This window comes from Quercus robur, chromosome 3 (assembly GCF_932294415.1).
Source record: "Quercus robur chromosome 3, dhQueRobu3.1, whole genome shotgun sequence".
NCBI classification, from domain to species: Eukaryota; Viridiplantae; Streptophyta; class Magnoliopsida; order Fagales; family Fagaceae; genus Quercus; species Quercus robur.
The window spans coordinates 26,787,405-26,859,493 of NC_065536.1; the positions used below are offsets into that span (position 1 = coordinate 26,787,405).

The 72,089-nt window shown below is 33.0% G+C and overlaps 3 protein-coding genes and 1 non-coding gene across 6 annotated transcripts in view; all 4 read left to right on the forward strand.

Annotated features, from left to right (window-relative positions):
* Positions 1–7,748: 7,748 nt before the first annotated feature.
* Positions 7,749–22,176, forward strand: LOC126717638 (probable UDP-N-acetylglucosamine--peptide N-acetylglucosaminyltransferase SEC). Of its 3 annotated transcripts, XM_050419470.1 has the most exons (28): positions 7,749–8,166; positions 9,060–9,208; positions 9,303–9,401; positions 9,512–9,562; positions 12,170–12,286; positions 12,466–12,522; positions 13,158–13,277; positions 13,634–13,696; positions 13,793–13,871; positions 14,240–14,349; positions 14,453–14,506; positions 14,615–14,682; positions 15,009–15,111; positions 15,965–16,167; positions 16,962–17,058; positions 18,089–18,160; positions 18,266–18,342; positions 18,437–18,553; positions 18,642–18,726; positions 18,815–18,982; positions 19,888–19,998; positions 20,087–20,173; positions 20,300–20,427; positions 20,526–20,608; positions 20,810–20,915; positions 21,019–21,165; positions 21,725–21,845; positions 21,932–22,176. In XM_050419470.1, exons 1-28 carry the CDS (start codon positions 8,067–8,069, stop codon positions 22,043–22,045), a joined length of 2,886 nt encoding a protein of 961 aa, XP_050275427.1. In that variant the 5' UTR covers positions 7,749–8,066; the 3' UTR covers positions 22,046–22,176. The 3 variants fall into 3 exon arrangements, with proteins under 3 accessions (XP_050275427.1, XP_050275429.1, XP_050275428.1); XM_050419472.1 differs by lacking the exons at positions 7,749–8,166; positions 9,060–9,208; positions 9,303–9,401; positions 9,512–9,562; positions 12,170–12,286 and adding an exon at positions 13,045–13,093 and having other exon boundaries at positions 12,465–12,522; XM_050419471.1 differs by lacking the exons at positions 7,749–8,166; positions 9,060–9,208; positions 9,303–9,401; ... (1 more) ...; positions 12,170–12,286; positions 12,466–12,522 and adding an exon at positions 12,534–13,093.
* A 7,537-nt stretch (positions 22,177–29,713) lies between these two features.
* TRNAI-AAU (transfer RNA isoleucine (anticodon AAU)) lies at positions 29,714–29,787 on the forward strand. Its single transcript has one exon. It is a non-coding gene; the product is annotated as a tRNA-Ile (tRNA).
* A 1,944-nt stretch (positions 29,788–31,731) lies between these two features.
* On the forward strand, positions 31,732–39,525 carry LOC126717640 (uncharacterized). The gene is made up of 7 exons (XM_050419473.1): positions 31,732–32,311; positions 35,184–35,425; positions 35,531–35,653; positions 35,924–36,040; positions 36,140–36,322; positions 37,508–37,649; positions 39,032–39,525. Exons 1-7 carry the CDS (start codon positions 31,933–31,935, stop codon positions 39,211–39,213), a joined length of 1,368 nt encoding a protein of 455 aa, XP_050275430.1. The 5' UTR covers positions 31,732–31,932; the 3' UTR covers positions 39,214–39,525.
* A 31,137-nt stretch (positions 39,526–70,662) lies between these two features.
* The window catches only part of LOC126717641 (MLP-like protein 28), a 3,131-nt gene continuing 1,704 nt past the window's right edge, over positions 70,663–72,089 (forward strand). The window contains exon 1 of the mRNA XM_050419474.1: positions 70,663–70,942. Coding sequence (XP_050275431.1) covers positions 70,756–70,942 — 187 coding nt within the window. The 5' untranslated portion in view covers positions 70,663–70,755. The remainder of the gene's footprint in view (positions 70,943–72,089) is intronic.

Consider the following 72,089-nt stretch of genomic DNA (forward strand, 5'->3'; position numbering starts at 1 on the left):
AAGAGTTATATATATAGATGATTTTGGATTAAACAACCGTGAAGATATATATCATGGCTAGCTATGGTCCAAATACGCAAGTCTAAAGCCATCAAATAACTTGCTTATTCAAATTTGACTCTATATGCAGTAGTATAGTATAAGTGTATAATCATAATTTTATTTATAGTAAAATCCGGTTTTATAGTATAAGTGTATAATCATAATTTTATTTATAGTAAAATCCGGTTTTATAGTAAAATCATAATTTTTGTTTATTTATTTATTTAAGTAATGTTAATGTGGAAAATTGTGGAGAGGTCAAAGGTTTCAGTTTTATATATATACTAGTCGCTAACCCGTGCGATGCACGGGATAGTTAAACAAAATTTATACACATTCACTTTTATCGGTACAATCATTTGAAAATAATTCTAACTAATACCCAAATGTAAGAGACACATTGATTTACTATTTAAAGTAGCCTTCTGAAGAATTTACACATATTGTGTAACTGAGCCTTAATTTCTCATCAACAATAAAAACATGGAAATTCAAAACATGGAAAGAAAATAAAAATTACAACAATTAATTCCATTATCTTTCATGCTATATTTTGTAATTGTACAGAATTAAATCAACTCAATTTAAGTAGTTGTAATAAAATTGGCTTATACTATTCTCTATTCTATAGAGATATGAACATATTGGATTTCTCAAACAATTACCGGTATTGTAATAAAATGATTTATTATTGAAAATAAGAAACAAAGAAAATCTGTCTATAGTTTAAGAAACACAATATACTAAAATTAAAGAGATAAAATTTTTGGAGGACAAAATATTATAGATAATTTTAGAAACAGATTATACACTTAAAAGGGTTAGTAATTTATAGCACTTACCCCCCACTATTAGTATACAGACACCAAGTGCGGTCGTCGTAACCCTTTGAAAGAACCTTCCCCAATTGGACCCTATCAAAAAAAAAAAAAAAAAACACCCAATTAACAAAATTGATCCAAAAGGGTCTAAAAAGCACACAAAATCAATTCAAAAAACAAAAATATGAGACAAAGTAATTACTTTCCGCTGCCAATGAAATCGTTTTTTGTATTGCTATTCCAAATTGCAACACTTATCTCTCTAAGGCCTTCAATTAACGAAAACACAAACTTCTCTTGGAATACCGGAGTATTATGACCATCTATACACACACACAAAAAAAAAACAAAATCAGTATAACTCACTATTACTCTATATAAGCCTCAAAAATATAAAGAGAAATTAAAGGGGTTGAATTTTTACGTTTGGAGAGAGAGAGAGTTTGCAGAAACTGTGGCTTTATATTTCTTAACTTGAAAGAGGGGTAAGGTTGCTAGAGTTTTGAGGTATTATAATGTTTTTATTTTTATTTTTTATTTTTTAAATATTGTGCTGACGTGGAAAATTGTGGTGCCAGCAGAGGCAACTTGAGAGAGGGTAAGGTTGCTAGGGTTTTGAGATGTTATAATGTTTTATTTTTTATTTTTTATTTTTTAAATATTGTTATTATTTTTATTTTTTATTTTTTAAATATTGTGCTGATGTGGAAAATTGTGATGCCAGCAGAGGTTTCGGTTTTATATATATATATATATATATATATATATATATATATATATATATATATAGACTAGTACTAGTATTAGGCCCGTGCGATGCACGACTTTATTAAGAATCATATGTAAATTAATGAAAATAAAGAATAATAATTTTTATATTAATTAAAATTAAATAGATAATAAAAATAAAGTAATCTTTTGCTCTATTTAAAAAAATAAATAAATAAGTAACCTTTTACTTTATGTTATATAATGAATGCATATTGTGTCAGATTGAGTTTTTATAAATAAATAAAAATCATATATAAGTCCAAAATTAATTGAATGGAATATGGTAAATAACTATGTAACTAATATAAAAGGAGATGTCTGAAAAATATAAAGGGAGTTTGCATAATTAAAACTCAAGTGCATATTTAAATGAAAAACCCTGAATTCAATAATTAAAAAAAAAAATTGAAAGCATATTTAAGTGGTAGCCTCAATGTAGTAGTTAAGAATTATGAACAACCCGAATTACTAAACATTAAAAAATAAAAGTAGATAAACTTATGTAAAAATTGAATTTTTTTCTATGAAAGTCAGGAAGGAGGCACCAAATTTCACCCTATCAAAACAAAATGTGTAAATATAAACTTCAAGAAATTTTTTTGAGAAAAAATTTTGATCGAGTGCTTTGAAACTTCAAGGAAACTCCTTGGAAAAATATAATAAAAAACAACATGAATAATAATTAAAAAAATTTGGGAATTTATTTTTTGAAGCAAAGAGGGACTAAATTTGAGTGAAAAACAAATAAAAAATAACCCTAAAAAAATGATAGAAACTTGGACAAATATTAATGAAAAAAACCATGAATCTGGTTTTATTATTTATAGTGACCTGAAAATCTAAAGATGAGAGTCACAGTATAAAAAAACTATTATCCATAATCATTCCTATATTTATCCAACAAACAAAATTTCAATTATGGTAAACTTTAACCCAAAAAAAAAAAAAAAGTTGATAAGAAGTTTTTTCTATTTAAAATAATAATTTTAAATTGTGAAGAAGTTGTTATAAGCACAAAAAAAAAAAAAAAAAAAAAAGGAATTTATTTAAAATCAAATACCATAAAAATCAAGTTGTTAACGTTAATAACAAATTTTTTTCCTCTAATATACGGTAAATATCAAGCTATTAATGTTATTAGGCCTTTTTTTTTCTTTTTTCTTTTTGTTATACAAAATTTTGATATTTATCCAAAAAATAAATAAATTAAAACAAAATATATTTGAAAAAGAGTAGAAAACAAATTTATTATTAATTCCTCCCGTGTGTATATCCTCCCAATGAAAGTGGGTTTTTTTTTTATATATTTATTTTTAATTTATGGGATTAGCTATACTTCTACGTACACAACTACACATTTTAATATTTTATGCTTTGGATTTTTTTTTTCTATCCTATTATTTTAGGCTTTGTTGATAATATTTAGATAGACACAATTGTAGGTAAACTGCTATTCATAATCATTCCTATATTTATCCAACAAACAAAATTTCAACCATGGTAAACTTCAACCAAAGAAAAAAAAAGTTCATAAGAAGTTGTTTCTATTTAAAACAATAATTTTAAATTGTGTAGAAGTTGTTATAAGCAAAAAAAAAAAAAAAAAAAAAAAAAAAAAAAAAAAAAGAAGGAATTTATTTAAAATCAAATACCATAAAAATCAACCTATAAAAAAAAAAAAAAAAAAAAAAATCAAGTTGTTAACATTAATTACAATATTTTTCCCTAATATATGGTAAAGATCAACTTGTTAATGTTATTAGCTTTTTTTTTTTTTTTTTTTTGGTTATCCAAAAATTTGATATTTATCCAATAAATAAATAAGTTTAAACAAAATAAATTTGAAAAAAAAAAAAAAAGATAGCAAATTTATTATTAATTGCTTCCCGTGTGTATATCCTCCCAATGAAAGTGGTTTTTTTTTTTTTTTTTTTAATAATTCATGGGATTAGCTATGCTTCTACGTACACTAATACACATTTTAATATTTTATACTTTGGATTTTTTTTTCTATCCTATTATTTTAGGCTTTGTTGATAATATTTAGATAGACATAATTGTAAGTTGTGGTTGTATGGCACCAACCAACTAAATTTACTTTTCAAAGAAGAAAACCAACTAAATTTAATCTCTCTTTAAAATTTTACATTTTGTTTTTTTTTTTTTAGAGATAATTATAATATAATGCTAACCCCGCAGCTCGAACCCTTTCCCTCCTAAACCCCCTAGCACTTTGTGCATGAGGAGATGTCAATTCAGCTACAATACTTATTTTTGTTAAAACACTTATTTTTTAATATAAGTTGCATGTTTTGTTAAAACTGCTTTTTTTTTTTTGAGATATTAAAAAATACTTTAGTGGCAAGTTATTCACGAGCCGTAATCGCTTAAAAAATGTGCTGAAATGTGACCTTCTTTCACCATTTCGACAATAACTTTTGAACGGTAAGGAATTGACTAAGTATGTTACTACACTACTCTTGTTAAATTATTAACGAATAGTTGAACTATTGCTTAGTCTTCCTCTCATGTTACTAAGTTGATGAAAACAACATAACTGATATGGCAGAGATTGATCTTTGCTTATATTTTCTTTGTATTGTTTTTTTTTAATCCAAATGAGCTCTCCCTATTTCTAATTATCTAGGTACATAGTCTCGCACCTATCATAGATAATCTCTCTCACTTTTCCCTTTCATTTTGGCATTTGACAGTAAATGTAAGAAAATAATAAAAAATATTTTCCGTAGAACATAACACAACCTAAGAGCATGGTTTTGAAACCCGGACCGAACTGTACGGTCCGATCGGATTAACTGAGAACTATTCATCAAAACGGTTCTTTTAGCTTTCAAAATCGGCATATGTAAAAAAGCAGCGAACTACACGAACCGCAATTGAACTTGTCGGTTTTAAGAACCGTGGACGGTTCTCAAAGTTTCAACTTCAAGTTAGATTATTTATTTATTTATTTATTTAATAACAATTTTTTTTCCTCTAATATACGGAAAATATCAAGCTATTAATGTTATTAGGCCTTTTTTTTTCTTTTTGTTATCCAAAATTTTGATATTTATCCAAAAAATAAATAAATAAAAACAAAATATATTTGAAAAAGAGTAGAAAACAAATTTATTATTAATTCCTCCCGTGTGTATATCCTCCCAATGAAAGTGGTTTTTTTTTTTTTTTTTATATATATATTTATTTTTAATTTATGGGATTAACTATACTTCTACGTACACAACTACACATTTTAATATTTTATGCTTTGGATTTTTTTTTTCTATCCTATTATTTTAGGCTTTGTTGATAATATTTAGATAGACACAATTGTAGGTAAACTGCTATTCATAATCATTCCTATATTTATCCAACAAAAAAAATTACAATCATGGTAAACTTCAACCAAAGAAAAAAAAAAAGTTGATAAGAAGTTGTTTCTATTTAAAACAATAATTTTAAATTGTGTAGAAGTTGTTATAAGCAAAAAAAAAAAAAAAAAAAAAAGAGGAATTTATTTAAAATCAAATACCATAAAAATCAACCTATAAAAAAAAAAACATAAAAATCAAGTTGTTATCGTTAATTACAATATTTTTCCCTAATATATGGTAAAGATCAAGTTGTTAATGTTATTAGCTCTTTTTTTTTTTTTTTTTTTTTGGTTATCCAAAAATTTGATATTTATCCAATAAATAAATAAATTTAAACAAAATAAATTTGAAAAAAAAAAAAGATAGCAAATTTATTATTAATTGCTTTCCGTGTGTATATCCTCCTAATGAAAGTGGTTATTTTGTTTTTTTTTTTTTTTTTAATAATTCATGGGATTAGCTATACTTCTATGTACACTAATACACATTTTAATATTTTATGCTTTGGATTTTTTTTTTCTATCCTATTATTTTAGGCTTTGTTGATAATATTTAGATAGACATAATTGTAAGTTGTAGTTGTATGGCACCAACCAACTAAATTTACTCTTCAAAGAAGAAAACCAACTAAATTTAATCTCTCTTTAAAATTTTACATTTTTTTTTAGAGATAATTATAACATACTGTTAACCCCGCAGCTCGAACTCTTTCCCCCTAGACCCCCAAGCACTTTGTGCATGAGGAGGTGTCAATTCAGCTACAACACTTATTTTTGTTAAAACACTTATTTTTTAATATAAGTTGCATGTTTTGTTAAAACTGCTTTTTTTTTTTAAATTTATTTTTTATAATATACTATACGTACAAATAAGGATTAGATAGATTAGATGAAGAATTTGAATTATAAAACACTACACTTAAAAAATAAGGATTAAATGGAGAATTTGGATTGTAATCAAATTAAGATTTTTATCAACTTAGAAATTATAGGAGAAAAAATTATATATATTTTTTTAAAATTTAAAAAAATTTCTACAATTTAGTGAAGCCACTTGGCGCAACCACGACTTCTAAGCTCCACTTTTATTATATAGTATATGATGATATGATATAGATAATAAGATAATGCTAAAGAACCCATAATTATTCTATTATGCTAAAGAACAAAAGTATGATTTTCCTAATGACGTTTTTCACCAATAGGCATTACTATGTGATAATTTTAGTAATGGAAATTATGTTTTTCATTAATCTTATCTTATAAATACAACCATGATAATGCCTATTAGTCCATTACTATAATTATCAAATTTTATAATTAAAGAGAAAAACAATCAATTTTTAAATAAATTAGCCAATAAAAATTAATTCATTTAAACACTCTTTCTAATAGGGGTGGCAATTTGTGTTCACGTGTTGGGTTCGTGTCATGTCAACTCATGAGTATCCGACTATATGGGTCAACACTAACCTGGCATGTTTATCAAATGGGTCAAGATTTTTCAACCCTAACACAACCCATTTATTATACAGGCCAGTCATATTGACCTGTTTATCAGATTTTATCAAAATGAAAAAAAAAAATTTATAAAAAAAAACAAGTAAATAAATATTTTTAATATAAAATTCAAAACTAACGAGTAACTGCATCATAAATAATCATTCAAAACTAAAACATATCTCAATATCGCAAATAATCAATCACAATATGTAAAGGAAAAAAAAAAAAAACACACACAACAACTCATAAGTTTATATACTTAGGGTTTGAAGGGTATATTGGTAAAATGTCATTTAATTAAATAGGTTAAACTGGTCAAACAAGTTTCATATGTTGAACACTAACCTAACCTATTTATTAAACAGGTTAGTCGTGTCAACCTGAATATGACATGAACCCATAACCTACTAATTTCGTGTTGTGTCGTGTCGGATTCACGAGTCATGTTCAATTTTGCCACCCCTACCTTTCTTGTAATGGTAAACATCATTTTTTAAAAAAAAATCACATTCTATAATTGTTTACTCTTTTATTTATTTATTTATTTATTTTTATATAAGATAAAATTTCTATTCTAACCTAATTTAAGTGTATATGTGTGTGAAACTTTCTCCTAAGTAATTTTCAGATATATATAGGGTAAATTACATATTTGGTCCCTATCATTTATAACATATTTCAATTTGGTCTCTAATCTTTCAATTGTGTTAGTTCGGTCCCTAACAATTTAGTGTCATATCAATTTAGTCACAGTTGTTACATCTTGAATGAAAATTAATGACATAGCAAACAATTAAAAAAAAATTTTAATGTATTGTCACATTAATAAAAGCTAATTTTTTATTTTGACCTTAGATGTGTCATCAATTTTCATTCAAAAAATAATAGTAAGGACTAAATAAATATGGTATTGAAAGGTTAATGACTAAATTGACAAAATTAAAAGGTTAAAGACCAAATTAAAATATGGTGTATCGGATAGAGACCAAATATGTACTTTACTCATATATATATATATATATATATATATATACCGATTAAGCTACAAAACTATCGAGATATCATGTATAAGTTAACTTATCTTTTCTTTTCTTTTTATTGTAGGGATATATAGGTAAGAATATAGTGAAACATCCTACCAAATATAGAGAATATGAAACTTGAAATACGATATGAATTGAGGAGAAATATGATACATACAGCTCAACACCAACAAAAGTACCATCTCTAGATACGTGTCAGTAATAACCGAATCTCCGACACACCTAACAGAAGCATCTCCACCGTTGATCTAAACGGCCCAGAAGCCTCCATCCCAGGCGCCCCACCTTATTTAAACTCACACTGCAACGAAAAACTCTCATTCTCTCAGAAGAATGAAAACTCTCTCTCGCACCAAAAAACCCAAACCTTAAACAAGTTTTAAAGTGGTTTTTTAGGTTTTTTTTTTTGTCCGAGACCCTTCTTCTTCTTCTTCTTCACTTTAATCCTCTGCTTCTCAGGTTTTTACAGTGTCGATTCTCCACCTTCTGATTCGATCTTGATTGATCGACATGATCTCGGTGCGCACCGATCGCGACGAGCAGTTTAAGGTGAAGGCCGAGCCCTCCTCGCTCAGCCTCGCCCCCTACAAGCCTCATGATTCTCACGAAGGTTCTTTTTTTTTTTTTTTTTAAATTTGCATTTTTATATTATACATTTAAATAATAATAATAATAATAATAATAATAATAATAATAATAATAATTTCACTGCTTAAAGAAACTGATCTCTCTACTTTTTTATTTTTGTTTTTTTAAATTCAAAATTTGCGGTACTTGATCGCACACATATTTGGGCAGTACACACAGTGGGTATTATGATTATAGAACTACTTTTAATATTTGGTTCATTGCAAAATGTTAATCTTGATGACCCAAAAAAATCAAAAATAAGAATTATTTCTAGTGACTTATATAATTTTGTATCTGAATGGGCTGTGGACCCCACATTTGGGCTGGGGCTACTGTTCCATCAATAAGAAAGAGAGGATTTTTTTTTTAATATTTTTTATTTATTTATTTATTTTATGTAGTAGTAGAGTTGATTGTTGTATTTGAGAAATGGCTGATTGATAAGCTGTTCGGATTGGGATTTATAATTTTCCTTGCGATAAATTAATAATAAATCTGGTGACACATCCTATTTTACACCTAATTTCACAGCATGCTGAAGTGGTCGACTGTGAGTGGTGGACGTTGTCTGCCCACTATCATTTACATGGACCCGGCACTTTTTGCCCACCAATCACAGTCGACCACTACAGCGGATTGTGAAATTGGTTGTGATCGTAGTTTTGTTTATAAATTAATGACAATTTTTCACAACTGTTGTGGTTTGTTCTGATTGGTAGATAAAAAGATTGGTGGCCCATGTGAAAATGATGTTGCTTGAATCAAAACTTGCCATATTAGCAAGTTGTGAAAGTTTTTGTGTCCTAAGATTGCTGATAATTTTGATAAAGCATTTGGTTGTGGCTAATGGATGCAATTATTTCGATTGTGTAGTTGTTGATGAGGACTCGCACTTTTTGCGTGCTCATCGTTTGTACAATGGTGGAAACTATAAGCAGGCACTAGAGCTTTGCTCTAGTGTTTATGAGAGGAATCCATTGCGCACCGATAATCTTCTACTCTTGGGTGCAATCTATTATCAGGTAATGTGGTTGTTGAAGCGGTTGATACCATGTTGTGTATGTCTTTAGTGACTGGCTAATGTTTAGTCATATGTTTCTATTCTCTTTTTTGCAGTTGCATGATTATGATATGTGTATTGCAAAGAACGAGGAAGCTCTTCGAATTGAGCCGCATTTTGCCGAGTGTTATGGGAACATGGCAAATGCATGGAAGGTGCATTATTGCTCCTATGTTGAAGCTGATTTGTTGATGTAAATATCTTTTGCTGTTGTAATAAATTCAAGTACTCATAGAGGGTTTTCTTTTCCTTCCTATGGATGCAGGAAAAGGGCAATTTTGAAGTTGCAATTCGCTACTATTTGATTGCCATTGAGGTTTGTGTACACTGTCAACCCATTTTCTTATTTGGACATTATACTTCTCCTCAATATGGCCTTGAAGTTTACATTCTTGTATTTTATTTATTTATTTATTTATTTTGGTATGTACTAAACGTTTTGTGCTGGTTTTGTTATTTCTTGATTGATTTCCGAAATGCATGCCTGAATTCCTGGAGTAGGACTTTCTTAGTATATGTTTACCACATGTTTATTCAATTGTTGTACAGTTTCTTATTTGGAATGTATGCATAGAGCCTGGAAGTCACCTTTAGGCTTGCTATGTTTTTCATGTCATAATACAATCTCATCATTTTTATCATTTAAGTGAGAAAAATCTTCCCCCCTCCCCCCCTCCCCCCCCTCCCCCCAAACTAGGAAGCAGCAATATGGATATGGGTTACGTATACTACATGATATGGACATGATGATACATCAATTCTTGAAAATTTAGTATATGATGTGGTGTTTATAATTTAATTAATTGATCTATAAAGAAATATTTGAAATTCATATTATTGCTAATTTTTTGTTTAAAAGAAAAAAAAAAAATGTTGGAAGGCATACAATATATCGAAATAATAAAACTAGTTTAGAAGCTATTAGTTTCATATAATGAGAAAGTGTAAGGGGAGAGGAAAAAAAAAGAAAAAAAAGATAAAGAACTATTGGCCTATTGCCAATGAGCTCATAATGTAATTGACATACTTTTGAGGATGTGGGGTGCACATCATCTCAATTGCAAGCATGCTTTATTAGTTCTCTTTACGAGTGGTCTTTTATATTGGGTCTTAGTAACTCTGTTCCATCCTCCTTTTTTTTTTTTTTGATCGGTAAATAAAAACTTCACTGAATTTTTTCTTTTCTTTTTTTTAATGGTTACAACAAAGAAAGCAGTTACCCAGGTACACAGGGAGTGTACAATGGGGAACAAGGCATTATAAAAAACTACATAAATCTAAAAAATCGAACAAAGAAGATATAGAAAGACCACTCAACACAGTTATCCACTTAAACAAAGATAAGATGAAGATGCCCAACTCAATGATAGACCACTCCTCCCCTTCAAAAATCCAATTGTTCTGCTCCCTCCATATAGTCCACGCAATACAATGAGGGATAGCCCCCCAGATAGAAGATGCAGTATGACACCAAATGCCTCCATGCCAACAACCCAATAATTCAATGAACCAATTAGGCATAACCGAGGATACTCCAAACAAGCTGAATACGAACGTCCATAAGTTATAGGCATAAGAACAATGGAGTAGGTGACAAACTGATTCACCATCACTCTTACACATACAACACTTGTTGAAAATACTAATATTCCTCCTCTTCATATTATCCAGTGTGAGAATCTTTCTGTTAGCAGCTTTCCAAGTGGAAAAAAAAGCGATCTTCAAAGGAGCTTTCACCTTCTAGATACTTTTCCAACGAAATAAATTGCTAGCACTACCTGTTCCATCCTTCATAGAGTTGCTTTATATGTAGATATTTTTTCAATTGTAATTCTTTAGGCTATTTCATGTATTTTCCACAAAAACTTCTTTGTGAGTTATGTGGGTAAGGAAAGCTGCCTCCATTTTGGTGGTTGGTTGTTTAAAAAACATTGGTGAGAAAATAAATTGTCTCTTTCATTCATCCTTTTAGTTAAACATAGCCTAAATGTAGAGAGAGGAGACTATTATGTCAAAACTGAGGATTCTATTCTCCCAAAAGAACTGCACTAGTGTATGTCTTTTGAAAGGTGATTGCTATTGTGTTGCTTGATGTCAGGATAGTGTTCTCATGGCCATGTGAACACTACAATTTGCAATTATTCTTCACTGTCTCTTATCGGCAGGTTGTTGTGTTGTAGATGGTTATTTTATGCATCATTCCCTAGTGTTAATTCCTTGAGTTTCTAGATACTTGCATTTGACTGTGATTTCCCATCATGTGAAAGTCTTGTATTTGTAAATTTTTTTTCAATGAAATTTCTTTTAATTATCTGAAAAAAAGGTCCACAAGCATACTTCAAGAAATATGATATGCCTCATAAAGAAAGAGTTCTATGTGATTTTTCAATTTGTCATATTATAGAGGAAGGGGAAACATTTCTGTCTGACCTTTGTCTAGGGGAGCATGCATAAGCTGACCATCTAGCTCCTTCTCCTTCCCCCCCCCCCTCCCCCCCCCCCCCCCCCCCACACAAAAAAAAAAAAAAAAAAAAAAAAAAAAAACCAAGTAGAAATAGCCCTAACTTATCTCTGTGTCACAACAGGTTAGAATTAGTAAGTTAACCCAAAATTTTTACATATCTTATAGCCTGTAAAAGTAATGATTTTAATGCATTAATTTGGTTATAGAAAATGTAAGATGATTCTTTAGTAAATTATCTTGCTCTCTTCCTCTTCTAAATGTATGGTGCTAAGATTTCAATTCTTTTTAAGAAAGTCTTGATATAGACTATGCATTTTCTATAACTAGTTCTAATCTGATATTTTTATATAATGCACATCTTTATACATCTTGCTCGTATTTCTGTACTGTCCTTGTCTTGTGCGTTGGCATCCAGTTTTGGTGGTTAATTGATTTCTATTTGTGCTTAACTTTCTGCAGCTGCGACCTAATTTCTGTGATGCTTGGTCGAACTTGGGTAGTGCGTATATGCTAAAAGGAAGACTAAATGAGGCGGCACAATGTTGTCGCCAAGCACTTGCACTTAACCCTCTCCTGGTAATTTTTTATCTTGTTTTGTTTTCACCCCCCTATAAATTTGAGCCCCTCTTTAATTTTTGAAATATCAATTACCAATATTTTTATCATGCCTTGCCTTTTCAGCAACCAAATGGGGCATGACATTCTGGTTTTGGTGAAATTTGGATATTAACCTCAATGTGCCATTTGGCATGCAGGTAGATGCTCATAGCAATCTTGGGAATATAATGAAAGCACAGGGATTGGTACAAGAAGTAAGTCTGAAAAATGAAATGTAAATGCAGTGTTTTGTTTTAGATCCTACTATTCTTGCTAAAAAAACCTATGTTCAAGATCCTACCATCTCTTTATACAAAACCACCTGCCACCCATATAAGGGGAAAGTGCACCTCTTTATGGCTTGTCCCTGATTAATACGAGAAAAGAAGTTTAGATTTTTGAGCTATGGGCTTTTGTACTTTGCAGCATCAGTCTAGGTTATGTCTTCTTCAACTGCCGTGCTATATTAGATGAGATAAAGAATTTAGGATATTGATGAACTATCTGTTTTTTATGGTGACACTGGAAGTGATTCATCAACTTACTCAGTTTGAGTTGATGCACACCTGGCCCAAACTTTCCTTGTCTTCCCTATATGTTGTCTAAGTACTAATGGTTTCTTCTATAGTCTCCTGGAAGGACTTCTTCCATATTTAGATTTTTATACTGTCTCTCCTTTCTCCAGTAAAGTTACTGATGGAAATAATTCATGTATCGAACTGTATTGGAATTCACAGTTCAATACAGACATCAAGTTGTCATCTACAGGCCAGGGCTCAGATGATGGTTGGTCTTGTTGTAACTTCCATCTCCAAGACTGCAAATTGTCAGAATCTAACATTTTGTGCAGGCATACAGCTGCTACCTTGAGGCTCTGCAAATACAGCCAACATTTGCTATTGCGTGGTCAAACCTTGCTGCTCTTTTTATGGAGTCTGGAGATCTTAACAGGGCCCTTCAATATTATAAGGTATGCTTGATCTCGTTTTTGATTAGCATTGATATCTTTGCTTTGACTTGGAGTATTGACATTAGTTGTCTACCTAAAACGTGTGATGCTGTGAGCATTAAAACCAAATTCATTTAAGATTTACAGGGAGCATTAGAACCAACTTCATTTAAGATTTTGGTTTTAATGCTCCCTGCATCAATGTGCCACCACCTTGTTTTGTTTTTGCTCATCAGTTCTCTTAGGAGAAGATCCATACAAATGAGATGGATAATTTTGAGAATATATATGTGTGTGTGTATATATATATATATATATATATATAATTTTTTCCCCCTAACATTTCCCCCTTTTCTTTGGTTATAATTGAATTTCAGGAAGCCGTGAAACACAAACCGACCTTTCCAGATGCCTATCTAAACCTTGGGAACGTGTATAAGGTAAGCTGTGATGTCTTCTGCCAGTAAGGTTGGGTAGCTGCAAGTGCCTGCACTGGTATTGGAGAAAAACAAGATTTTTTTTTTTGCCGTTTACAGGCTTTAGGAATGCCTCAAGAGGCAATTGTGTGTTATCAGCGTGCTCTTCAGACTCGACCTAATTTTGCAGTGGCTCTTGGTGAGTTCTTTTGTATTATGTAGTTGTATTCTTGCATTTGTAAATTATTCTCATTACTTGACCAACAGATTGTGTTATGATGGTGGTGTCATGTAGATGTTATTTTTTTTTCTGCCTCTAGTTTTGTTACATATGAGACTTCATACTTGCATCCATCCCTTTCTTATATCCCCATGTCTGGTTGTCATATTAGGTCTTGGATGTTGCTTGGTACTCTGATAAGCATACATTAATGTGTGATAATATGTTTTTGCATTCTGATAAATGAACAGCCTGCCTCCTTCCCTCCTCTATCCCTGCGCTGTTTATTTATTTTGTGTTTTAGTGAAGTAGCTGGAGCAGATAATAAATTGTGTCATATGATGCAGGTAATTTGGCAAGTATTTATTATGAGCAAGGCCAACTGGATTTGGCAATCCTCCATTATAAGCAAGCGATTTCATGTGATCAAAGATTTTTGGAGGCTTATAATAATTTGGTTGGTTCTCATTTATGTTAAATTTTTAATGTGGACTCTGAATTTTTTCACAACTTTTGTTATAATTTTGTTAACTGTTATTCAATTTATTTAACTCTTGAAGGGTAATGCTATGAAAGACATTGGTAGAGTGGATGAAGCAATCCTATGCTACAATGTATGCTCGTATCTCATGTTGCCTTCTGGGTTTTATCATGAACAGTTTTTTTTTTTTTTGGTGTGTGTTGGTGCCATTTTCACTCAATTTTTTTGTCGCTTTGTTTAGCAATGCCTTGGATTACAGCCAAACCATCCAGAAGCACTTACCAACCTTGGGAATATTTATATGGAGTGGTATGTGATACTAATCTCTTCACAAATGTTTGTATTAGTGTCAATAAATTGGGTTCCTGGTAATGTATAAATGAAGGACAAAACTTAGGTACAGTACCTTAGGTGCTGTATCTTAAGTTCCCCTCTTAAGATTCAGTCATGTGGTTACTTAACTAAAAAATACACTTTCATCTCATGAGAAAAAATCTACATGGCAGAATCTTAAAAGGGGAAACTAAGGAATAGTACCTAAGTCTTGCTCATAAATAAATATCATAACAACTGATTTTAGGATTTTATGGCGATGAACACTAAGGTTTTCTCAGTAGTCATTTTTTAATATGCAGGAACATGGTGGCTGCTGCTGCTTCGTATTACAAGGCAACATTGAATGCAACAACTGGATTGTCGGCCCCTCTTAACAATCTTGCCATAATATATAAGCAACAGGTAGTTACGGCCAGAGTATGAAGCTTGATATGTAATTCTTACAGTGCTACAGAAATGAATTTTTTTCCCTTTTTCTTGTTATTTCTAATGAGAAACTTCATTAGAAAAACCATAGAAAAGAGATTTAATCTTGCATGGATATATATAGGAATCATACAAGAGAAATGCATAACCATCAAAGACTCAAGTTACTAACATTAAGAACAGAAATAAAATGCAAACTGATTAGGATGGATAATATATGGTAGATTTGAAGTAGGTAAATGCTTGTTGCCTAACCTAAGGTTCTGATAGAGCCCAGTTTGAGTAAATATATAGGGTGGAATGAGGTTAAATTGTATAGACTATTCCCATATGTGTTTGTGGAGACATGATTGTCGATACGATAGACTGCTTTGCATTGACTAGGGTACCAAATTATATCTGCAAACTCATGTTGATTGCCACAACCAGCCACTTGATCTCCCAAGTCTGAATCATTTTTTGTCAAGTAGGAGATGGATCTCTTGAAGATGGTTTGTAGTTTTAGAGTGACCTGTAAAGTGAGGGCATAAATTACTCAGCTAAGGGTGAATGCCCCTGTATTACCTAGAAACTGATTCTGGCAGGTGGGGTCAGTTGCCTCTAGGTTTTCCTAGCTAGAAGAGAGTTTATAGGGCTCTTCTTAGAAAGGTTCCCTATGTTATAATTAATAATAATAATAATAATAATAATAATCTAAGATGAATAGAAAGCCAAGTGAGAAGCTATTAGAGGAATGGGGATATCTGCCCTACAGTCCATCCTGTCACTCTGCTGAATTTCTTTTCCTTTCTGCAATTCCAACTTGTTTATCATGTGTGTTCAATTGCAGGGAAATTGTGCAGACGCTATATCTTGCTACAATGAGGTTCTCCGCATTGATCCAATGGCAGCTGATGCACTTGTCAATAGGGGAAACACTTACAAGGAGATTGGTAGAGTAAATGAAGCAATACAAGACTATGTGCATGCAGTCTCAATCCGACCAACTATGGCTGAGGCCCATGCAAATTTGGCTTCGGCGTATAAAGACAGGTGTAGTTCCTCTGTTTTTTACTCTGTTCTCTACTTATGCAGTTTCAGTATCCCAAATAGCGTTGCCAATACCACTTTGAGAATCTCAATGGAGATTTCGGCATATGGGATTGGCAGTGATTAGTAGGTTTACTTAGTTATGTGGGGCTTGGTGGATATTTCAATATAAAGTTCTGACCTTCTTGGAGGCTTACCTCCTTGACATTTAGTTGTTCAATTAATTTTTTCCCAAATGGTGGTGATGTGGTGTTATTGAAAACTTACATTCAATACATAGGAAAAGGTATTACACCATTTGGGTTTATTTTCTTCCTTTGCTGTATCAGTTACTTGGCTCTTACATTTTTTTCTTTTAAAGATCTTTTAGTATTGTCACAGTGACATTGTAACCCGAACAATGAGCATCACAATGTTGTTTACTTGAGTTTGTGAAGGCCTTATCTTTTTTCTTCAAACCCATATATATTTTTAAATACCTAAAGTTTATTAATAAGTTTCTCTTTAGATACATACAATAGCATGAAGTAGTTTCCGAGGAGTTCATATATGACTGAAGAGATAACATTCCTGAAGGACAGTTTCACTCTTGTGCAGAGTTTCATCCTTGTTTGTTCTTTTAACGAACCATTAGATATGCACTACCAGCTATTAATTATATGATAAACCCAGTCAAAATTTAATGCCTTTCTGGTTGGGAAAAGCAAGAATGGTGATACTCAGTTGCACTGACACTGTGAAATTGAATCAGTGCAGTTGTGATGTGACACTAATTATTTGATTTATATATGATGCAGTGGACATGTAGAGGCTGCTATAAAGAGCTATAGGCAAGCATTGCTTCTTCGACCTGACTTTCCTGAAGCTACTTGTAACCTTCTTCATTCATTACAGGTATTATCAAAATTGATAATCATGTTGCGTGGTTGTTGTGATGACTTTTGTTTAGATTGCATAGAGTAACTGCTGAAAGAAAATTAAATGGTTTGTATAAATGCGCTTAATCCCCTTGGGATGTTGCTTATCTTATGCTTATGCTGGGGACAGTTGCAACTTGCAACTTTATTATTTGGTTGGAGAAATTGGTTTGGGAAACATGGGTCAGATGTTTGGAACTTGGTGCCGGCTTGGTTGATGTGGATTGTGTGGAAGGAATTGGTTTGGGGTTTACTCACTGTCTTCCATTTTAGAGTTCCAAGATTGTCTTAGATCTTCCACTTGATATTTTTTATGCTACTTTGTGTTCATCATTGGGAACATAAGGTAATCTTCATTATCAATTAATTTTGCATTTCTAAGCAAAAAATAAAAGAGAGTTTTATATATGAAATAATACATGATCAAACTGTTAAAACGGTCATTTCAAACTTTGGAAGTTGCTTGGATGGTTTAATAATAGTTCTAAAAATATATTGACTTCACCTTTTGTTTTTCTCACTAGGTGTAACTTGAACCCCAATCCTATATATATATATATATATATAGCCTTTTGAAACATTATAATTTGAACATGTGCACATGCATGTTTTCTTGGTTGATCAATGATTTGGTATCACTCTTAGTGATTAAAGGCTAATATGGTCTTACTGTTTGTTGGACTTACTGAAATGGTGTTTGTTTCTTCTATTCTTTCATGTTATTGGCAATAGTTTGGTGTTTTATGATCACAGATTTGCCTTCATGAGTTTGTGTTCCAATGTTTCATACATATTATTATGCCATATGAAAGTGTTGTGTGTGTTACATTGACTAGATGTAAAAGATGCTCCAGTTCTTCAAACAGAAATATGTTTCCTGCTTTCATTGTAATTTTGTGCCATGTTGGCTTATGAAAGCCAACCTAATCAATAAATTTGCCAAGGTTTAATTATAATCATATATTTGTAATGCCAAGACTAAGGTAATTTTATTTTATTGGTTCCAGTGCGTCTGCAGTTGGGAGGATCGTGATAGAATGTTTGCTGAAGTTGAAGGGATTATTAGGAGGCAGATCAATGTCCGAACCAATCTGTCCTGTGTACTTTTTGTTTTTTATGGATTTTATTGTCTTTAGTTAATTTAGTTGATCAGAGTTAATGATTCAATGACATTCTCTTTTCAGATGTCTGTTCTTCCTAGTGTGCAGCCTTTTCATGCAATAGCATATCCCATTGACCCACTGCTTGCACTTGAAATTAGGTATCACCAGTATCTTCCCAATTTTGTTGTTAACAGGAATGGACTCAAGAATTTCATTCATTTATTCATTATTATTTTGTATTCCCTCTTCCAGCCGTAAATATGCAGCGCACTGCTCCTTAATTGCATCTCGGTTTGCACTTCCTCCCTTCAACCATCCAGCCCTAAATCATATTAAGCGTGATGGTGGAAATGAGAGACTAAGGGTTGGGTATGTTTTTAGATGTTTGTGTGCACAGCTGTGTGCAAATTCCATGTGTCATACATATTTTCTTATCAGAATCTTTATTGTTGTCCAGATACGTGAGCAGTGACTTTGGTAATCACCCTCTGTCACACCTAATGGGATCTGTATTTGGCATGCACAACAGAAAAAATGTTGAGGTTTGTATATTTTTTTATTTCTCATTATGTAATGCTGTCTGGGTTTTCGTTTTTTCATACCTTGCAGCAACTAACAAGTCCTTCATAGGTGTTTTGTTATGCCTTGAGTCCAAATGATGGTACTGAGTGGAGACAGCGTACTCAGTCTGAAGCTGAGCACTTTGTCGATGTCTCAGCCATGACTTCGGATATGATTGCCAAGATGATAAATGAGGATAAGATTCATGTCCTTGTCAACCTTAATGGTTATACCAAGGTATATTTTTAAATTATCTTCTGAAGCATTCAATTTTTTTCCCCTCCAGATGTAGCAAAAAAAAAAAAAGTGGTTAACCTTAATGGCTGGTTGTAGCAACCAAGAGAAAAAAAAAAGGTTCCAAAGGATTTTGTGGGAAACAGATGGAAAAGTGAAATAGACCTAGGAATTAGTGCTTAGGTAAACTGAAATCAGCACCAAGCAAGCAAAGTTTTCTTATTCATCAATGATAAACTATCCCATTGGAGTCAGCATCAAGTGGGGATAGAAAACCTACGAATCATCTCATAGGTAACCTGGAATCAGCACCAAGTGATCATAGTGATCATAGGTGTTTTTTTTTTTCATCGATCATAAGTTGTCCCCATTGGATTACAATTATGCACTTGTAGAGACTACTAAGACCCAACCCTAACATTAAGTTACTTGAATTACAAAAATAAAGCTGCGAAATTAAAATAAAACACTAATAGCCTAATCAGCTAATGAGATTTAAAATAAATTTCAATAGACCAATAGTAAAAATACAATTTGACCTCTAAAGTTAAATAAAACTAAATTAAAATAAAATTTCCTTTTTGCTCCTTGCATCTTATTATTTTCTCTTATTATTTATTTATTTATCCTTATTTGAGGCTTCATGGGAATATCAATCAAGATAGGTCACAATAGTCTATATATATGGGAAATTCCACATTCATTTTATTTTCCTTAAGAAAAGTGACATAGATGAGGTTTAAATTTATGCCTGGTCTCAAGTAGATGTTTCTGCTTTTATGTCATTTTGCAATCCTGCTTGTATTGATGATCAAATTATACTCTCTTTCCCTAGTAGGAAAAACTAAAAATCATCTTTAAGTTTGAAATTCTGGCATTAAAATACCGTGATGGTTGTCACTATGCAGGGAGCCAGAAATGAAATATTTGCCATGCAGCCTGCACCTATTCAAGTTTCATACATGGGGTTCCCTGGGACCACAGGGGCGACTTACATAGATTACTTGATCACTGATGAGGTGGGAAATGGTCCACAATCTCATTATTAGATAATTTACGTAGTCTTTTCTATGTTACATGTCTGATATGCTGTCTCTTTGCTTTCAGTTTGTTTCTCCTCTATGTTTCTCGCATATTTATTCTGAAAAGCTTGTCCATCTTCCTCATTGCTACTTTGTAAATGACTATAAACAGGTCAGTCTCTCTGAGATTACAATATAGCAAACTTTCTATCATGTTCTTTGCTTTGTAGTATATTTTACCTGTGCAGTGATGCAAGGAACCTGAGTCTCTTTTTTTCATTGATTGTTTTGTGCTCAGAAAAATCTGGATGTGCTGGATTCGAACTGCCCGCACAAGCGATCAGATTACGGTCTGCCTGAAAATAAATTTATATTTGCATGCTTCAATCAGTTGTATAAAATGGATCCTGAAATCGTAAACACTTGGTAATATCAGGATAAACCTTTTAGTTCATGTTTCAGTGTGTAGTTGTTTGCAGTTTGGTGTCTAACTATTCTTTTTTTTTTTCTTCCCCTTCCTCTAGGTGCAATATCCTAAAACGTGTACCCAACAGTGCACTTTGGCTTCTCAGGTTCCCAGCTGCAGGCGAAATGAAATTTCGCAAATGTATGTGGTACCTGAATTTTATTTTCACATGCTTCTTGCATACTGCTGCTCTTCTGTGATTTATATCCTGCTACACAAATTTAGCACACCCCTTATCACTCTTTCATCTCATTTGTCCCTATCTCTATGAAGTACATCTGGTGTGTTCTGTTGAATGTCATCTGTTGGGGGCCCTTACTAATGACTGATGACTTTATTCAGATGCTATTGCACAGGGGGTGCAACCAGACCAAATTATTTTCACAGATGTTGCTATGAAAAGTGAACATATAAGACGAAGTGGTTTAGCTGATTTATTTCTAGACACGTAATGTTATTCCCTTCTTTATTCCTTTTGATTCTGTTCTTGAAAGTTAAATTAGTTTTGTTTCTTTGTTCCTTGAATAATTTGAAGTTAAATTTCTGTTTAGGCCTTTATGCAATGCGCATACCACTGGTACTGATATCCTGTGGGCTGGTTTGCCAATGGTGACCTTGCCTCATGAGAAAATGGCTACTAGGGTTGCTGGGTCACTTTGCCTTGCCACTGGACTTGGGGAGGAGATGATTGTCAGCAGGTATGCATTAAATTATATTTACATAGCACATGGACATCATGTATTAGGTGGGCAAAATCTATATTAAACACTTCACAATTGAGGTGGAATGTTTCAAAAGTCTTGTTGGAATGCCATGATGGTTAAAACTCCCCTGCTTCATTTTAAAAAGTTATGTGGACATGACGTGGTTGATACTTGATAGTGTTGTGTCATGGAGCATCTCAGTTAACACTCCCCTGCTTCATTTTCAATGTTGAGAGTTAGGTGGGAGAATGCTGTGGTCAATAGTAATAAGTAAAATTTAGTCTTCCAGATTCCTTGTTATTTATTCTTCAATATATGACAAGCTAAAGTTGCATATGATTGATTCACCTTAGTGCTTGGTAAAATTCTGTCCCCTTGCTGTCTTGGTTGGCTGGCAGTTTGATCCCTTGCACTTATTGTATTATTGGCCATTTGTCTTGGTCACTTTCTGATCTGCTTGCTTGTTTGAATTTTCTATATACCGAGCTTCTTTTAAAAAGTAAGTTATGCATGGCAATTATCTTTCTTCTGATGTATGTGTCATGTGGTACAGCATGAAGGACTATGAGGAGAAGGCGGTATCTTTGGCATTGAATCCTCTAAAGCTTCAGGCTCTTACTGACAAGCTCAAGGCAGTGCGAATGACTTGCCCACTTTTTGACACTATACGCTGGGTACACTTAAATAATTCAGTTTTAAATTATTTGTTTGTTGCCTATGTACATGGATGCTTAATAATGTGTTCTTAAAACTATTTTAGGTGAGGAATCTAGAAAGGGTGTATTTCAAAATGTGGAACTTGCATTGCTCAGGCCAGCGTCCTCAGCATTTCAAAGTCACTGAAAATGATAGGGAATTCCCTTATGATAGGTAGGAAGAGGTTGAGAGATGGGATTGTAGATAGAAACCAGAGAACACCAGAAGTTATGGGATTTATGTTTTATACAAATGATCCCATTGTGATGGGTTTTCAGGCAATGGAAAGTAGGTAATTGCTTAATACCACTATGCTCTCTTTCTACAAATTTCATTTTTAGTTTGGAGCCAAGCAAATGAATGAGGAAAGAGGTGGAACAAGCCTATGTTTTTTCCAATTAAAAAAGAAAAATAGTAGATGAAGGCCAGAGAGAGAGAGAGAATTAAAATTTTTCCAAGAGCCAAGTACCTCACTATTTGTTGGGTACTTAATTATTTGTGGAGAGTATAGTAATGTTATGTTACATTCCCCTTTCCAAGCCTTGTATTTGGGATTACTATCATTTTCTTGCTAGTCCGTTCTGTCTCTGCATCCGTCAAGTATTAATTATTATTCAAACCAAAATAATATTGCCACTTATCCGAAGAAGGTAGGTTTTTTCATTGTCAGAACTTAAAGGTTTTAATTCTGTATACTTATTAAATGGAGAAACCTAAGTTCAGTCCAAGTCGTAGGGCTGTAATGTTTTGTTGTGTTTAATTTACGAGAAAAGGGAAAAAGCAATGGTAACTTACAAAGCTAAGATACCTTTATCATAAGTAGAAACTTTGGGTAGAAAATCTGCCTAGTGACATTAATGTGGTGGATGCATCTCAACAAAATGCTGATATATCCACCACATTAATGCGTAAACTTTCATGGGCGGAGTAAAATGAGGCGATTCATTGTTTGTTTAAAGCCAATATCATTTCAACAAGACATTAGATAAGGAATGAGAAACTATTGACGTCCAAATTTATCCCTTTGTATAAATAATTAGTATATTCTTTCTAACTAGGAAATTTTCTTAAGCAAGAAAATTTAGGGAACAAAAGAAATGGATTTAAGGCTAGAAAGTTAAACTAAGGGGCTGATTCATTTGCTTTTAGTTGATGTAATATTGGCCAAATAAGGTAAGGTGAATCCCAGAATTTTCATACAAAAATATTTAGGTAGAACAAGTTTGAACATGATTTATCGAGTTCGACAAAAAAAAACTTAGACTATCTGATCAAAGCAAATGTTAAACTAGTACTATGTAGGTATTTAAAACTCGTTTAAACTAGTACTATGCACTGGGCCAACAATAGAGCCATAATTGGGAATGATATCATGAAATTATGAAAAATTTATTAGTAAAACGCTGGCCACCCATATATGTGAGTTGGGGTTTTTAAAACTAAGAGCTTCAATTAGATGGGTCACAGGAATGAAAAATCCAAGAAACGAGCCTAAACTCGAGAAAACAAGAAAACTTAGAAACATGTACATGTAATTTCCTAAAATCGATCATTTTGGGTATAAGAGGTATAAGAGCATTTACCATGCTCATGTAAAAAATTCTATCTATTTTAGCATAAAAATTTATTTTTATTTTATTTTACATTTTTTTTTTTTTTTTTTTTTTACATTGCATATCAAATTATCTATTTTATAATACATTTTATTAAAATAATTGTGTATCTTCCATCACAGACAACAATCACCATCTACTCTATTCATTCATTACCAAGATATGTAAAGAAAAAAAATAATAAAAATAAAATGTAAAATTAATAATGATAATATAAATTTACATAGTTATTGTAGTAACCATGTATTTTTGCATAGCTTTATGCGTTGATATAGATGAATTTTGGACTTAGTTGGCTAAAATGTAATACCTTTTCTAGTGTGTGTGTGTCCGCATGCACACACATGTATATGTGTGTGTGTGGTGGCTCTAGGAAATTTTGTTTGGGTGATCACTGAAAAATTTAAATTATATAAAATTTAATAATAATAAAATAACTTGAATATATCAACATCACAAAATATGCATGCAAATACATAAAGATTTATAATTTCATTTTGAGTTTTCATATTTTGAATTCGTTACATAATAGTTTTATTATCAATGCTATAAGTTACATCTCTTTTATATACATTACTAAGCAATTATTCATCCAATATTGTGCTTGTAGCATTACTCGATTAAGATGAAAATTCAACTCAAATTTAATTTTTATTGTTGCATTATTTTTGTTGTATGCATATCATTATGAATTTTTCTTAATACTTTAATTTTGTTTTTGAAACAAGTGCTGCTCTATTAAGAATTCAATGTATAAAAGATGTAAATATATTGCCTCACTCCCGATGACTTCAATAGTCTAATTTTTTTTCTTTAATAATTACTACCGCACTCCAACACATGCCCCACTCAAGAGACAATTAGACAATAAATCAATTATAAACATACTAAGAGCACTTGCATAGCTTAATGCAAAATAGTATAAAAGATTATTTTTATTTTTTATTTTTTTTTTAACATTTAACCCTAAAATTCACCTACATCATATTAGCCAAATTTGTGTAAAATAAAAAAAAATAAAAAAATTAAACAGAGCTAAATTATTACTATTGCTATGTAAATTGATAAAGAAATGTAATTGGGTAAAATAAAAAGGATATGTTCTTATGTTAAAATAGACAAAAACTTTTGCACAAGTTGATGTGAATATTACAATAGTTCAATAAGTAATATAACATTTGTAAGTGCTCAAAAAATAAAGGCCCAAGCCCACTTAGATCAACGGTACCATGCCTTTTAATTAGGCCAAAACAACAAAATTTGTATAGAGAGTGAGAAGTTTAACCAAGTGCAATTCTATCCAATGTCTAAGTCAAAGGCCAAAGAGCCTAAAATATCAGGTGAACGTAATTTAGACAACAATTGGGAGTAGCAACCTCCTCGGGTAAGTCCGAGCACCAGTTTCTTTTATGTAATTGTAGTCCAAGTTTTACACTCAATGTGCTACACTGTTCTCTTTCTTGTTCTAGTAGTATTTGAAAAATGTTCATTCCCTTTTTTAAGTGGGTTCCTTTCCTTTTATAGCCATTTTCTATGCATCTTGGCCCTCCACTTGTACGTTTCCAAGCATTCTCCAAGGATACTTGTCCCATCAAGGCTCTTATGAAGGTGGTAGAAGGAGAAGCTAGTTCTAAAATCATTGTTTAGAGGTTATTTCCACATTAATGCAACTAATAGAGTTGGTGGGGGGCATTGAATGCGGAGGTGGAAGGTATATCCTCTAGGAATCTTCCTCCCACCATCCTAATCCATGTTGCCATATCCTCTCCTTGGGCCCTTTATTAGTTGTCCTAATTCCCTCTTTCTCCTTGGGTAAGTGGAGCTCTCGGGACTTACTTACCTTCCTAACCCTAGACTACGAAGATTGTCCCTCAATTTAGACTCTTTAGTCCTCGGATCCCACACACATATAATTTAAAATTTAGGCTTTAAAGTCTTCTACATGATGTCCAAGGTCTAGTAGAAAGAGTGAAGTCAATAACTTGTTTCGTCACTTTATTCTAATAGTGGTCTACCATCTATTGAAATTTCACACTCTAATAACTTCATTCATGTGGGGGGAGGGCAGAACAATAGCAAGAGAGAAAAATAACATAGAGAAGATAGAACTGAAAAATACAAAGCACAGGAACTAAGCAAGAAGACGTTGATGAAGGACTAAAGAAGAAGTCGACTAAATATTCGTCTAAAGGTTAAGGTGGTCAATTTATTTATTTATTTTTATTTTTATTTCATTTTTCAGGGTGGTCACTTTTTTTCTTTGAGGTATACAAATTATACAAATTTTAAATATATTATTTAGTTGAAATTGAAATTTTTTTTATTGAAAATATTATAAATAAAACTACTGCATATTGTATATATTTGATTTAAAAATGACAGTTTCATCAAACTAGAAAGAAATTAGTTACGATTTGGCTGATTCTCCTTTTTCAAGACAACTAAGGATCCTTAAAAAAAGATTAAGTGTTTGTTTGGCAAAAATTATTTTAGCCAACTTATTTTATCATTTAGCTTATTTTTGCTACTATTTATGGGTTCCACTACACTTTTTGGTACTATTTATGGGTATTATTATACTATTTCAGCTAACTTTTATCTTTATCTATAGTACTTTTAACAAAAAGTTTTCAGTTTTACCAAAATAAGCGGATCCTAAATAGACCTTGAATATAAGGTAATTCAAGGTACCTACTTTGTGTCTTTGTTTTTTTTTTTTTTTTTTTTTTTTTTAATAATTATAAAAGCCAAACAATTTTGTTAGTTAGCAACGTTTCCAAACTATTTAGGAAAGTAACAACTCGAGTCTGTTAGACTTGATTTCACTGTAGCAAATCAAGTCTCAAATACTCGATTTCCATGAGGTGCATGGCTGAGGTGGATTAAGAAAATCGACGTGGAACTCGAGTTCCCTCCAGAACCTCACTAAACACTAACAGATCAACCCAAAAAACACGAACAACGAACCCACAACAGTTTTTGCTTTGATTGAGATCGTGATTCAATAGTTTTTGCTCCGATTGAGAAAACATGAAGCCATGAAATGGATTTAGATGGTCCAGAAAACATGAACCACGAACCCATAACAGTTTTTGCTTTGATTGATAAAACACGAACCCACGAAATGGATTTAGATGAAGAAGGAAGAACTGAAAACACAAACCCACAACAGAAAATATTCCTCTGGTGCTGAGATCGTCAAACCCATGGTGCTCTAGTGCCGAAATCATGATTTTTGGGTTTGGATTTTTGCGCTGATTGAGATCGTGATTTGGGTTTGGGATTTTGAGAAATGGATTTAGATGAAGAAGGAAGAACTGTCTTGGGCTTTTGGGGACTTGGAAGAAGGGAGTGGGATGGCAGATGGAGAAAAGAAAAAAGAAAAAGAGAGAGAAAAAGAACGAAGAAAGAAGATGGTGAACAGGAAATTGAGTCTTAAATACTCGAGTTCCACATGGATCTTATAATCCACCTTAGCTTTGCCAGTACACAGAAATCGAGTCTCTTAAACTCAATTTGCTATAGGAAATCGAGTTTAAAAGACTCAAGTTGCTAGTTTCCTAAATAGTTTGAAAACATTACTAACTAACAAAATTGTTTCACTTTTATAGTTATTTAAAAAAAAAAAAAAAAAAACACACACACACACACACACACACACACACACATGCACAAAACAAAACAAAACAAACTTACCTACTTTGTACTCGATTTGCTAATATACTTACATGTAATTATAATTACAGGGTACGAAATCGTACCCTATGTTATTCTTCATTCTATTAAACTATCAAACATGTGTAAGTGGTAGGAATGGGGTCCCTCAAAAAACAAAAAGTGGTAGGAATGGGTGGCATGTGAAGTTTGATTTCATGGTATACTATGGAAATCCCTTCTTTTAGAATAATAAGGATGACAAGTGATTTTCTTTTTCTTTTTCAATAGAATTCTTAAATTAGTGCGCATTTGGTTTAGCTTTTTCTTAGAATTTACTTAGTTTATGTCTAATATTTTTAAAGTCTCACTTCTTTGTTTGATACAATTGTACTTTTTTTTTTCCATTTTTAATAAATAAGAAAATTAACAAATAAGAGCATTCACAATGGTGAGGGTAAAATTTTTAACATTTAACATCTCAAAAACTCACTTTACCTATTTTAACACACTATTTTATAACTCACTCTACATCAATTCTCTTATTTTTTACATCTAAGCCAAACATTGTTCAATTTTTTACTAATTTCCTTCTCACTTCCTCTTTGCCACAAAAACCCAACAAACCCACCCATACAATCGGCCACAAAACCCAACACCATCAGCCACTGCCACCACCACCACTAGGCACAAAACGACATTAAACCCAGCAACCCACAATCGGCCGCAAAACCCATCATCACCACACCCACAACTAGCCACAAAACTCATCACCACCAAACCCACAACCAGCCACAAAACCCATCATAACCACACCCATAACTAGCCACAAAACCCATCACCATCACAAAAGAGAGAACGAAGAGAGAAAAAAAGATTTGAGTCTTTGGAGAAGAGGAGAGGAGGAGAAGAGAGGGAAAAAAAAAAAAAAAAGATAGAAGAAAGAGAGAGAAACAATTGGAGCTGTAAAGAGAAAGAAATAGAAGAAAGAGGGGGAATTAGATTTTTTTTTTTTTTTTAATAACTTTGTAACTATAGTAAGCTGTCATTTTTTTTGTAGTTTTTCATAGCTTGAGTGTTAAAATTTTTAACTTTAGCTCCATCAATGTAGCATGCATTTTGTTGTTTGTGCTGCTAAAAATAGCTTTTTAGCAATTTAAAAGCATTGTTGTGAATGATCTAAGTCAATCCAAAAGCACGTCTCTTACTTTTTTATGTTAACATGCATTTTTATCTAATTTAAATACCTAGTTTTATTGCTTTTTCAAATTCATAATATAATTTATGAATCGTTATGCAATACTACTCTCACATGCATGTATGATCCATACATTTAGACCTAGGGGTGTCTAGACCCGATCAGAGACCGAAAAACCAACGAAATTGCCCGATGCCAATCCATAGCTTGCCGGATTTGAAGCTCCAATTGGTCAGCCATAGGTCTCTGCTGCCAAGAACCAACACTAGTGGGCTGAGTGATGGGTTTCCTTCTTTAAAACATGAGCTACCTAACCTGACCAATGATATAGGAACTCCGACTAGATTCAGGAAGATCAAGTTCAAATCCGGCAATATTTCGACCATATCTGGTAGTTCATGACCAGATCCAGCGAGATCCAGTCAAATTCGCTTCAATTTTAGTGACTTTTTGTAGAATCCAATGACCTCCAGCAAAATCCTACGACCTCCACCACTAATTGAACCAACTAACATTCATCTAAGCTTGAAACTAACTTGACCCATTAATGTTGAAAATCGGTTGAGGGTCTCTTTGCCTTTGACAGGGTTACTGTATTGTTACTAGCTATTACTGTTGTTGTTACTAGCTATTGTTACTGTTATTAGATATTGTTGAATGCAATTTACAAGTTAAAAGGAGTTAGTTAGTACAATTGTTGGTTAGTTGGTTATTGCCAACTGTATAAGAATTAGTTACAAGGGTTAGTTAGGTTGGGACATCTTGTCTAAAGAGGTAGTAGCCATTGTAACTCAGGCAATAAGAATATTCTTTCAATTCATTGTATAACTCTCTCTCTCTCTCTCTCTCTCTCAAGGGGTCCTAGCTGTCCTCTAATTCAGCTTCAATGTTTTGTTCAACAGAACCTTAGCAGCCTTCCACCCAATGTGAGTAAGTCGGGTCCAAAGTGATTTCAAATTTGAACCGACTCGACCCAACCCATGAAAATACCTATTTGGACCTAATATTCATGTATAAGTTATGTTGCAAATACTCATTAGTCGATACACAAAGAAACCTTGAACATGGACCAAAGTTCCAAAGCAAAATGCTAGAGTTAATTGTGATAATAAGTCATTAAACTACGGAGAAGAAAAAGTAAAACCTTGTTAATAATGCATTGCTAAAAATTCTAAGATGCCTTCTAATTTTTTACCATTGAAAGTGTTGATAACTGACCAATTTGTAGGAAACAAAAGAAAAAGAAGAATAGAAAACTAGTAAACTGAGCTTATATTTTGTTTTCAAAAAAAGTGGGAATCTTCAACCAATGGGCGGGGTTGGATCAAAACTAGAGTTTTTTGAACCTATTAATATTATATTTTGAAATCACTTACCAATTGGCCTATTAGCTCAGCTGGTTAGAGCGTCGTGCTAATAACGCGAAGGTCGCAGGTTCGAGACCTGCATGGGCCATTTTTGGTGATTTTTCTAATTTTTTCTATGCCGGTCAGAACTGGGCCACTTTTATTTTTTCTAACGAGAACTACTGGCAAAGCCCAAAAGACTCTAAACGAAGTATAAGGCCCAGAGATGGGGCTTAAACTTTTCTATTTATTAACAAGGCTCATGAAAGAATTGGCTTTTTTATTTATAGAGAAAATGTGTAATTTTTTTAATAGAAAATGGGTAATTAAATTATGCATCAACGGCTTTGAATCCTTTCTAACCTTTTATTTTTCCATTTAACAAGGCTCATGAACATCCTAAAAAAAAAAAAAAAAAAGCTCATGAAATTGGCTTTTTATTTTTTATTTATAGAGAAAATGGGTAATCAAATTTTGCATCAAAGGCTTTATAGTGCATACTGCATAGTTTAGAAAATGAACTGTAAGCGGAAAGAAAATATTATTTTTCTATTTATTAACAAGGCTCATCAAAGAATTGGCTTTTAAAAAAAAAATTTATTAATAGGGAAAATGGGTTTTTTTTTTTTTTAAATAGAGAATGGGTAATTAAATTATTCATCAAAGGCTTAAAGTGCATACTGCATTGTTTAGAAAATGAACGGTAAGTGGAAGAAAATATAGTTATTAAATTTGGATTCAACATCAACTCGGTCTAAGAGTTAGGTCATTAGATCACTGGTACAATCAATGAGTTACTAGTCAAACTACATAGTTATATGAAAAGGTAAAAAGTAAAAAATTATAAAAGTAAGTTAAAAAAGTCATAAAATAAATATAAAAATTGATAAAAGACATGTCTAATTATTAATAAAAATTGATAAAAAGACATGTCTAATTATTAATAAAAATTAAGTCTATAAAACAAGTCGACTAATATGATTAAAACTCTAGGTCTCACAACTATTAACATCACTAAAAATATATAAAATTAAACGATGTGATATTGCAGTAAAATCATAATAATGCATTATATTTCTTAAAATTCTAGGAATAAAAGTATATATTACCATTCAAAGTCACATTCTATGCATTTGCATATCTCATTAGTTGCCCTAATCCCATGATTAAGATTTGAGCTAAAACTTGAAACTCTATCTTTTATTAAAAAGATACACATTAACATCATTATAAAATTTCTTGTTTTAATTATGGTTTAAATTCAAAAAAGGGTTTTTCTTAAAAAAAAAAAAAAATCAAAAAAGGGTATTGCAATGAACCCATAAAAGGTAATTTTATTAAAAATTTCAAAACAGAATAGGTCACAAAAATCCATTCATCTTACAAGAAAACTGTTGAGTCTTACTAGGTTTTATCGATTCAATTGTATAAGTTTTCCAATTAAACAATCAGACTGATTTAGACATTGGGTCACTAGGTTATTTGTTTGACTGGGCAGGTCAATCAATTTTAATAACTAATGCGTAAAATTGGTGTTTTCTGCTCTTTTTGTAATTTTTTTGTTAAAAAGCATCTATTGTAACTTTTTTTTTTTAATTTTTTTTTAATTTTTAAAAGAGTCTCTTTTGTATCTTAATTTAGTTATGTAATATCGAACTCAACTTTCTCGAAAATAAGTTCAAAGTATAACTCAATTTCGTCAAGTTTTATACAATTTAGTGACATGTGAAAAATGTGAAACTCGATTTTCTTACACTCGAATTTCACATTCCACTAAATTGCATAGAACTCAACTTTGGTAAAATTGAGTTTTACTTTGAATTTGTTTTTTTTTGAGAAACGTTTTACTTTGAATTTGATTTTGAGAAAATCTTTTTTTTTTTTTTTTAGAGGAGAAAATCAAGTTGGTCACTTAACTATAGTGTTGGTAACAAATATGTGGAATATCAATTATTTATTTTTTTTGGAATATTAAAACTAGTACTAGATCTTTTTTTGAGAATCAACTAGTACTAGATCTTTTGGTTCACAATAAAAAAAATCTACTTATAGTGTACAATCATAGGACGCCAACAACCACTCTCCCTCCCCTCCTCTGAGCGTGAAAACAGGGGACTTTCATGGCCCAACTCCCAAATGCAACCTGAAAACTCAAATCTCCTTGCCCCAAACTTTTCTTCTCTCCCACAATCTAGCTAATCAGAAAATATCCAGAATGCTTTCACAGTAGACTTTAGACTCATATATCATATGTATGGCTTCACCATCACAAGCGTGTAAATGGTCACAAACCACAACCCCCATTAAGCCCTCTTCTTCTTCTTCGCTATTCAGCCCATCCTTTTTCTTTTCCTTCCACCCCACTCTCCCAAAACGACCTCGTATCTTTTCTCTGCACCATTCTTCTTCTTCTTCTTCGAAGCCCAAACAGAGACTAACAAAGTCATTGGATTCGGATGATTCGACCTCGCAACCCAACACATTCTCAGCTAACCCAAATTCTCGATCCAAAACGAGACCGCCTCTAAGTTTCAAGTCCTTGTATGGAAAGCGATCTCTCTGGCGAAGGATATTTTTCGCTTCCAAGAAACTCAGAAGCATCATTCTGCTCAATGTTATTACTCTTGTCTACGGTAATTTCGCTTCCTTCTTCTCTGTTTGGTTCCTGAGAAAATGACAGTCTTTTATTTATTTATCTTTTTACAATTTTAATTCTTTTATGATATGGAACTTAAAAGTAATCCTCTTTGTTTTAGTACTTGTAGTTGTGAATTTCATATTGTATAGGTTGCTTTCATTTGCAAATTTATTTATTTATTTTATTGGATTCAAAGAGAAAAATGTAACTCTATGATATATAGGTTGGAAATTTTGAGAGAATTTCAGTGAGATTGTTGTGGTGCTAAGTATTAAGATTGCACTATCTGGTAGTGGTAGGTATAAAAAAGATAATACTTTTGGTATATGATATAATAATAGTACATGATGGGTGTCTTGGTGATTTGGCTTTAAGCTTTATAGATTTTTTTTTAAATTTTTTTTTAAAAATTTTTAAAATGAGAAGATTTCTTTAAGTTGATGCTGCTAAGAGAAAGAAAAACTGTTTTCAGTGTTTTGATCCATTTATAATTAGTTAGGAAAAGTGAAAGATTATTTGGTTGTGAAAATGACGTGAATCGTGTTGTACATTGGTGCTCCATCTCCTCTATTTAAATATATGATGAACCTCATGAGAGCATTACATGTAAAAAACAAATGACTGTGATCAGTGCATGAGATTCAGTTTAAGTATACTAAAATGTGTATGCGTTTAGAATGTGTGCATGTGCCTGTATATATTATAATACATATATGTACATAAATGTTTTTTTTTTTGTTAAGTCATATGAAAGACATTAATGGTACATTTGGATGGCAGTATTTGGGGATGTGAATTTGGATTTGGGTGATTAAAATCCAAATGCATTGTTTGGATATTTTAAAAAATGTCATGGATTTGGATTTGACAAATCACAAATCTACAAAAAGATTTTAATCCTTGAAATACTTGAATTTGAAATAACTTCTAAACCCATGAGATTTTAGAAATCCTTAAGACACACTTCAATAGATTTAAAATTTTATAATTTCATATCATCGTAGGTATAAAACACATAATTTTAAAATTAACAGATTTGGAATCAAAATCCATTACTTTAAAATTAAAATCCAAATACAAATTCAAATTTAAGTATCCAAGCGCAACTCAAAAGAGAAATTGCTAAAGGGGTGCAACCTAGTGAACAACAAGTGTGCGAAGGAAAAGTCCTAAACAAAATAAAAATGAAAGTAAAAAAATAAAAAACTTCAAGGTTAAGGAAAACTCAAGGTATCCAGGGACTGTAGAAAGTCCTCAATAGAATAAGCATGAGAAGTTGTAGTCCAATCATACAACGTGTTCAAGAATAAAAACTTCAACTTTGTAGTGTGCATCTCTTCCAGCTTTCCCGGTAAAGCAATGCACATTTCTTTCTCTACAAAGACATTACATTAAACACAGAGGAACAATGTTCTAAATCTCTCCTTTGGTTCTCATACCAAAACGTCCCTTCCAACAAGATAATAATTACGACATGGAAGGCGGTGCCAAACACCAAACAAGCAAAAAGAGACCACAATTCCCAAGCCACTGCACTGAAGGAAAAGATGAGCCACACTCTCTCCTTTGTTGTGCACATAAAGTCCAGCTGCTGGTGATCAATCCCCTGAGTTGCTGATTTGGATAGAAATCTATTATGGTATATGTAATTAGAATCAATTGGAATATATGATTGAGGAGAGAGGTTGAGATAAAAGAGCACCTATATCTTAGGGCTTAATGGTGGAGCATGACATGCTCACTTTGGAGCAATCAATTGACAGCAGGTGTTGAGATAGTGGAATCTTTTATACCAATTTGTTGTGTTTTGGCCTTAGACCTATGAGGAACAATCACACAAGGAACATGAAGATTTATGTTGTTTGGCCTTAGACCTATGTTTATGGGTGGTGTCTAGGAGAAAGTTCACTAAGAGAACAGGGAATTACAATAGTGGCACAAAGGACCTCCAACAGCCAAAGTTATTTGGAATTGTTGTTGTGGCAAATGCCTAAAGCAATAAGGAGCAGTCCAAATACAAGTCAATATTGGTTAAGTGTAAACCAACATAACTCAGGAGACTAATCCTATGTGAGCAAATTGGAGTGCTACACTTATGCAACTCCTCCTAATTGAAGCGACTTTATAACAGCAGGTGTTGGAACCTCTTGTGGATTACAACAAATATTCTTATGGCTTTGCTGACTTTGAGAATAGACAGTTGAGGAGATATGGAAATAGGTGGAAGAGAAACTACATCTTAGAGCGTTGATCATGAGAATATTGTGGAACACAAATAGCAGTTCCTCTTCCTATCTCTCATGTGGGTATGCTTGAGTGTAGGGCATAATAACATTGCTTTCTCCAATGGCTCTTCTCTAATTGTGGAATTTCTATCAGCTATTTAGTCATTTAAAAGCAATTAATCTCTGAATTTTCTGTCTTAGAAATAAAGACTAGCTTATGTAGAATTCACTAGTTAACAGCTATGATATGGGCAAGAGTAGTACTAGGATGGAAAAAGTCACCTTTTAAAACTTATTTTACCCCATTTTTTGGACTGTATTTACATGAGCAGCTTTAACTGCTTTGCGTAATAGTTATAATTGTTACCTACGATAAAGGCAGATAAGTGAATTAGTAGTTAATATGTTAACAACTAAAACACGCCTCCATGTGTGTGTGTGTGTGTAGGTACATGCATGCACATACTTGTTGAGTACAGAATCTTTTTCGTAAAAAACGATTACCATTCTTCATTTTCTATATGGGATAATAACACTTGAATTTTCATCCATTCCCTTTGCATTAGTAGTGACTCATTTGTTACTTCTAAATTGACAGTGCATGGGTTGCTGTATTAATATTTTTGTTCTTTTATGTTGTAGCTAGTAACATTCCAGTTGTGAAAGAGGTTGAAGCGATTATGGACCCAGCAACCTTCACTGTTGTGCGCTTTGCAATGTCTGCCATTCCATTCATCCCATTTGTATGGCAAGCACGAGGTGATGTTCGTACCCGTAATGCAGGGATAGAGTTGGGTTTCTGGGTCAGTTTGGGATACCTTATGCAGGCCCTTGGGTTGCTAACATCTGATGCTGGGCGTGCATCATTTATATCCATGTTCACTGTTAGTTTCTTAGCTGATCCACTTTTATGTTCAGAAAAAATTGTTGTTATGCGAGAATTCCTGAAACTACAATTTTGGTATAATTTTTGGGTCAATTTTTATCAGGTTATTGTGGTTCCCTTGCTTGATGGTATGTTAGGAGCAGAAGTTCCTTCACTTACCTGGTTTGGAGCTGTCGTGTCTATTTTAGGAGTTGCAATGCTGGAATCCAGTGGATCACCCCCATGTGTAGGTGTTCTCTCTTTTCTCACTTTTCTTTGCTATTCTGTTGTATACTTCCCATGAATGAGAACAGTGCTTTGATGAATTTTTCACTACCTATAAAAATAAGTGTAGGTGTTCTCCCTCGGTTATCAATTGTTTTTCTTTTTATACTGTGACTGTAATACATTTGATGATAAAGGCATGCGAGAAAATAATCTTCATAATTTACGTGTCACAGCAAATAGTTGGTTAAAGTTTACTGTTTACATCTATTCTCTCCTTAAACTATTTCAGGTTGGAGATCTTTTGAACTTCTTAAGTGCAGTGTTTTTCGGTGTCCATATGCTAAGGACTGAACATATATCAAGAAGCACAAAGAGAGAGAACTTTTTACCTCTTCTTGGATATGAGGTTAGCCTATTGTTCCATTTCCATGTATATAATGGGAACAAAAAAGAGGCCTTTGAGTCTTATTGCATGGTTTGATCAGTTGTAATATGTTCCATTCAGGTATGTGTTGTTGCTCTATCATCAATCCTATGGTATTTTATAGGAGGTTGCTTTGGCGGCATGCAAGAGTTCAGGCCATCATTGTGGACATGGACAATGCTTTGGAATTGGATGGTTACATTTCCATGGATACCTGCGCTTTACACAGGCATATTTTCAACTGGGTTATGTTTATGGATAGAGGTATACTTCTTTGTTTCTTATTAACTCTGACAATATGGAATATATAATGTTGAAAGGTTTTTCTTTGTACTTCTCACTCGTGCTTCCCTCTTTTAAGGTGGTATCATTCAATGAATTCTACTTTATAAAGCCTTTATATTGGAATGGTGACAGCCGTCCCATTTTTATCTAGGAAATATATTTGTTTACTGATGGGCATATCAAAAATTTAAACCATTCAACACATGTTCATTTGGCCATTTTCCATTTTCTTGTACTGACCAAAGAATCTACTATCTTTTGGTTCATCAATAGCTGGTTTTTTCTTCAAGAATTTGTTAATTAATTTGTTAACTATATCCTCAATCCGTTCATTCAGATGCTTGCTTTTGAAGCTGTCTCTTCAAGTTTTCCTTCAATCAGTCACTCAATAGGCCAAAAGAACCTATCTGATTTCTCTTTCCGATTTAATTTTGAGAAATTCTTTTTATTATCCCCATTTGGGAATAAAAAACTTTAAATGCATCCCTCTAGACCATTTATTAGGCTCTAATTATCGGTGATGACCTCAATTTCCTTCCTGATTGTTTCTCTTGACTATCGATCAATCATATTTCTTTGCAATTTCCCCTTTTTAATAGTTGTGTTTATATACCATGCCAAGGCAAATCCTCAATTCTTGTTAGTAACATTGGCTGTATAACTACTGGAGCGTCTTTGTTAAAAATTATCTTTCAGTAATGAAATAGTTTCGATCATTTTGAATATTGGAGAGGTTGTTCCATTTTTATGAATCTGAGGTCAATATGATATTAAAGACCATGATGCCATGAATTGGAAGAGAAGTGGACATATTGGTTCTTTTATCCCCTTAGCTCATTATTTTCACTGAATTGAAAAATTCATATACAATCTCCAAAAGGATGAGCAAGAGAATTTAAACATTTGAGCTGAAAAAAGTGCATACTGTACAATTGATCACACTTTTAGTTTTAACTGAATTAAGAAATTTATATATAATATAAAAAAAACACAAGAACAAGATAATTTAACCTTCTGAAAATTTCAAGTGTGGAATTGGAAGTTCTTGGATTTCACATGTTCACTACTAAAGAACTGGAACTAAAGAAAGTTTTTAGTGTTCTTATTCTGCAATATGTTGTCTTTTAACAATGGTTTCGTTGTAAAATTTAATTAATTGTACAGATGGCTGCAATGCGTGATGTATCAGCCACAGAAACCGCAATAATTTATGGGTTGGAGCCGGTCTGGGGTGCTGGTTTTTCATGGGTTCTCCTTGGTGAAAGGTGGGGTGCTGCTGGTTGGATTGGTGCTGCTCTTGTGTTAGGTAACGTCTATGTTCTGCTAATTATTAGTTATTGTGATGTATATTCTATAACTACCAAATCTGGTTTTCTGCTTTCCCATGTGTGTGTAAAAAAAAAAAAGGTGTAAATTACATAAACCCCCCTATAGGTTGGGGATTGTTTCAAATTAGAACCTGGAATTTTTTAAATTGTTTAAATTTACCCTCAGAGAGCTATTCTCAGCTAAGTAATGAAAAACCAAGTAAATTGTACTTAAGATTTACCTTGCCATTAAAAGACTTGTCAGATGAATACCAAAGAAATAGAGAGACTAAAAAATGAAAACACAAAACCCATGTAACTTGAATTTTTTCCAATCTTTTCCTTTCAGATACATAGTAATGGAATATGATTCTCTCCATTTGTTTTTAAAATTAAGGGAGTTCATGTTATGGTCAAATTATAATGTTTCACAAATATAAAATTGTACCTAATGCTATGTCATTTAAAATCAACTATCAACCCTTATTTGGTGGAACGATTTGTACTATAGATTTATAAAAATTAAATATTTACTGTGAAATGGATAGGATGCATTTCAAAGCAAAAAAGAGGATCTTGATTTTCAAAGTAGTAACAAACGTGGTACTGGTCATTGAAGCATTAAGTTCCTCTCATTCGGTATGCCTTTAACGCTATATATAAATTGCACCATTAGAAGAAGTTTGTGGCTGACTGTGAGAGGCACTTTCTCTACTCTTAGTAGAGGAAGCACAAATGCATTCAACTCCTTATCCACTATGCAAGACACAAACAGGTTGTATACATGCAAAACCTAAAGGTTGTGGAAATATTTTACATATCATCCCCCCCCCCCCCCCCCCCGCGCCCGGCGATAATACTTGAACCCTAGTTTGAGGTACAACAATTTGGCTGTCACCATTGAAGCCAATGTCATCCCCAAATCTTAAAAAAGGAGTAGATGTGACATTTCTCCCAAAATTTTGCATGTCTTGTTGCAACGCATTTGTTGAGTGATAATTTCCACACATATTGTTTGTATCTGAAATGTATTTTACGTGTCAATGATCAAGGAGCACAACCAAAATTTTTTCAAGATTTTATTTTTAAAATTTGAATTTGAGCTTTAATGTTGATGGGGATTTATTGGGATGTAATTGTGGCTTGATGTAATCCCTGAAGCTTGGTCAAAAGAGACTCTAGGAATGGTTTGAGAAAGTTAAATCTGAATCATATTTTTATTAAAGGTTTTTCTCTTAACTTAGTTTTTTTCTTGGTGATGAAGCCTAGGGTTTAAGGGAGATTCTTGGTGGTAAAACCTTGGATTTTTTCCTATTTTTCTTTCTTTTCCATTATTTCTATTTTATACGTCTTTTCAGCATCACTTTACCTGTCCTTGTAGGTGGGAGCTTAACAGTCCAGATATTTGGTTCTTCTCCCAGAAAGGCCAGTGAAGATGATGAGAAAAGTGAGACTGGTGATCGCATGTTTGTTACTGATAAGCAAAATGGTATTTCTACCTCTCCGCTTGTGGTCAGTTCAAGCAAGGATGTTCCTGGTCTATTAAAGAAGCCTCGTCACTAGTAACTTCTTGTTTTTTTTTTTTCCTGGAAAATACATTCTCTAATCCTCATGAGCTCGCTTGTAATTATATAATTCATAAGGTCATCAAGTTTTAATAGCCGCTGCCTGCTCGAGGCTTGAAAGCTTTCAGCCGTAGATGCATGCAAATGTAGAAATAGTCCTCTGTACATCAGCAATAGGAAAATGCACTACATTTTGATTCTTCGTCCCCACTAATCTTATGTATAGTGTAGATATTATTCTTGTAATGTCCAAAATACTCTCTTAGCATGATTTAGTTGTCAAACTACAATCAATTTTGCTCTTTTGTAATTGCAGCTCATGGGTCCGATGTCAAATTTGTGGTTTCATATATAGCACATTGTTGATCCGAAAATACTGTAATATTTAATTGTTTCAGGCTTTCAGCTAATTTAAACGAACAATTTGTGTTAGGTACAATACGGCTGCAATTAAAACAACACAGCTGTTGGAGAATTGGACAATAAGATCCTTGTCACAGATCCGGCTGATACTCTTAACAGATTTGCTTTCAGACCTTCCTCAAAAAGAAAATCATCTTAGGCAGGCCATGTATGGTTATAGTCCCTTTTACACGAATTTGAGTCCTACTACTGTCACCAAAGGTTACAGATTTACTTCTCCTTTCCTCAAAGGTCCTGAACATGGACCTATCACCAGTCGTATGTCTCGAATATCCACTGTCAATATACAACAAACGTGTCTAGCATTTTAATGCAGTATGGACAACAAGACAATCCTTATCCTCCTCTATTCAAACCTTTTTAACAGGGAGAAACTTAGTTTGATCTAGTCTTACAGGCTTAGACTTTGGGTGAATTTGACAGTAACTCACTAATGAGTCCAACCTGCTGGGATAAAGCTCTAACAGGACTTTCTAGACCTCTCTCTCATTAGGTTTATGATAGGTATATCTAGAAGCGTCCTTTGAGATATTGTCTGGATAAGTCTAGATCTAGAATGATTAGTGAGTGTTGACATAAGATTGGAGATGAACCTAGCATGCTTTCTAGAGTGAGATTTGAGTTTGGATCTAGTAGCACAATCTAGCTTATGTTCAGGGTTTTTAATCTTTTCTCTAAGCAAAAAATTATCACCCTTCCGTTTTCCAACTAAGATGATGGTATCACAATCTAGTTTTTCTCTTTCATGGAAGATTATTTACTTTGTCTAGAGATGTTTTAGATATCTTTTTTTTTTTTATGTAACAGCTTCACTAAATAACTTATCGCTAGAATTTATAAAGTTGGCACAGTTATAAGAGTAATTATCAACCACGCTAATGAGCAAACTATCATGGCAACAAGAGACACTACATTGAGTATTTTCCATGACAACGGGGTCATGGATCACATTTAAAAAAAAAAAAAAAAAATTCAAAATAGAGTGGACTGGATATGATACAAATTGTTAGAAAATTTAGACCATGGTTGATTAGTTTCACCAATTTTAAGCCAATCCAATTAGATAGCCGATTATGCTCTTGGATTCTAATTGGTTTAAACAATGCACATAACTAATATTGTAGAAATAAATAGAGAAATAAAATAAATGAGACAGCAATATAGTGATGAAGGGAAAACCTTGATGGGAAAAACCCTACAGGGGTTTAACGGAAGAATTTGTTAAAGTCAATTTTGTGTTGGTATATTCGTGTCAAAAGTTTTAGTTGTATTCGCAAAATTTACTTGTATTCAATTTATTTATTGTAATTGCATTGGGTGTAAAATTGTGAGATTCCAAAATTTTCTACGCACACTATTTGAATGAGTCTAAGTTCATTCAAGCGAGTTTTAGACTAACCAAAAAAAAAAAAAAAGAAGGCTTGCCAGCCTCTCCCTAGTCATCTAGTATGAGATTTTTTTTTTTTTTTTTTCAAATAGAGAAGCTCACCCATCCCTTGCCAATAATCTCAATCGAGTAGAATTGTTGCTAAAAGCCAGTGACTTAGGCCTTTTTATGGCCAAAATGACCAAATACCACTGTTTTTGAAAATATATTGCAATCAACCACTGTTTCTAAAATATGTAAGGATTTACCATTAATTGGGAACTCGAGTTTTTCCATGGTACTCGAGTTCCATGAAAAAATTTTGAAATTTTTTTATGGAATTTGAGTTCTAGAAACTTGAGTTCCATAAAAAATAACACGGCAAATTTGAAGGCTATTTTTTCAAAGAACTCCATTTTCTAGAACTCGAGTTATACAGCAAACTTGAATTTCACAAACTTGAGCTTAGAAAATGTGGTAGATTGCTAAATATTTTGCAACAGTGGTAGATTCATACATATTTTCCCAAACAATGGTATATGGCAATTTTGGCCACTTTTTTAATGGGCTCTTTGTAGCCACCTAACCCCGACATATAAATATGGTGTTGTAACACTGATGAAGAAAAGAGGAAGATGACAAAAATAAATAATAATAAAAAAAAACCCTAGAGAAAGCCATTAAAAAAAAAATTTGGTGTCTTCCACCATCTCTAATTGAATATTCTTGAGAGGAGATTATCATTCAAACACCTTGTGCAACCTTGAGTGTTTGTGAGTTAATGACTTGTAACTTTTGGCCAGAAGTCCTCATGAAAGATGTTGTCTATAAATTCAGACATAATCAGACATTATTATGCAAATAATTCAGAATCCTAACCACCACTTCGATGGCCCTCATTCTCATCAACATATTTTTCATGCTTTTCATTTTATAATCTTCAAGTATTGATTTTTCTTTTCTAGACATGGTGCATGATTTGGTGATGACTTTCAAAGAAAAAAGACAAATGCTTTATCAAAAGGTAGCAGAGTATATGTGATAAGGGTGATTCAAGACACGTAAAGAAGCCGACAGTCCCTCTGGACCTGTCGCCTTCATATAAGCAGACAGGGATCCAAAGCAACGGTACCATATGACTGACGGCCCCACGACATCTGATGAGTGTCTTCGTGAAGTTGACGAGAAATCTTTGGACAAGGCGAGTGACCAACGGGTTGAAGAGGCCGACGGGTCTCGCGTGGCTTAGCGTGATCTCCATGAATGTTTATACAAGGAAATGCCTTATGTCCCATGACCAAACCCAATCAAAGGAATCCCTACAAAGAAAGGATCCCGCAAAATATGTGTATTAATGAGGATTTTCCCTACAAGGAAAGACCCTTTCCTCCAAGAAACGAATGCCAGCTCTACGCTACTATAAAAACCCCAAAGCCCTCATAAACCAAAGTACGCGTAATTCTCCTAACTCTGGCACTTCAGAGTTGTAGAAATTCTCTCTAACTTAACATTCGGAGGGTATTTGGCCAGTACCACACTGGTACTCTTTGCAAGGTCTTCTTTGTTTCTGTTTCGCAGGTTTTGTCTAGAGCACGTGAGGACTGTGCAGCTCCCTGACATTTTTTGGCATCATCAATATGTTTGCATTACTGCTAATAGCACTATATTTTTATTAAATTCGATTATATTTAGGACAAAATTTAGTGATAAAATTGGTAGTAACTTTAGGTTACAACCTTACTCAATAAAATAAATATTATAATATATTTTGAAAATCTAACCATTGAATTGCATGTTCTTTATACTCTTAATATACATTCAAATTTTGTGTTAGTCTATAATCTATAAGTTTATATTTTATGCACAAATTTAAACTACAAAAACATGCAATTTGAACATTTTATTGATGACATAATTATTGATCTTTAATTTTCTAGAAATTTTGCAAGTATGGAGGATATAAGAAGAAGAAAAAAAAAATATTGTGTAAGGTTGTAGCCTTAATTAGGCTACAACCAATTTTGTAACTAAACTTTGTCCTTATATTTAATGTTAGAAATAATTGAGGCCAAAGAGATACAAAGTTGTCATAGGCCCATGTACTTGTAAAAGAAACAAACTAAATCTTCACACAACGTACTTTAGTATATAAATCTTATATTCTGGTTAAATGATTAGTAATAATATAAATCTTATATTATGTTTGTTGCAAACAAAAGTGCTTTTGTGATATTACTATTATTATTGTTATTTTTTTCATTTAAGATAGGTAGAATGTGATAAATTACCAATTGTCCAAAAATTATTAGAAAATAATGAATTAATCATTTAACTATAATTTTAACATTCACCCTTACATGTGGGCCTATGCTCCCTTTAATAAGTGAGATTTTTAACAATTTAAATGGAGGTATAGTAAATATAGGGATCAGACTCTGTTTATATCAAGGCATCAATGATGCCTATTATTCACCAACATCAAACACATCAATGATGCATATTATTCACCAACATTAATTCTACAAGTTGATCTCGGTAAGTTACCACAATTTCAGCAACTTGATCAGTTAAGTCAATAGAGTGTGATGGCTTGCCTGAGTTATTCCTACCTTTGCCATCAACAATAAGGTCATCAACATTAAATTGAGTAAACCAACAATCATTTCTTGTTGCCATCCAAATGAAGTTATGAATTGTGCAACAACATGCTCTCATTACCAAAATTATGAATATGTTTTGGTGCCTATTTCTGTACCAGTTTGTTCATTAGAATTGAATATTCCGGTACTGGCTAGTTTTGGCTACTGTTTCAAAATTACCACTATTTAATAATTTTTATTTATACACATATTTTTCACATATTATTGGTCAAAACCCATATAATTTATTAAAAACCTTAAAATTATAAGTTCATATTCAACTAATATATAATTCTTAAGTCAAAATATTTACCCAATTATTATAATAATAACAACAATAACTTTTTTTAGATTATAAAACAAAAATATGTAATTTAGATAATGAAAAAAAAATACATGTTAAAAATAAATAAATAAAAATATGGTACATCAGGTTGGGGGAGGAGGCCCAGTTACGTCCAATAAAGTCTGGGGCTTTCCAACTCTTGTTTTTGTTATGTCCAATATGCTTAGTCAAGTGGGCTCACAAAACCACAAAGAAACATAGAACAATGCATTTGAACTAAAGGAGTAGAACCGTAGAAGACGAAATGAAGGTGCAGGAGACTAAACGAAGAAGAAGAAGAACGGGGCTTGCCAAAAACTGTGAAACACAGTGCAGATCTGCTAGCAGAAAAATAGAAACCTGAAATTAGGAAGGGAGAGAGAGTGGGAATAGGTCTTGAAGTGAAGATGAATATGTCAATCTGACGAATATAAATCAACCACGAAGAAAGATGTAGAAGAAGAAGAAATATGAAATTAGGAGGGGAGAAAGAGAAATGGAATGGTTCTTAACTTCTTACTGTATATTATAGATAAAACCAAAATATGTTGTTGAATCGGTTCGAACTATAGGACTGGTTCATTAAAGTGGTAATGTCCATGTTTTTATAAGCGCAATAGAATGCTAGATTGAAAACATCATTTTGCCTGTTTTCATTTTTCTTTATAAATAAAAAATGAAAACTTCCAATAAAAAAAAAAAGAAAAAGAAAAAAAAAGAAATGAAAACTATTTTCTATTTTCCTGTTGCTTTTAGCGTACTAGATAATTTTTTTGTTATTGGAAATAGAAATGGTCCATGGAAACAGAAAACTGAGAAAAAAAAAACAATTACTAAACATGTCCTTAACATTTAAATTTCAAATAAACTAGCTCTAGTTCTTGAAATATAAAAAATGCAGGGAAAAAGACAATTTACATTCTATAAATTAGGTGAATTTTCATTTGTGTCCAATACATTTAAAATGCTGTCAACTCTTTTAAATGACGTCTTTGCACATTTGTAACACTAAAATAAAATTGATGTTTTTTTAAGCAAGTTGATGATTTTTTCAAACAACAATGGATGAAAGGAGTAAAATGATGGAGTTGTCAAAGTTAGTGGACTAATTAACAAAATTTAAGTTTAATGGAATAAAATTTAAAAATTTTGTTTTTTATCCTTAAACTATTGAAAAATTTGTCTTTTGTCCCTAAATTATTGAAAGTGTTTCACATTTTGTCCTTCAACTTTAAAAAATATAATTTTTCATTTTTAAACTATTGATTTTTTTTTTTTTACCCCTACTTTTGTCTCTAAACTATTGAAAAAAAATCTTTACAAAGTTTAATGATCAAAAGGATGGATACAATTTCCTTTCATGAGCCAAGGTTGCGGTCTCTCTCACACCTACTAAGGTACGTAAATCTAAACCCATAGTTAACAAGAAACAATTAGCAAAATATAACTCTAAAAGGAAAAAAAAAAAAACATAGTAGACATGGTATTATATTAAAAAATACACTATTTGTTTAAAATATAAGAATGATGACTTGCTAGATTGTATTTAGCATTACTGTAAGGTTGAATTTATTCAACCATCTAATTGGCTTTATTCCGTGCCAAATTTGCTTGTAATTCAGCATTTAGTAACCCTGTATTGAGGTGGGTTTGTTGTAAGAGTAGTGAGTGAGATAGAGTGAAGATTGCTCAAGAGTGTGCAAGAAAACAGAGTGTCGCGGTTGGGACTCGCGGGTGGACTCGCGGCTGCAAGCCGCCAGAAGCTGCACACGTGCCAAGCATGCTGGAAGATGAACAGTCATGCTAGCTGGAGCACTACAGGACAAAACAGGACAACTGGCCATACGGTTAACTCGCGACTGGATCTCGCGACTTGGTCAAGCCGCGAGGTCAAGCCGCGAGCCACCCCTGTTTTGCCAAAACTTGACGTTTCACATTCCTCTCCACTCTAGTATAAATACCCCTTTAACCCACGATTGAAAGAGAGCTTCCAGAGAGAATTTTGAGAGAGAAACCCTAAAGAAAAACCAGATTGTTTTACCCACAATCTATACCTTAGAGTCTCTTCAAATTCCCTCACTCTCTTCCTCTCCATTGTCAAAACCTTGAGAGGCATTATACCAAACCTGGTTCTCACCATCATCATCTCTGTGAGACAGTCGTTTGGAGTTCTGGGAAGCAGTTAGGAAGGAGCCAATCTTCATTGGTTGATGCTACGGTGTAGTAGCGGAATCCGGGAAGCTAGAAAAGAAAAAGGTTCGGCGCAACCTCGTTGGAGCAAGAAGCTTGGAGGGCTTAGGTGCACTGGGTAGATTAGGCTTGGAGGGTCTATTGCTGTCCTTGTATCCCAACTGTATTTTCTAGTGGATTGATTACTGCTTGGAGGGCGGCGGAGAGGTTTTTCGCCGAGGTCTTCGGTTTCCTCTTCGATAACACATCGGGTGTTATCTTTGTGTTTGCATCTTCCTTCCTCTCTATCTTTGCCTTTACATTATCTGCTGTGGTTTTATTTTGTTATGGCTTAGATAGTTGTTTAACCAATTTCACATTATAGCATATGTTAAGTTTCCGCACACTTATTGTTTGACATATTGCTTGTGTTGGTTAAGTTAATTTTTGGGGGTCTAAACGTTCAAAAGTGTTTTTGTACACGTTTTTGAACTTTCAATTGGTATCAGAGCAGGTACACTGCTGTTGGTTTTATTACCTAAGTGTGATCCTAGACCCCTGAGTTGTGGTTGTTGTTTTCGTTTATACCATGCTGAATTGTAGCTCAAGTGTTTGTGAAAATGTCTCTATGCATATGTCTGAAAGGTGTCTTACTGATGATCTTGTAGAGTTATTAAAAACTAAGAAACATGCTAGAGTTTTTGTTCACATGCTGGAATATCTTGAGAATCAGAATCTTGTCTTACACAGTAGCATATCTGAATCAAAATCATTGATTAAGAAATATAAAAGAAAGAATAGAATGTTGTGTGAGATGATTGAGAATCTGAAAATGAAAAATCAATCTAAAAGTAGCATGAAACCTGATGATGAGTTTGTGTTTGAAGGTCAAGATTGTCTGTCACATGTGAACCTATTTGTGCATACCTCATTAAAGGTGTTTAATGCATGTTTGTGGTATCTTGACAGTGGGTGTTCTCGCCATATGACAGGGGATAAGTCACTGTTTAAGTCACTCAAAGAAAAGGAAGGTGACTATGTGACCTTTGGGGATGGAAGCCATGCTCAAGTCCTAGGCAAAGGAACCATTGAGATACCCGGTTTGCCTCTGTTGAAAGATGTGCTGTTCATAAAAGGGCTGAAGGCGAATTTGCTGAGCATCACTCAAATTTGTGATGACGATTTCCTGGTACAATTCTCCAAGAAAGGATGTTTGATCATCAATGAAGAGGGGATTCAGGTTTTGGAAGGAAATCGGACTACGGATAATTGTTATGGAATAGTTCCCACGGCACCAATATCGTGTAGAAGTGCTCGGGTGGATATGTTGGAGCTGTGGCATCACAGATTTGGGCATGCCAACTTCAAACAAGTAGCAAAAGTCTCCAAACTTGAAGCAGTCGAGGGACTTCCTAAATTTGGAAAAGTAAAGAAGACCATTTGTGGTGCATGTCAAATGGGGAAGCAAACTAAGGCAAGTCATCACAAGGTAAATGTGATAGCCACCTCTCGTTGTTTGGAGTTACTTCATGTTGATCTGATGGGGCCCACCAGAACTGAAAGCCTAGGGGGAAAAAGATACATTATGGTCATTATGGACGACTACTCAAGATACACTTGGGTTGAATTCCTTAGAGAAAAATCAGAAGCTTGTGAGAGGCTGGAGATTCTGTGCAAGAAACTACAAAATGAAAAGGGGATTCAAATAGCCAAAGTTAGAAGTGATCATGGGAGAGAATTTGAGAATGCAAGATTCGAGTCCTTCTGTGAGAAGAATGGTATCAAAAGAGAGTTTTCAGCTCCCAAAACTCCACAACAAAATGGAGTGGTAGAGAGAAAAAATCGTGTGATTCAGGAGATGGCAAGAGTCATGTTGCTTAACAAGCAAATACCTCAAAAATTTTGGGGAGAAGCTGTCAACACCTCGTGTCACATTGGCAATAAGATTTTCTTTCGAGTTGGTACAAAGAAGACTGCATATGAGATATGGAATGGGAAGAAGCCTAAAGTGAAGTATTTCCGGGTATTTGGAAGTAAATGTTATATCTTAAATGATCGAGAGAATCTTGGGAAGTTTGATGCAAGAAGTGATGAGGGTATTTTTCTTGGCTACTCTACTACAAGTCGAGCGTATAGAGTGTTCAACAAGAGAACAAAGACTGTGATGGAATCCATAAATGTCAAGATTGATGATGCCTTACCTAAGGTGGAAATGATTGATGATGTAGAAGGGCCGAGCACCGAAGAGCCTGATGTTGAGGTAAAAGCTTTGGATATAGAAGGTGAAGAACCTATACCAGAAGTAGAATCGACTCCCATCAACCCAAGAAGGGAAACGAGATCGATGTCTAGAACTTCAAGTCCTCTTACTCCTCCAGAAGTTCATCCTCCTATCTCTCGTAGTGATGAAGTTTCCACTTCAAAAAGGCCATCTTCAAGAATTATCAAGAATCATCCGGAAAGTAATATCATAGGATCACTTGATGACGGTCTTCGCCTCAGGAAAGGAAATATTCCGCTAGCCAATCATGTAACATATCACTGTTATCTTGCACAGTTTGAACCAAAAAGGGTTGAAGAGGCCCTTCAAGATGAGAATTGGGTTGAGTCAATGCATGAAGAGCTGAATCAGTTTGTGAGGAATGACGTGTGGGAACTTGCTCCACGGCCTGAGAACGTTCATGTTATAGGCACAAAGTGGATTTTTAAAAACAAAACTGATGAAGATGGAGAGATAATTCGAAACAAGTCTCGGTTGGTGGCTCAAGGATACACACAAGTAGAAGGGGTGGATTTTGATGAATCATTTGCTCCGGTGGCAAGACTCGAATCCATTCGAATCCTCATGTCCATTGCGTGCACTTTGAATTTCAAACTTTATCAAATGGATGTTAAGTGCGCTTTTCTGAATGGATATCTAAATGAAGAAGTTTTTGTTGAGCAACCAAAAGGATTTGAGGATCCTCATTTTCCAAACCATGTATTAAGATTGAAGAAAGCACTTTATGGTTTGAAACAAGCTCCTAGAGCCTGGTACGATCGTCTTACACATTATCTTCTAGATAGAGGTTTCAAGAGAGGGTACGCCGATCGAACTCTGTTTGTCAAAAATGATGAAGATTATCTCCTTGTGGCACAAGTCTATGTTGATGACATAGTGTTTGGGGCAACTATCGAAGATCGTGCTACTGAATTTTCTGAGGAGATGAAGAAGGAGTTTGAGATGAGCATGGTGGGGGAGCTCACATTCTTCTTGGGTCTTCAAGTCAAACAACAGAAGGAGGGTATATTTGTATCTCAAGAGAAGTATGCCAGAAACATTGTCAAGAAGTTTGGCCTAGACTCCAAAAAACATGCCTCCACTCCCATGAGCTCTTCCACTAAACTGAATGTGGATTCGTCAGGAGTTGAAGTAAGTCCTACATTGTATAGGAGCATCATAGGAAGTTTGCTCTACCTTACAGCCAGTAGACCGGACATTGCTTTCAGTGTGGGCGTTTGTGCCAGGTACCAAGCTAATCCGAAGGAATCTCATCTGACTGCTGCTAAGCGAATCATTCGATATGTGAATGGTACTGCAAACTATGGTCTGTGGTATTCAAAAGACTCAAATGCTTGTCTTGCTGGGTATTCAGATGCTGACTGGGCTGGCAGTGTAGACGATCGGAAAAGCACTTCAAGCGGCTGTTTTTATCTTGGTAACAATCTGGTTTCGTGGATGAGCAAGAAGCAGAATTCAGTGTCTCTATCTACTGTAGAAGCAGAATACATCGCTGCTGGAAGTTGCTGCACTCAGCTTCTTTGGATGAAGAAATTACTTCATGACTATGGAATTCCTCAAGAAACGATGTGTGTCTTCTGTGACAACACCAGTGCCATCAATCTTTCCAAGAATCCTGTTCAGCATTCAAAATCCAAACACATAGAGATACGTTACCATTTCATTCGGGATTTGGTAGAGGAAAGAGTTGTGTGTCTTGAGTTCATACACACCGACAATCAAAAGGCGGATATCTTCACCAAGCCTCTCGATGGTCCACGGTTTGCATCACTACGTAAGACCATTGGTGTTGGTACAATTCCTTGACTCTCTTGTGTGTTGTGTGCTTCACATATTTATAATATGCTAAATCTGTTTGTGTTGGGGCACACACCTTTTTGATTAGTCTTTTTGTGCAACATGTTTCTTGTTTGTTTGTCCATTTGTGAATACTGTTGTTTCTTTTTATGTTTGTTCAATCATTTTTGCTTCTTGTGTCAAAAATCCAAAAATCACATAAAAATTAGAAAATCAAAAAGCTTGATTGACTTTGTTGAGTTTTGTCTCAAAACTTGTTTTGCCTTGTACTTTTGTGCTAATGGCTTTGTGCATTTTCGAGCATCGCTTGTTTTTATGCACTCATATCACTGTGGGAAAAATCTTGAAACCTATGTGATTGTTGTAAATAGATCTTCAAACTTGTCATGAATGATTAGTGAATGACTATGTTGATCTTGAGACATGCATAGACTTGTGTCTATATATCTTCCCATTTTTTATTTTTTTTGCTAAAAAGAGCTCACCAAATGTAAATCTCCAAATGAAAAGAGATATTGAGCTGCAAAAGCCTGTCGCACATTCTAGTATTTGACTAGGAAAAAGGGTAAGCGACCTTATATTAAAAGTGAATGTTCATTCAAAAAGGCCAAAGGCCTGTTCTTCAAAGAGAAATGTTATTTATCCCTCTCACAATGAGAGATGATTGCATCAAAAGATCAAAAAGATCAAATGTTTTGATTGAAAGTGGAGTAAAATGATAAGCTCCAAGTTATGATTATCAAGTTGTGTGGGAGGTCATATATACATATTTCTATAATTGAGATGGGTCACATGATCTAGTGCTAATTGTGTATGCCTTGGTTGAATTGATCATTGAAGCTTCACATTAGACAAAGGACTATCTCATTGTTGATATCCACACACAACACACAAGTTTATGTTCAATAAATTCCATATTCATTTGTGTGATTGTACTTGATAAAATGTGTTTTCACATGCTCAATCTTTGTTAATTCAAGCACAAAAAGATTTTTGAGTGTTTTAGGTGTTTTTGGATAGTATTTTTATTTGAAAATTCTGAAAATTTCAAAAATCCTGTTTTGCCCTGTTTTGGCGACTCAGTCGCGGGTATGTCAAGTCGCGAGACTCAGTCGCATCTTCGCTGGTCATTTTTGGCGACTTGTTCGCGAGTGGAAGGTCCAGTCGCGAGGTTCACTCAGAGATTTTCGCGGCTCAGCTCGCGACTCACTCGCGGGTAGACCTTCCAGTCGCGAAAAACACTTAGAAAATTTTTCAACTTTTTGTTCTTCAGTGTTTTGGCGGCTTGCTCTGGCGACTTTTTGGCGACTCGTTCCAGTCGCGAAAATCGCGTGTTTTGGATAAACAGGGGCAGTTTTTAAACTTTTCATTTTTCCCTCGATCTTTTTGTGACTGTTCATTGTCTTTCTCATTTGCTCTTACACTGTATCACCGTGCCTCCATTTTCGATCTCCCATACTTGTCTCTTTTCAGCTCAAAATCGTCGCCTAACAGGTATGGTTTTCTGTCCTGCACTCTATTTTACTTGTTCTTTTGGTTTTTCCTCTGGCTCTTTCACATTTGTTTGTGATTTTGTGATGGGTTTTTAGCTCAACTATTATTCTTTGTTCTAGCTTCGCTTGGGTGCTTATGTTTCTGTGTTTGAGCTAGTTTATGTTGGTGGTTGTGTTCTTCATCCTGTGCTTAGCTAGGGTTAGCAATTTTTGTCTGATCTGCTGTTGCTATCATGTTTCACTTTGATCCTGTGTGGTATCTTGTTGATGTGATGTTGATTTTGGTCCGTTTTCAGCTGATTATGTGGTTGTATTTGATCTCTCTATACTGTGTAGTTCAAATTTGGGCATTTGGTGTCCCTTATTGCTATTTTCTGACCATTCTCATCCAGCTGTTAGGGTTTCTTCATTTGTCCCTAAATTTTCACTAACCCACTGCTGATATAGTCTGTTGGATTGTGTTCTGTCATTTCCTTTGTTTATAATGCAGACTGGTCATGTCTCCATTCAAAAAGGCTGCTGTGAAAGGAGGTTCTTCCAAAGGGAAGGAACCCGTAATTGATGTTGATGAAGACACACCTCTTCCGAAAGCGACTCGCTCTTCATCACAGCGATTCGATCCCAATAAGTTCAGATCATATGCAGCCTATCAGTCATATGAGAATTTTTTTCTTCATGCCACACCATTACTAGAGAGAGCTGTGGATCTGTCCTCACTTCATAACACTGACATTCCAAAATGGTTTGCTCACAAGGATTGGAATTACCTTCTCTCTGATCCGGATATCGTGTATGAAGAGTTGGTTAAAGAATTTTATGCTAACGCAATTGTGGAAGGAGATGAACTTAAGTGCTGGGTTCGGCAAAGGAGCTTTTCTGTCTCTCCTACATACCTGGCAGAAATTCTTCACATCAACAGACCCATTTTTCGACATTCACCGGTCTATGATGATCTATGTCCTGATGAGGAGCTTCTCAAACAAAGTCTTGGTCAAGACTTGGAGTTCTCACCCAATGGCAAATCCATCAGTGTTTCCTCCCTTTCTCCGAAACTGAGAGTGCTTACAATTGTGATGTTTCACAATTTGTACCCTTTATCAAGTACTGGGTATATGAACCTTGGACGTGCTTTGTTTCTTCATGATCTAATCTCTGATGAAGAAATCGACATTTGTGCTCATATCTTTCATGTTCTGCGCAAAACGGTTCTTCGAAGTGAGTCTCGGATATGCATTCCTTTCTGCAGTCTTATTTCACGGATCTTGAAGCTCAAGGGAATTTATCCAACGGCTGATGAGTCTCCTATCCCCAAACCGAGTCCAATCAACATGCGTACATACAATGCAAGTGTTGGACATAGTCGGAAGAGAGCCAAACCAAAAACTTCTGCATCTCACAGTGACTCTCAGTTCAGCAATCTCTCCCTCGATGAGAAACTTGATCGCATTGTCTCCTCTGTCCACGAGTTGAATACAAAGATGTCTGGACTCACTGCTTCTCTACACCATCAAAGCAACCGATGGGATATGAAGTTTACTTCTCTTCAAACTCAATTGGATCAAATTCAGAGAAAGCTAGAAGAGGATGACTAGCCTATTCCATGACAAAAAGGGGGAGTGATAGGCATAATCATCAGAGGGGGAGGATATTACCCTAAGGGGGAGCGTCATTATCTAAGGGGGAGTGTCTTTATTTTTTTCAGTTTCATTTTTCTCTTTAAGTTAATATATTGTGTTTTGTAAAACTGTTATTCAGGATACTCTGTGTTTGTACCCATGTGCTTTTGTAAGCTTTTAGGGTTAATGTTTTATGCATAGTTTGTAGGCTTTATGGTATGTACCTTGCTTAAGTGCAGCCTTTATGCTATGTTGAAATCAGTACTTTAATCTAAATGTTCTGCATTTTGGTTTATGTACTGTCACTCTTGTGCCCTTGTAGGATTGTTCCTAGATGCGTATGCCTTGTGTGCTATGCATTGGTTGAGTGTTGAGCATACAAGTGTCTTGCCTTGTGCTTGTTAACTTGTATGTCCTTGTGTTCATTTCAAGTGTGAATGAGTACTGTGATCACTACCTTATGGTGTTCACTTGGTTGATCAAGCCATGGTTTGTTTATTAACTCCATCTTTGCTTGATCTCATATTGCATGTTTCATATGCATTTATAATTTTCTGCTTACAATGATCATGGTGTATTGTTGTGTTTCAGGAGTTTATGTTCATATGATTCAAGTGCTTCACAGCTTCTAGAGTTAGGTGTGAGTGAGTTTTGTTCAACTGTTCCCAACTCACATGTTAAGTCTAGAGTCTGTTTTAGGGTTTTGTCACGGAATAGCTAAAGGGGGAGATTGTAAGGTTGAATTTATTCAACCATCTAATTGGCTTTATTCCGTGCCAAATTTGCTTGTAATTCAGCATTTAGTAACCCTGTATTTAGGTGGGTTTGTTGTAAGGGTAGTGAGTGAGATAGAGTGAAGATTGCTCAAGAGTGTGCAAGAAAACAGAGTGTCGCGGCTGGGACTCGCGGGTGGACTCGCGGCTGCAAGCCGCCAGAAGCTGCACACGTGCCAAGCATGCTGGAAGATGAACAGTCATGCTAGTTGGAGCACTACAGGACAAAACAGGACAACTGGCCATACGGTTAACTCGCGACTGGATCTCGCGACTTGGTCAAGCCGCGAGGTCAAGCCGCGAGCCACCCCTGTTTTGCCAAAACCTGACGTTTCACATTCCTCTCCACTCTAGTATAAATACCCCTTTAACCCACGATTGAAAGAGAGCTTCCAGAGAGAATTTTGAGAGAGAAACCCTAAAGAAAAACCAGATTGTTTTACCCACAATCTATACCTTAGAGTCTCTTCAAATTCCCTCACTCTCTTCCTCTCCATTGTCAAAACCTTGAGAGGCATTATACCAAACCTGGTTCTCACCATCATCATCTCTGTGAGACAGTCGTTTGGAGTTCTGGGAAGCAGTTAGGAAGGAGCCAATCTTCATTGGTTGATGCTACGGTGTAGTAGCAGAATCTGGGAAGCTAGAAAAGAAAAAGGTTCGGCGCAACCTCGTTGGAGCAAGAAGCTTGGAGGGCTTAGGTGCACTGGGTAGATTAGGCTTGGAGGGTCTATTGCTGTCCTTGTATCCCAACTGTATTTTCTAGTGGATTGATTACCGCTTGGAGGGCGGCGGAGAGGTTTTTCGCCGAGGTCTTCGGTTTCCTCTTCGATAACACATCGGGTGTTATCTTTGTGTTTGCATCTTCCTTCCTCTCTATCTTTGCCTTTACATTATCTGCTGTGGTTTTATTTTGTTATGGCTTAGATAGTTGTTTAACCAATTTCACATTATAGCATATGTTAAGTTTCCGCACACTTATTGTTTGACATATTGCTTGTGTTGGTTAAGTTAATTTTTGGGGGTCTAAATGTTCAAAAGTGTTTTTGTACACGTTTTTGAACTTTCAATTACAATCCATCAAATTTATAAGATAACTAGACAATAGAAAATTTTATATAATCTAATATAAAACTCAACATCCATATGAAATTAGTTTTGGCCCATAACATGTCATTTAACAAAATTTTAGAACTCAAATGCATGATATAAAACCATGTAATAAAATATCCTTGAATAGTATTATTATAGAACTGAAAGCAACACAATTTTGAAGAAGAGACTTGGAAATTCTCATCTAGCACGTTTAGCTCTTACATTCTTGAATTTCCCCCAATTAAATCTGAAAGCAGAGGACACAAAATCTAAAACAGAACTTAGTAAATAAGTGGATAAAGAAGAATGTCAAAAAGTGGTATAGAGTAGATGTTCAATTATATAAAAAAGTGTCGATAATACAAAAGGCAAACAAAAAATACAAATTCTTATTGTATTTGTGGCACCACTAATAGCCATAATTGAGTAATCTATGTTAAGAAAAATTGCTATAACTTGTAATTAATAAAATCATCATATTCTAGATTGAAATTATAACAATCCTATCCTAAGGAAACATATTCAAGTTAGGTTCATTCAAATTCCTTACACAGTCTCATTTTAGGGTCTATACATCATTTCTCAACTATTTGTCAACCTCGCAAGTAGGAGCACTATAGAATATGGTCTCTGTCCACCATAATTACAATTATGAGATTATTTCTATGATGCATAACATACAAACCCTTAAGAGAAAATCATCAAGAGGCTTGCCGACCCTGATTGTTTTCAACAAATATGTTCACAATTCTTTTGTAATTATGGGGAAACTTTTTCTTCAAGACTACACAAACCTTCGGGAAAATAATCTAAAAATAATATTCAAATATATTTATTTACTAAATATCTAATATATTCAAAATTAGTTCAATGTCTTGTTACTTCAATTTAGTAATGTTCAAATCTTCAACCAACCAGAGCCCATTTTCCTTTAAAAGACGAATTAACTAAAACTTTTCCCCTACTCGAATTAAAAAAAGTATATAATTTCTATAATTTCATTTAATATCATGAGTAGAAAAATAAAATAAGAAATAGTTTCTCATAAATATAAAAATAAACGGTAGTTTGAAAACACTCTTGGATTATGGCACCTACTTAATTCAGAAGCTCATGTAAAAAATAATTATATATAGATTTGCACATGTCGAGTAGTGAGTATGCAACTTTATAGACTAGGTGACATCTAAAACTTTTAATGGCACATCACCTAGAAAGTTTTTTGACATAAATTGGACTACATTTTAATGATATAAACAAAAATTAAAAGATCAAATTTAAAATATTGTAGCATAATGAGCAAATTAAAATCACAAACAAACTTAAAGGTATCCAAATCAATATTAAATAGACTAATATCCCATAAGGTAAATTACAATATTTGGAATACCAACTTGGTTGGTCCATATATAGGTGTGACAAAAATAATTCATAAAAAACTAAAAAAGAAAAAAGAAAAGAAAAGCTAATCAATTTTTACCGTAGGTAACACGATAAATTGCATCTCTTTTGGTTTTGAAATTACTACTTAAATAATTAATAAATTATAAAAATTTATGAATATTAACTTTTAGGTCGCACGTAAAATCATATTATAAAAAATTGTTCATCAAGTTAGGATGGATTACAATTTACAAAGAATCATCCATATAAAACCTATATATTATTGCTTACTTACAACTAGTATAGTAATAAAAAAAAGTATTTTTTTTGAAATATATAAGAAAATTGATTAAAAGAATTATCATGTATCGATATTATAGATATCACATTTTTACCTATAAAAAATCATACGTTCTCTATTCCTAACAACACAACTAGAAGAATTTTATTTATTTATTTTTTAACTACAATATTTAAATGATTTCCTTTAAACTTGAAATAATATTAAATTTAATCCAGTAAATAGAGTTTCAAGGGTTTAAAACATAATTTAATTCCAAACTTTTCAAATTTCAAATGTTGTGAGATCTCGACATATAAATTTGAAATGTTTTGAGATAAAGTTTAGAAATCATTTATTCTAGCCAAAGGGTCATGTACGACACCTTGATTACTTGCAAATATATTGTCCTTGTATGATTACATTCTTGAGAGAGAGAGAGAGAGCATTCTTACCAAATCAAAGTGTTTGAGGTAGCCCTTCCATTCTTTGTATAAATAGCATCCTAAAGATTCTTAATATGCTGCTTGAAACACTTATACACACAATATGTATGTAGAATGGTATAAGGGATTTTTTCAATTTTCAGTACAGGAACCTACACATTTTGTTCTGCCGATATCCCATGGGATTCCAACCTCATTTATGCAGTCTACGTAAGAACGCGTAAGACATTTTCCAAGCTCTACTACTTCAAATTCTAATTCACACAGTTCAAAATTTTTTTTGAAGCAATCATGATCTATTTTTTGAATTTCATCAAGTTTAGAGAGATGAGTAAATGAGCTTGAAAATGAAAAAGGATGGAAAGAGGTGAAGCCAAGGTGATTGGCATGGACTTCAATAACGATAAGCAAAACCAGCTCCATCATTGTCACCACAAGTTTTTGAATGATTTCACACATTTAAAATATGAATAATTTAATCAATAAAATGATTTATTTTAAAAGTATTTTTCTTTAAATAAGTATTATTAAGAATTATGATGTTTTGGAAGTATGAGCATTTTATTTTAGTTAAAATGAAGTTTAAGAAAAGGATTTTAGCCAGGTTCACAAGGTTTCATAAGAATTTCTACATTAACATATAATTTGTCACAAAAGTCATTTACACTAATAGTAGAGCAATTAGTTACAAATGAACATGAAACAATGATCCGTTTGTAATAGTCTATCATGTCAAAGTATCTAGTTTAAACGTTTTTAAAAAGGCGTAAATGCACTTTTAGTTCTTACATTTTGGTTTTTTTCCATTTTAGTCTCTACATTTTATTTTTTCCATTTTTAGTCCCTAAATCAATTAACGCGTTCCATTTTGGTCCTTTCTGTTAGCTTACTGCCGGAATTTGCTTAGGTGGCAGACGGACTATTAAAATAATAATAAAAAATTTTATTTTACTATTAAAAATGCCACGTCAGCTTATAAATTAAAAAAAATTTATTTATTAATTTTAACTAAATAAAAAAAATTAAAAACAGATTGTTTAACCTTTCAAAAAAAAAAAAAAAACAGATCGTTTAAAAAAGAAATTAAATTAATTAAAATCTTAGAATTCAAACAATCACACCACAACCAACCATGGTGTTCATCACAATCCCAAACCACAAAACCCTATCCCTAACCCTAGACCCAAACACCACCACTCTCCACTCCCTCAAACTCTTTCTCCACCACCACACTCACATCCCAATCCACCACCTCCACCGGCTCTACCTCTCCCAATCCCACCCTCTCCCATCTCAAAACGACGCCATCCTCCTCTCCGTCCTTCGCGTGGTACTACACGGACCAATTCGTTTTGGAAATCATTTTCCATAACCGGCTCTTGAAGCATAAATGTCGGGTTATGGAGCCGGAATTGGCTAGGCGTTTTACATTCTGTTCTACGTTGGACTCGCGGTGGGGAAGTATTTGTGGTCGAATTCGAGTGAGGAGGAGCGCGATTGGGTTGGAGGTTGGGTGAAGAGAGAGAGATCATAGATTTGGGTTTGCTTACCCAAACGAAAATCTCTAAAGATCTCTTTCTCAGATCAAAATCTCCCTCTCTCTTTCATCTTTCTAAAGCTCTAAAGCTCTAAAGTCTCTCTCTCAGATTGTGGATTTGGAAAAATCTCTAAATCTCTCTCTCGGATCAATGGTTGTGAAGTGGTTGGTTCGGTGGTCGGTGGGGGTGGATCGTTGGATGGGTTTGACGTTGGTGTAGGTTGCAGTGGCTTGATGGACTGATCGGTGACAGTGGAGGGGCTGAGGTCGGCAGTGGTTTGGATTTGGGTTTAAAGTGTATTTACTTCCAATCTCTCACAGATCAGTGGGTCTCTATTAAATTGATGGGTTTAAAATTTCTGGGTTTGTTTACGGGTTTCTCGAATTTGGGTTTGAAATTTACGGGTTTGTTTCTGGGTTTAATGTTTGTATGGAGGGTTTGATTTTTCATGTGATGTTCTGGGTTTGCTAGAGATTGAGGGTTGGGTTTGGGTTTGTGTTCTTTGTGTTTTGAATCTTTGAAGGTCTTTGTATTTTGTAGATATGTGCCCTTTGATTTTATGTGTTCCGTGTTGGCATGTTCTTGATTTTTTTAATTTCCTCGGCAACCAAACATATTATTTGAGGAAGAACATGAACATGTTCTTCATGATGACTGAGAAGAACATAATGTAAAGAATTTTTTTTAATTTAATTAATTTAATTTCTTTTTTAAATGATCTATTTTTAATTTTTTTAGTTAAAATTAATAAATAATTTTTTTTTTAATTTATAAGCTGACGTGGTATTTTTAATAGTAAAATAAATTTTTTAATTATTATTTTAATAGTCTGTCTGCCACCTAAGCAAATTCCGGCAGTGAGCTAACGGAAAGGACCAAAATGGAACGCGTTAATTGATTTAGGGACTAAAAGTGGAAAAAATAAAATGTAGGGACTAAAATGAAAAAAAGTCAAAATGTAGGGATTAAAAGTGCATTTACGCCTTTTAAAAATGATATTGGTATGAACAAAGTAAAAAAAAATACTCATATTAGAGCATATGGACTTCAAATCATTCAACTATTTATTTTTTTAACAAATAATATGATCCAAGTTAGTACGGAAGTTACTCTCAGAATGTCAATTTTACAAAGAAAAAACTCAACAAAAATAAAATGAATTCTTAAAAATTATGACAAGACATTTAATTTGGAGTCAAAAGCATAAATTAACTCAATTATGTTAAATGTATGACCTATGAATAAAATATATGTATTAATTCAATGATAACCTTTTTTTTTTTTTTTTTTTTGAGAAATAATTATAATATGCTGCTAACTCCACAGTTTGAACCCTTTTCCCCTTAGACCCCCAAGCACTTTGTGCATGGGGAGGTGCCAATTCAGCTACAAGGCCTTTGGCTAATTCAATGATAACTGATAAGTAAAACATGAGGCTAGATGGTATGACATTTCCCTAAATATATATTATTTATTTAGAGAATTATTTAAAATGGTGAGTTTTGAAAGGAAAAGATTTATTATAAGTTAAGTGTTCTCTTTTGAGACTAATATCCATTCGTTAGGGTTTTGAGCTAATAAAAGAGTTATTATAAACTTTATAATTAACTTACAATAAAAAATTAAAACATCAAAACTTGTAAGAGTTCACTTGGCATTTATACTAACACATGAGTTGTAATCCATAATTAACAAACACCAAATTAATTTAGCATATATTTCATGCATCACACTTCACAGATATCATATAATGGTTATAAGTCATTTTCTAGATGCCTTAGTTCTCTCTTTTTTCCTCCTTTTTATTAATTTATTTATTTTTATCTCATATGATCATATTAAATGAAGCATGTACTTGAAAAGGATCTATGATTGTTATATATATATATATATATATATATATATATATATATTATTGGATTTTAAATATAATGTACAATTCATAATATAACATGCACGAAGCTATAAGAGCATTCGCATCCGGAATCTATAAAAAATTCTATTTTACCATCTTAAAACCTACTTTATCATTTATACCATACCATTTTACAACATACCTAACATCCTAACTTTTATTTTGCCATACTACACATTAAAATAATATAAAGTAGAATAAAAATAATATAAAAATATTCTCACTACAACCACAACTCAGCAAGCATGCTCATTCAACCACAACTCAGCAAACCCACTGATCAACCATAACTCACGCACGAACCCCATCAGAGCCACCACGCACGAAACCCATTGGAACCACCATGCATGACCTCACCACGATCCATGACGACCACCATGCATGACCTCGCCACGATCCACGCCAATCCCCATCGCTGTACGAACCCCATCGGAACCCATAACCACCGATCTCAAAACCCATTAAACTTGAAACCCATCAACCACCATGAGAGACCCATCAACATACCCATCGCCGTGAGAGACCTATCAACAAACCCATCAACCACCGTGAGAGACCCATCACCATGACGACAATCCCCACCTCCACCACCATGAACCCACAAAAAAAATCCAATCCAAAATCAACATCTACCTTACATTTGATCTAGCCAATTAGAATTCAAAGCCAAAAATCAAGAAAAACACACACACACACACACACACACACACACACACACACACACACACACACACACACAATCAACAAGTGCACATTACATGACCAAAGATAAAAAAAAAAAAAAAAAGATGAAATCACAAAGAGAAAATACCAAAAAGACATGCAGCGATTGCCCCATCGGAATCCACCCTTCACTAGAGAGGGTGATTAGACAGAGAGGGAGGAGAGAGAGCAGGATTTGGAGAAGTGGAAAGAGAAAAAAAGAGAGTAGGGAGAGAGAGGAGATGAGAGGCTGAAGAGAGAGAAAGAAGAAGATATTTTCGGAAAAAGGGATAAAAAATTATTATTTTGGTTTTGCAAGTTGCTACAGTAGATTCTAAATGGAGAATACTACTGCAGCTCGATTGTATATTTTTTTACAATTGGCATGTCAGGTGCTGGGACATTTTTGTGTTTTGATGGTAAAATATATCTACATTTGGCATATGATAGTCCGGATGTGAATGCTCTAAAATCATGGAAGTGATGTATGAAAGAATCTACTCAAACTCAAAGGTTTTGAAAAAAAAGAAAAAAGAATGTTTTTAAAAACATATTATAAATAAGGAAGAGAAATAAGAGCTAGGAATAAACAAACTTGTTGGGTTAAAATAAATTGATCTCGGTTAATTAATTCAATTACCCAAATTGGTTAATTAGGTCAAATTACATACAAATTGTTGAGGCACCAACAAATCACCAAATAAACTAAATGCAATGAAAAATAAATTAATACGGTGATTTGTTGACAAATGGGAAAAACCTCTTGCAAAGCAAAAATTTTACCGGGTGAATTTAAGGTCACCACTCTCAAGAATCCACTAATTAATAATCAAGCAGTTACAAGTATGAAGAATCTTACTATTACCCTAGCCTATTCTAAAATACCAGTCTACAGTTGAACCTTTACTTCAATACCTAGTTGAACTTGATTTTTTAGTAGAATTCTTTGCTTTGTACAAATCTCTAATCTGTGACTAGCTCATTTGCATGTATCTCAGTACATAACTAACTCCAACAATTTGAATGATTGTTGTTGGCAATAAAGTTCTTCACTTCATAAACGATGAAGATCATGAAATACTTGATTACAAAACCCTAAGGCGTAGCTTCATACAAAGTATATGAGTTCTAGGTCTCTGTTTCTGTACTTAATGACTTTTAAAATAAGTCTTATATATGTCTAGAGTTGTAAAGAGAGGAACCCTAATCATTCAAGTTATCATGGGACGAAATTCAGATCTAAGAAATCTAAAATCGTAATTTTTGATAGATCGAACTTGTGATGAGCTTCTTCATTAACCTTTGATAGCAACTAGTGTTGAGCTAATGTTGAGTTTTAATGAAACATATTTTCTTCACTTGTTTCTTGGATCGAACTTTATATCTTTAATGATACCACTTGATATGTTTGAACAATATACTTCTTGATACATTAAACCCATCTTAGATCTACCAAATTATAAGTAAAGTGCGTTTTGTCAAAGGATTAACCAATTACATAGAAAATCCTACCCTAATAAAACTCATTTTACACATTTAATTTTGAAATGTGGATGATTCAATCAATAAATTGATTTGTTTTTGAAATGATTTTCTTTAAACTAGGTGTTGTTTAATAATTATGACATTTTAGAAGTACAAGAAATTTTATTTTAGTTGACTTGGTGCTTAAGAGTTGGTTTTGGGCAAGGTTTCACAATAATTTCTATCTCAAAATATAATTTGTCACGAAAGTTAAGTATACTCATAACAATAAAATTATTTACAAAGGAATGTGTGACAAGGAATGATCCAATATTAATACTCTATTATATCAAAATAATTAGTTTAAAGGTTTTGAAAAAAAGATATTGGTATGAATAGAGTTATAAACAATTTGTATTGGAGAATATGGAGTTCGTCTTACTATTTATTTAAGAAAAGACATCTTATATGATTAAAGTTATACACAAGTTATTACTCATAGAATTTTCGAAATAATAAATTAACTCAATCATATTAAATTTATGACTTAAGAATAAAATATTTGTATAATTCATTGAACAAGTAAAGCATGAGGCTAGATGGCATGACATTTTCTAAACATAAATTATTTTGCTAGAGAGTTATTTAAGGCCATATCTTTTGGCTTCAAATTTTGTTTCTTTGGCTACATCATGAGTGCCCCTTCAAACTCACGATGAACATAGTCCTGCTCACAATTCTTCTTCTACCTCATGTGTGAGTTATTCTCTTTGTGGGCAACGAATAAATTCTACTAATATCATGGGCTCTAATACTACTAGTTGCAGAGATAACATATTGGAAAGATTTCAATTTAGAAGTTAATATAACATATAAAGACGCAATTTGACCAAAAATAACTTGAAACAATGAGTTTAAACTCAATTTAAGTTTCGTCTACTGTTAACTCAGTTTAAGCCCAACACGTTAACTCTCTTTTCAACAAAACCAAATAAACTCAAGCATTTGGGCAATTTAGATTTAAGTTTTGTTATATATATATATATATATATATGATAATGGTCATATAGTTTTGTTATTTATTTATTATAATATGAATCTGACCGTACGAGTTTTTGGCTTTCTAATTAGTTTAATGAATATGTTTTGTTTATCAAGATTTTGTTGTTCAATTTTTGTATTGCTATATTATAATATATTTTATCTCTCTATGTCATCATTTTGTAAGCTGATTTTTTTGTTTGAAATTAGGTGCTAAATACTTCATTAAAAAAAAAAAAATTAAAATATAGGAAATTTTCAATATTACTAATAATGATGGGTTGATAGTTTTAAAATAATAGTGAAATTTTTGTATATATCTATAGTGAACTAAATAATTGTTGAGAATATAATGATATACCAAAGTTGATAATTCTTTATTCAATTGATATTTGAATTATGATTATTGTATTAATACTACAATTTTTATTGTGGTGATTCTAAAAAAAAATTACAACAAACCCCCAATTATAAATTCCTGGCTGCACCCCTCGTTATTAGTATCTTATGTTGGATTTCAACATTTTACTAACCATACGGTTTGCATGTTAATATTCCAACAAAATTAACATAGAATTGATTGATGAAAAAAAGATCCTAAAGATATGATACAAAACTTGGAATGTTAAATTGAATCATTCAAATGCAAGTACTCGCACAGCACTTAAATTATAACATTTTCTTGATTTGGTAGGCACGGCCTAGCAGTTGGTATTTGGTAGCTATAAGAAGATGCTTCATTTTCCTCTCTTATTCCTAAAAAAGAAAAATTATATTTTTTCTTTTGAAAATTTTCTTTTGGATTGGGTTTTTAGTTTACATCCTTGACGTTGAATATATATATAAATTGGACTAAAATGCAAAACCCATCATCTAAGTTTCACTAGAATTTATTTCAAACCTCTAATTTTATTGTTGTTTAATACAATCCTCTAAGTTTCAAAACTTCTCAATTAAAAAGACCTTTAGTCCTCCTAAGGTGGTCTGTTAACCCCAGCACCATTTTGGTCTTTTCAACTTATTTAATTAATAAATTTAGAGAGAGAGAGAGAGAAGAATACTGTTTGTGCTTGTGCATGGTATGCTATCCCTTTGAGTTTTTATTTTTTATTTTTTACTTAAGTTATCTATTAATTTTTTTTTTATTAATGATTTTTATAATTTTTAAATAAATAATAAATGTATTAAATAGATAAGTTGGGAAGACCAAAATGGTGACTTTTAAGGGGGGTTTAACAGACCACTTTAACCGAAGACTAACGGAGGTCATAATTGAATACTTTTGAAATATAGAGGATTGAATTGAAGAAAGGTAAAGTTGAATGTTGAAATGAATTCTAGTAAAATTTAGAGTATAAGTTTTGCAATTTAGTTTTTTATTTTTGTTCTAATTTCAATTCTAGGTTGTATTCCTGACACAGTGACGGTTTAACTAGCATTTTCTTAACATTTGCAAAAAAAAATTCAAAATGATTCAATGTTAACATTAGCATTCTTAACTATAGAATTTTAACATTTTCTTAACTAGCATTTTCTTAACATTTTCGTAACGGTTTAATGATTCAATTTGTTTTCAATGTCCTGTAACATTTGGCCAGAAGTCCTCATGAAAGATGTTATCTATAAATTCAGACAACACAACACGCATGAAAAATGTTCTCCAAATAATCAGAATCCAAAGCACCACTTCGATGGCCTACATTCTCATTTCTTATAAACGTGTTTTTCATTCTTTTCTTTTTATAATCTTCAATTATTGAATTTTCTTTTCTTAGACATGGGTGCACGATTTAGTGACGACTTTCAAAGAAAAAGACAAATGCTTTATCGGAAGGGGGAAGAGTGTATATATATACATATATATATGTATAAATTACTGCTAATAGCACTATATTTTTATTAAATTCTATTTTATTCAATGTTAAAGATTTAACGCCAAAGAGGTCCAAACTTGTTGCAGGCCCTTTTACTTTTCTTTATTTTATTTTATTTTATTTTATTTGTTGTCGTTGTTGATAGGATTGACCCAAGTACTTGAAAAAGAAACAGGACTAATCATGAATTATTAGTCTCAGGTTATAGATAGCTAACAAAAATGTCATTTTTTTTTAATTGTTTTTTAGATGAGTAGATAATAAGGGAGGGAGATGGAGGCTTCAAAGTAAACATACTATTAATTTCTTATTTTCTATCTTTCAATCACCCAGCAAATTTTAACACAGTATATGAGCCGTTAAGAACTTTGTAACTCAACTGACATCTCTTAGTAGGGGCGGAGCTGCACTTAGTAAATTTTTTAAAAACTTCATAATGTATGTATATTTTGCAATTGTTTAAAATATTAGACCTTAAAATCAATATTTGACCCCTCCAAAAAATAAGAGCTGCCCCTGCAAAAAAGAATTGAATAACAAATTGTTGGGTTCCAAAAAAATAGTTGTTAAGAACAACAAACTATCCACCTTGTAACATAAATAGTTGTTACTTTCAAATTTTTAGTTTTTTCCTCTCTTAATTGGTAAGTTTTGTTTGTTGAGTTCAAATAGTAAGTTTTTAATAAAATAAATTTCTCTTAGAGTTATTTTATTTGGGACTAAGTCTTTTTGTTGTTTTTGTTAAGTTTCAAATTGTTTGTCAATACTTAATTAGTTAGTCACAAAGCATCAAATGAAAAAAAAACTACACTGGGGATATGTAATGTTAGGGAGTGACAATACTTAAAAAACAATTTTTTCGTAGACACACACACACACACACACACACATAATTTTTATATTTAATTTTCAATTTGGGACTAAGTCTTTTATTGTTATTGTTGTTGTTAAGTTTCCAATTGTTTTTCAATGCTTGATCTAGACTAAACATGTTAAATGAAAAAAAAGTAGAGGATAATTTAATGTTAGGGGGTAAAAATGTAGCTGTGTAAATGTATGTATAAATATGTAATTTGGTCCCTCCAAACTAAAAATCCTGACTACGTCCCTGTCTCTTAGTATATTTACTGGTAACATCTAGGATATAGTCCTTCCACCCCATTGTAAGGGCATCTCCAGTAACTTCTCCAAATTTTTGTACTGTTTGGAGAATGAACAGTGACATTTAGTTTTTATCTACTCACTTTTTCAAATACACTTTCCAACAGATTCTCTATCTCATTCTTTATCTCATTTAAATATTATTTCTTCATTCATTGTTTATTCTTTTTTTAACAACTATATTTTTCAATGAGAAATGTTATATTCACAACATTTTACGCAATACTTTCATAACAAAATTTATATGGAAAGTTGTTACTAGTTCTAATTTGAACCCACCATTGAAATTATTTTTTTACTCGCCAATATTAACTAATAATAATCTGTTACTTAAAATTTATTGTGAAAATATTGTGGTAGTATTTTTCAATGATGATTTTTTATTTTTTATATTATTTTTCTTCCTTGCATTTCATTTTCATCCATTCACGTTTCATTTCTTTTTTTCTTTTTGCTTTTTCTTGCTTTTCTCCTCCATACAAGTGTCCAGCCCCCCTTCTTTTATTTTCTTTTTCACCTCAAGAACATTCTAGCAACTCATTTGCTTCACATCTGAGAGAGAGAGAGAGAGAGAGAGAGAGAGAGGGCTGCTCGTTCGCCGCCCCACCGCCGGTGGAGATCGAGGTCGTCGAAAGGACAAGCCGGTGGAGATCGGCATTCACCACACGGCACTACTACATCTGTTGCCCCACTGCCACTCGTCCTCCTCCCCACCACCTGGGTCAGATCAGCGTTCTTTTTATTTATTTATATTATTTTATTTTATTTTTTTTTTCATATTTGCTTGTTCTTATTCAACTTTATTTTAAGAATTGGATTTTGTTTTGTGTTTGGATTATGTGAGAAACGGGGTCAGATTGGCTTGTTCTTCTTTTATTTATTTATTTATTTATTTATTTTTTTTCATATTTGCTTGTTCTGATTCAACTTTATTTTAAGAATTAGATTTTGTTTTGTGTTTTGTGTTTGGATTATGTGAGAAACGGAGAGAATGAGAAAAAAAAAGAAATCCGGAGGAGAGAGAAAGAATTGATATAATAGTAGCTAGGATAATTTTTTAAGCTAAAAAATTGATTTGAAGTTGCTACAGTATTCTCTAGATTTAGAGAAGTACTGTAGCAACTTCAAAAAAAAAAATTGGAGAATCTGTGCGTTTAGAGAATCTATTGGAGCATGAATAGTAGCATTTGGTGTTCCAAAAATAGATATACAATGACTGTTGAAGATGCTCTAACCGGAAAGAAATTGCACTTGGTCCTCTAGCCAGTTCATCTTTTTGTTATCTGTCATGGAAAATCTTGGTAATTTCGGTGATGACATCTTGGTCTAAATCCTTTGTGACATGGGCTTAGACTATTTGGATGAGGTTCAGGCGTGTCTTGCCATAGTTTTTTGATCTGGGTTGTTTACTTTTGATTATAAATTTCACAATCTTATTATGGCTTACGTACCCGATGGTGGCAAATTAATCACGAGGAGGTCTACCATGCATTCATTCATATAATCACCCTCTTACACAAGGATGAGTCCTACGTACTTGTAAAGTCCATCACTGCACCATAAACATCAAGGTTCCGCGTAGCCACCTTTGAATAAAAAAGAAAAATTGCATTGTCATCTGGCGTCATAGGTTGCTATCATGTCGGCCTTAGCCATGCAGCCAAACATGTTTGCGTGTCGACGCAAGAATGACAAGATCTTACATCTCATAGCAACTTTCTCATGCTAGCTGTACGTTAGCTAGTCGTAAGTATCATGTCAGTGATACAAGATCCTACCCTTTTTTTTTTTGCTGAATTACAAGATCCTACCTTGTTTGCCAAAGGTTAGTCTCATTCTTAAGTCATTTGTCCAATCCATGTTAATTTCTTGCATCTGCGAGCATTTTCTTTTTTCTCATTTGATAACTAAAATTGCCCAACAATTTTAACATTTAAGTTTAAAATAATCTAGCTCTAGTTCTTGAAATATAAAAATTAAGGGAAAAATATAATTTACATCCTATAAATCTGGTGAATTATCATGTTTGTCCACTAAATTTAAATTTTTTTCATTTTTATTCGTTAACTTTGACAATGCCTAACTATTATATTAATTTAGTCATTTTGTATATTGTCATTTGAAAAATGCGATCAACTCTTTTAAATGACATTTTTTTTTTCACATTTTTAACACTAAAAAAAAATAATGTAATGTTGTTTTAAGCAAGTTGGTGATATTTTTTTAAACAATGATGGAAGGAGTACAATGATGGAGTTGTCCAATTTAGTGTACTAAAATGATAAAAATTTAAGTTTAATGTACGTACTAAAATTAATGACAATTCATCAAACGTATAGTATGTAAATGATATCTTTTCCGAACATCAATGACTAGAATTTGAAAAATCTGGATGAGGTGGACTTCAAATCAACCGAGAGATGAGGATTCCAAAAAATTTCATTTGAGACTTATACTATAGGTCTCGTATGTCAAGATCTGATGATAATTTAGATAATCCGTAACGTTAATTCAGATCATTTTTTGATTCAGTGTAGGCTTTGGGTCCTTGGATCGTTAGTTTAACTAGAGAATCTTTGGTTGAAGTGGAAGCTCAAATGAAAATTAAATAAATTTAACAATATCTATAAAAAAAGATCAAAATATTAATCTCTCCGTGAGTTATCTGGAAAAAAGAAAAGGAAAACGTTGGGAGACACATTTATAGCTGAATTCCTCAGAAAGGAAAAGAAAAACGTTTATTTTTTTTTGAAGAAAAGAAAAACAAAACTTAAGTATTTATAAAGCAGCTAACATCTAAATCAAAATCTGTGTGGGACGAAGTGTGCATTTGAGTTTTGATCAAAAGCAAAATTTTTGCTTAAATATTTTACTCTTTGCGGGTTCCCAAAAAAAAAGAATTTCCATCCCAGTGAGAGTAGTTTATTTCTTCACACGGTTTTTGGTCCTAAAGCTACTGCTAGATACTATTTATGAGCCCCATTTATGCTTTTTCATACTTTTATTAGTTATTATGGATCTTACTCCACTTCTTTTTCTACTATAATTTTAGAAAAAAAAATCATGTTATTTTATTTAGCTTTTAGCTTTCCACTAGGGGATCTTAATTTTTATTTATTTTTTCTCTTCAAATACTAATTAAAGAAAAAGAGATGAGTAGATGAAACTCTTATAAATGTAAGTTCTAAACCTACCCAAAAACTCTTTTTCATAGCTTGGCATGTTCTCTTATCCAAGAAATTATTTAGTAGTAACTATCTAGATAAGTTAATCGTTACAAAAGGTTATATTTATTTGAGTAGTTGAGAAGCAAGAGAAAATTTGGGTTGCCTTAATTTCGTTGTCATGAAGTTATTTATAGCATGCATGTGTTTCTTGAATCTGGTGGTTTTTTTGTTTTTGTTTTTGGAGAAAAGTGTTTCTTGAATTTTGGAGGTTTCTGAAAGCACCGAAAGTTGCTAATTAAGTTATAAAACTTTAAACACCACTACCAGCCCTTTATTTGTTGTAGTTATCACCTAAATTAAATAAAGGTTTTCTGTTCATTAGTGGCCCCCAATTTGAAAAGGACATAGAAAAAGAATGCAAAAGACGTGCTTAATTATTGGATCCAAATAATCACGTAATTTGCCACTAAACTTCTATATATAATTGTAAGGGGAAGCCAAGACATCTTCATTAATCTGTGCTTTGTAGTTTGTACCATATTTTAGTTGAGTATAGCTAAGTTGTTTCTGAGAACTATCACTGAAAAAAAAAATGTCTCTGAAGGGTAAGGTGGGGACTGAAATAGAAATAAAGTCACCACCTGAGAAGTTCTACAACATCTTTAAGAGCCAAGCCTACCATGTTCCCAACGCCGCTCCTAACCATATACAAGGGGTTGACGTGCATGAAGGTGATTGGGAGACCCATGGCTCTATTAAAATCTGGAAATATACAGCAGGTAATAAGGCAATATATGGCTAGTACTATTTCCAAATTTGTATTACACTAAATTGCTCATTCGTTTTCTTTATTTTTATTTTTTTAAATTTTAGTCAAAATGCAATAATGGTTTTTACACTGCACAATGTAATGTAATATGATGCTGGGCTGAGGCTAATAATGTTGTGCATGAGTGACTAAGTAATTGAGTGGTTACATATGTTCATTAAAGAGAACAAAAAAAATCTGAGTGATCATGTCCAACATTAACTAATAGTGAAACTGATTAATTAATATAACTAGTTGAAGAACCGTGAGTTACGGCGGTTTTTGGTGATGAATATATTAAATATACTACAATTTATTTTAAAAATGTTAACTACAGTCTACATGAATGATTATTACACGTAACTCCAAAATTCTAATCTAAATTATTGCCTGTCTCAAAATGATATTTGTAGTTAATTAAAACAAAGTGTATTTAGGTTAGATTTGCCATTAACTAAGATATTTAGGTGTAATTTGGCAACTAAACAGAGAGGTTGGAAAAGTAAAGAAAAATGTACTGCCACATATAATTTTTTTTTTTTTTTTTAAATTTAAAAAAGAGGTCGTGTATTTAAAAAAAAGTCAAATGATAATTCAAGAATGCAAAAACAAACCAAAAAAAGAAAAAGAAAAAAAAAAGCATGAGAATACTTATGTTGGAGAACAAATTTGATAAGAACAAACCCCATATTAAGAAAATAGAATTATTCTTGTATTGTTATTATTGTTGTTGATGTTAGGGTTAGAACTAGTACTAACTAGTAAGAGACCGGAGCCATATTTTTGTAAAAGGAGATTCTATTTGGCCCCCCCTACAAAATTGGATTTTGCTCCAAGAAAATTCAAAAATTAAAATAGTTACCTAACCCATATTTGTGACTGGTGGTCGCTTCCAAAGAAACTTCCATGCTTACGAGCAAAACAAAAACAAATCCCTTAACAAAAAAAAAAAATAAATAAATAAAAAATAAAGGAGAAAAGAAAAGATAAAAAAGTGTGATTTATGAGACACTTTGGTTGTTTGCTTATTTAAGACCTGATTAAAAGTTTGGGACTTCGGCATTTGATTGTTGTTGTAGCGTTACCTAATGGGTTGTTTTTTCTTTTTCTTTTTTGTT

What these genes read in the sequence shown, in the direction of transcription:
- LOC126717640 (XM_050419473.1), top strand. Translation starts at nt 31,933, where the DNA reads ATGGCTTCACCATCACAAGCGTGTAAATGGTCACAAACCACAACCCCC. An exon ending in CCAGTGGATCACCCCCATGT is followed by an intron (nt 35,654 to 35,923) that starts GTAGGTGTTCTC and finishes AAACTATTTCAG; the next exon opens with GTTGGAGATCTTTTGAACTT. An exon ending in TACCTCTTCTTGGATATGAG is followed by an intron (nt 36,041 to 36,139) that starts GTTAGCCTATTG and finishes TGTTCCATTCAG; the next exon opens with GTATGTGTTGTTGCTCTATC.
- LOC126717638 (XM_050419470.1), top strand. Translation starts at nt 8,067, where the DNA reads ATGATCTCGGTGCGCACCGATCGCGACGAGCAGTTTAAGGTGAAGGCC. An exon ending in ACATGGCAAATGCATGGAAG is followed by an intron (nt 9,402 to 9,511) that starts GTGCATTATTGC and finishes CTATGGATGCAG; the next exon opens with GAAAAGGGCAATTTTGAAGT. An exon ending in TAATTTTGCAGTGGCTCTTG is followed by an intron (nt 13,872 to 14,239) that starts GTGAGTTCTTTT and finishes CATATGATGCAG; the next exon opens with GTAATTTGGCAAGTATTTAT.